The 72089-nt window shown below is 36.4% G+C and overlaps 2 protein-coding genes, 2 long non-coding RNA genes, 1 other non-coding gene and 1 pseudogene across 5 annotated transcripts; all 6 read left to right on the forward strand.

Annotated features, from left to right (window-relative positions):
* Positions 1 to 6551: 6551 nt before the first annotated feature.
* LOC146928798 (uncharacterized) lies at positions 6552 to 18695 on the forward strand (annotated as a pseudogene).
* On the forward strand, positions 16182 to 16288 carry LOC146928799 (small nucleolar RNA R71). Its single transcript, XR_015009195.1, has one exon. It is a non-coding gene; the product is annotated as a small nucleolar RNA R71 (small nucleolar RNA).
* Positions 18696 to 18749: 54 nt separating the features above from the next.
* Positions 18750 to 19520, forward strand: LOC146928800 (uncharacterized). Its single transcript, XM_085707126.1, has one exon. It carries the CDS (start codon positions 18750 to 18752, stop codon positions 19518 to 19520), a length of 771 nt encoding a protein of 256 aa, XP_085563252.1.
* A 17109-nt stretch (positions 19521 to 36629) lies between these two features.
* On the forward strand, positions 36630 to 36983 carry LOC146928801 (uncharacterized). The gene has a single exon (XM_085707127.1). The coding sequence runs from the start codon at positions 36630 to 36632 to the stop codon at positions 36981 to 36983; it is 354 nt and encodes a 117-aa protein (XP_085563253.1).
* An 11517-nt stretch (positions 36984 to 48500) lies between these two features.
* On the forward strand, positions 48501 to 53243 carry LOC146928802 (uncharacterized). Its single transcript, XR_015005865.1, has 3 exons — positions 48501 to 48704; positions 48793 to 48894; positions 52951 to 53243. It is a non-coding gene; the product is annotated as an uncharacterized LOC146928802 (long non-coding RNA).
* A 3452-nt stretch (positions 53244 to 56695) lies between these two features.
* LOC146928803 (uncharacterized) lies at positions 56696 to 61295 on the forward strand. The gene is made up of 3 exons (XR_015005866.1): positions 56696 to 56887; positions 56973 to 57074; positions 60966 to 61295. It is a non-coding gene; the product is annotated as an uncharacterized LOC146928803 (long non-coding RNA).
* The last annotated feature ends 10794 nt before the right edge of the window (positions 61296 to 72089 follow it).

The raw sequence follows: 72089 nt of genomic DNA on the forward strand, positions 1-72089 counted from the left end.
AGAAGTTCAAGCTTGAAGATTGTAAAGTGATGAACACTCCAATGCACCCTACGTACACCTTAAGCAAAGAAGATGAAGGAGCTAAAGTTGACCAGAAGCTGTATAGAGGTATGATTGGTTCTTTGTTATACCTCACTGCATCTAGGCCAGATATTTTATTCAGTGTATGCTTGTGTGCAAGATTCCAATCAGATCCTAGAGAATCTCATATGACTTCTGTCAAGAGAATCTTCAGGTATTTGAAAGGAACAACTAATCTTGGACTCCTTTATAAGAAATCCTTAGATTATAAGCTAATTGGATTCTGTGATGCTGATTATGTTGGTGATAGGATTGAAAGAAAGTCAACCAGTGGCAATTGTCAATTTCTGGGTGATAATCTTATATCCTGGGCTAGCAAAAGACAAACAACTATTGCTATGTCTACAGCAAAAGCAGAATACATTTCAGCTGCAAGTTGTTGTACACAACTACTTTGGATGAAACATCAGTTGGAAGACTATCAGATAACTGCCAACAGTATTCCCATTTATTGTGATAATACTGCTGCTATTTGTTTGTCTAAAAATCCAATTTTGCATTCAAGAGCTAAGCACATTGAAATCAAACACCATTTTATCAGAGATTATGTTCAAAAAGGAATTTTAGATATACAATTCATTGATACTGAAAATCAATGGGCTGATATATTTACTAAGCCTTTAACTGTTGAAAGATTTGATTTTATAAAGAAAAATTTGAACATGCACTTTGTATCTGATTAAATGCTTGCTTGCTCCTGAATAGGATTTTAGGTTCTGAAGTTAGTTCAGAAGCAGTAGTCCATCAGAAACTCTTTATTGAGGTTCTGAGGAAAACTCGCTTCTGATGATGACGTCAGCATCTGAAGTCCAGAAGCTGGATTTTTTGCTTCTGAATAGTTGAATTAGTGGAAACGTTGGGAGTTACTTTTTAAAGTAACTTCTGGCCCACTAACTTGGTAGTTACTCTATGAACTTCTGACGTGGCCTGTATGTGTTGGTGTATAACTAAAAGGGCAATGATGATTTAATAGCTTTGAAAGTACTTTTCACGCGCCCCCAATTTTGTCATTAATGTTATGTTTGTTTGTCTCTTTTGAATTGCAATCGTTTTACTTTTAACACTTTGTCAATTCACACACTACTCACTCACAACAAACATATTTGCTTTCAAACCTCTTGCGAAGTAAGCGCATTCTCTCAACCCTAGAACCCTAAAATCTTCATCTTTTTCAAATCTTCTTCAATCATCATCAAATGGCATCATCAAGTTCGCAACGAGAAGGTTCAGTATCTACTACACTGATGGTCCCTGAATATGACTACAGAGGAAGAAGCATGAAATTGGAAGAATGGGATTTACAAGTTCAGATAGAGAATCCAGTGGATTTTCATTCTCTAGCTTTTCATAAGTGTTGGATCAGAAGCTACTATGAAGAGCAAGGACTCATGCATTACTTCAAAATGTTGAATGGTCCAACATATGAAGCTCTGGTTAGACACTTCTGGGTAAGAGCAAAATTTTACAACAGAGCGGCATCCCTAGCTGAGGAAAGTCAAATGGTGTTGATGTATCCTGAATTAGAAGGGAAGACAAGAGAAGAAATGGGTCTTGCGCTGTTTGTTGAAGATGAAATCAGATCAAGTATCTGCGGTATTCTAGTAAGAATTACTCAATGGCAGATAGAAGCTGTTCTTAAGGTTGAAGCGTCTGGATATTACTCTGGAATTGATCTTTCAAGTGCTGCTGAAAAACGCATTTGGAAAGAAAGAGCTAACTTGGTTATATACAATTCTGAGAAGGAGAAGAAATATGCTGAATTAAACATGGAAACTAAGATGATTCTGAAGATTCAGAATGAGGATTTGTTTCCATGTGGTGATAATGAGAAACCAAATTTGGCTCAGAAGGTCTTTCTCCAGCACTTCATCAAGAAGGAAAAGTTAAACGTGCCCAAATACATGTTCAAGTACTTGGTAGAGTGGCTGAAACAGAGTCAGCTGCAGGATAAACCAAGGCCCTAGGTTCCTTATGGAAGACTCTTATCAGAGATATTCTATCAAGGAGGTGTCTTGGACAGTTTAAGCAGAGCTCAAGGCTACACAGATCAGATGTTGGATACAAAGACTGCAGCATTCATAAATGCTCAAACTCTCAATAATATGAAGCTGATCAACAAGGTTACCAAACTTAGAACTGATCTAAGTGTATCTCATGTCTTGTCTGATCTTATAAGGGATTTTCCACCCATCTGCAAACAGGATCCTATTGAAGTACAAATGAGGTACATCAAGGAACACTATTAGGCAACCAAAGAGGTCATCAGGTTGGATGAGGTACCTGAGGAAATGTATGGTGGTATTGTGCCTCTGGCAAAAGGCAGAAGAGCTAAGAGGAAAATGACCAAAGAAGAGTATCTGAAGGTTGAAGAATCTGCTAAGAAGGCAAGACCTGCTTCTGACAAGCTTAAGATTGGTGGTTCTGCAATGCCATCAATTGAAGAGGTAGCTGAAGACATCAACTCTTGTGTAGTCCTAAGTTCTGGTATTACTCCTGTACAACCAGCTATACCAAAGAGGAAAAGGAAGCCAGCCTTGAGGAGGACCAAGGATTTTCCTCATGTCACCATGACAGCTCAAGCTGCTTCTGATTTGGAGTTAAAGGACTTACAAGGGAAGAAGGCAGAAGCTGAAAAAGTCTTGGAAATTGCTGCTGAGCTACAAGAGTATGTAGTTTCAGAAGCCAAGCAACTGATGCTGATGACCAATGAGTCTACTAAAGAGGATTCTGATCCTGAACCAGAAAAGGTAATTAATATATCATCAGATTCCGCATCTTCATCATCATCGGATTCTGATGATTCTGATGATGATATACCCTTAGCCCAACTTTTTCAAAAACCAGTCAAAAGCCAGTCAACATCATCCAAAACCAACAAAAAGCCCTCTCAGTCAACTACTTATGAACCAGTTGGTCATATAATCAATGAGAAGCTGGCTGAAATGGCTGAGCAGAGAGAAAGAGTCATTGATACTATCTTTCGCCTTAACCCTCAACCTCTCAATATTTCACCTCTCAACATGATTTTACCAGAAAATGTTGAGTCAAACTCAGAAAAAGCCTCTGAGACAACTCCAGAAGCAGCTGCTTCTGAAAATGTTGTTTCAGAAAGCCTCCATCAACAAACACCTGAACCACATAAACCCACAACACCCCCACAATCACCAATAGTGACCATTGACCCCCAACTCAACAATCAAACAACAACTTCACCACAACAATCACCAACTGAAACTGAAACTGACTTTCAACATTCACCTGAACACTCCCCAGAACCAACTCCCATGGATATTGACAACTCTCAAGTCAATGTCCAAGACTTAACCTCTACCGCACACATTGCTTCTGACCAGCCATCAATCTCAAACCCAACTCAACACTTAACCATTCCAGTTTCTAGCCCTGTTCAAGACCTTGAACTTAGTGATTCTGATCTTGAAATTCTTGAACAACCACCCCCAAACACCCTGGAATCTGGATATATTAATGCTGAGCTACTCACTATTCTCTCTCAAATGCATAATCTGGTGGATCAAAGGAGGACAATTGATCTCACCAACGCATATGAAGACTTCTGGGTATCACTTCAGAATCGAGCTGCTAAGTTTATTGAAGATATAAAGGCTAAGTGCATCAGAAGCAAGGACGCTTCTGTCAGAAAGTTAATGGAGCATCTGAAGAAAAGTCTCAGAGTCAGAAGTCCTACACTGCTCCTGGCAAACAAGCCATTCTTCTCAGAAATGGACTACTTGACCAGAGACGCAAGGATGTTTAAGCTTCTAAGGCAACAGATGGCAAAGCAGCAGCAAGAGGCTAGAGAAAGGGAACAGGCTCTTCTCCAGAGGCAACAATTTCTTGATGAACAGTTGCAGAAGAAAATTGAAGAAATGGAGAAGAAGAAGAAACAACAACAAACCAATCCTTAGTTGCACACCTTAGTGTTTTCTTTGTTTGTTATTTGTTTGTTTTAAGTTCTTAGTATCTGCTTCTGAAACTGTCTTGCTTTAATGATTATTGCTTCTGAATGCTTAATGGTTCTGAATGCTTAACTGATTCTGATTCTGATTGACTGGATAGTTTAGTTATTTATTATACTCTCTTCATGTTTGAGTTTTTCTCACATCTTTTTGTCTCTTATGCTTATTTACTTTTATTTCAATTTTTTTTTGATAATGACAAAAGGGGGAGTATATGTGACAAGTATTTAAAGGCTCTGAGCCCCATTAATGGTATTTGAAATTTTTTGAAAAACTTCTATCATTTTTTTTACCTTATTGGTATAAGCTATGAACGAAAGAAGGAGTATCAAAATTCAAGTAAAATTAATTGAACCATTCTTCTTATCTATAAGTTAATTCTTTCAATGATTCAATTTTTTAAGCTCTGATAATTATATTGTGCGAAAAATGAATTTAATTAACCTGGATAGAACTTAGGGGGAGCTTACAAACCTCACCTTAAAGACTATCAGACTCAGGGGGAGTTTGAGCTTACAAACCTCAGATTATGAGCTTACAAACCTCAGAACCCCAAAGTCAACTTGTTAATTAGATTAACAACAATTGATCAATTTTTAAATACTTTTGTTTGTCATCATCAAAAAGGGGGAGATTGTTGGAACAAAATGTGTTTAACAATGAACCTTAAAGAGTTTTGATGATAACAAGGTATTAAAAATTGTAAATTGGACTAGCTAATATTTGTTCAAGTGTACAGGACCATAATTAAAAAGTTACATCATCATTGGTTCTGAATGAGCAAATAAAGAGCAAAGGAAACAACAAAATTTGAAGCTTGGACGCTCCTGAAGGCAACTTGCTACTGAAGAGAAAAAGCGCTCCTAAAGTTAAGTCGCTTCTGAAGTAAGAATAGTGCTCCTGAAGACAAGAGGTCCAGAAGTCATATCATCAGAAGCTGCAGAAGCTGCCTCATCAGAAGCCATTTCACCAGAAGCTGAATATCAACTGGATTTTCAAAGATTCAAGAATTGAATAATTATCACTGCAAAAGCTGTCTATTGGATTCGAAAACACAACAAAGGATTAGTGGAATTTTGCAACGGTCATTTCAAAGGTGTTTGAAGGCATGTGCTTGCAAATTTGGACAAAAGTGTTGACATTTGTACGAATTGTACAACCACGTTCTCCACTACTCTGTTTTGTGTCCACGCTACAAGACAAGAAAACAGCTCCAGAATATGGCTTCGCCTGCATAGATGTTCCTTTGGATAAGGAATGGATTTCAAATTAGTTTTTCATAGGACAACAACCAAATCAGGCAAAAGATCAAAGGTGAAAGATCAAGCTTCAACAACGACTCTTTGGTGTGCTGGCAATTTCACAACGTCTCTTTCACACCTCTATATAAAGGAGTGAAGACCTAGAGATTTGGAAATGCTGAACGACAGACTCTCAATATTTTTACAAGTGCCAAACCTCTGCTGAAATTGTTCTGCATTCACTTAGAATTTCTGTGTCTCAAAGTCATTTCTTAGAAATTCTTAAGTCCATTGAGTCTGTATCTAATTTGTATTGTGAGCACCTCTGATTGTATATCAAGTGTTCAACCTTAAACAATTTTCTGTGTAATTTTGTTTAGTTAGGAAGTCTCTTGCAGTTGTGCTTGAGCAGGAAGTCTCTTGATTGTTTTCTTGAGCAAAGGAAGTCTCTAGCTTGTGTGCTTGAGCAAAGGAAGTCTCTTGCTTGTGTGCTTGAGCAATTGTAATCAGATATTACTCTTAGTGAAATCTCCTTGGAAGTGCAAGGGGGACTGGACTACTTCCGGATTGTGGAAGGAACCAGTATAATTGCTTTGTGTCATTCTTCTTCTCTCTCTCTCTGTTTTATTCCGCTGCATTTAGATTCTGATTATCACTTCAGAAGCTGTCTCACTTAGCTTCTTATCAGTGTGTTCAGTATTTAGGAGAAACGAAGAATTTTTCAAAACACAATTCAACCCCCCTTCTTGTGTTTTTCTCACCTTCATACTTAACTCACGTTGTGTGAGTTAAGTCACGTAGGGTTACTGTTTATGTACAAAACCCATCAGTCCATACTCCAAGCACCATTTTCTTTCCCTCCACCTTCTAAAACCCAAAAACTGCGAATTGTTAGGTCAAAATCCTCATCCCAAATCATTGAAAATCGTCAGGAAGCAAGTTTCTACGTTCATCAAGCATCAAACATCAAGTATTGTATCATCGAAACTCATCTTATTTTGTTGGTTTTTGTGCTTGGTTCGTCTGTTTTTTCGTAGGCAGTAGAGCTTGGCATGCAAATTAACTTGTGCAAGTGTTAACGGCTGCATGACTTAAGTCACGCCAGAGTTAAATGGATGCGTGGCTTAAGTCACGCTACTGTGCAGTCCAATTTTTTGACTTTTGCGCCACTTTTGTTCTTGGTTAGCTTGTTCCACAAGTAATTTATTTATTTCTCCTTTGTTATTTTTTTATTCAATAGATATATAGTGAGATGGTTGACAATGTGGCGGGTGATGACGTTGAACCGAAACCGGCCAAAATTGAAGCTTCCGGCGTAGGTTCCGACGATGTCAAACCAACCGTTAATGTGAAACCGTTTAAAGATTTCATTTCAAGCTCGCATTGGTAAAAATGAAGATCCTAAACCAGTACCTATCGGTGTTGTTTGCAAAGTTTGTGACACTACCTCATTTTTTACAACAAATGCAAGATGGAGAGAGCGAGAAGAGTTACTTGGTTGGGTTCGTCGACAAGGGGAATTTACTGTTTGTATAGATAAATCCGTTTTAAAAAGGTCGTACTTGACGATGCAATGTGAAAGGAGTGGGTGATAGAAAATTTAGCAAGTGTACTAACTTATATCGAAGTAATAAAATAATTCGTATCCACAGGGACTGTTATGATTTCTACTAAACAAGAATGTAATTGTTAAGACGTGTAAATCGGGGTTTTGCCCTAGGCAGTTGGTTTGATTGCAATGATAATTCGAAACAACAAAGAAAGTAACTTTGGTTTAAAAACAATTTAGAGAGATGATTAGGTCATTCGATTCATCTGCATTTCACTTACGAGCAACCTGATTCTTATGCTTATGAATATTACAAAGTCAACGACGAACTAACAAAGTAACTTAGGTCAATCCCTTGATCCTAAGTCCGCTTATCTAATCATAATTCCCTAATTCCTTAGGTGAACCTATAATCATCAAAGGCTATGAATTCCGTTAATCCAATTATCACAACCTAACAATTCTCTATCCCTAGATTATCCGTTAGATTGAACAGCATAACTATGTCTGAGTTACAAGCTATTGTCAGTAGTCAAGTAAACCTTAAGATCAATTATATAGTGTCAATATCATAAAAGCATTAGGCACACGATATACTGAATAAACTAGATTAATATTCATAAAACGATAAGAGTTTCAGGTTACAATTGGTGCAAGCTAGTGCAGAATCATCTATTGACCTAATCAAAATGGATCTAGCTACTCATGATCAAAATATAAATAACCAAATACAAAAGAGAAATCATTACATGAAAATTGATGACCGGCTATGAGTTTTGGTGGTATTCCACCGTTTTCTCAGTTATCCCGCTCCAAAAGTACGATTTCTTCTCTAAAATTGCGAACCCCTTCCACATAAAACAACTTGGCTTTTATAATTTCAGTTCTGGGTTCGCCAAAATCGGAGCCCGATGTGTAAAATCGGAGCCCGATTTTTCATTAAAAGTCAAATTAATGTCACACGCTCCTTCAAATCGGAGCCCGATAATAAAGAATCGGAGCCCGATTTTTTACGTAGCTGCAGCTTCCCATCAGGTCATGAAATCGGGCTACGATGCTCTGAAATCGGAGTACGATTTCAGGCTTCCTTCAAGTATGAATTCTGCTCTTTGTAGCCTTTATCTTGTGCCAACAACACCTGAACTCCATTGGAATTACAATAAAAAATGCTCTAAAAGTAAGGTGTGACCTAGTGTCATCACAACCCCAAACTTGCATCATTACTTGTCCTCAAGGAATAAACTTTAAAAATGAAATTTAACAGTAACATAGCATTTACCTCACCAATGGCAGTGTCAAAAGTTCATCTTCTTGTTAGCAATTAGAGGGCTAACATGCTTGTCAATCATCATCCCACAACTTCACGCAACAATTTGAATACAGGATGCACACAGTCGACATGCCAATACTATATTGCCAAAATTTGAAAACCTTCTAAACATCAATCAAAGTTGCATCACATTTCACACTTTTAAGGACTTTCAAGGTGTAACGGGGCCAGGGTTAAACAAGGTAGGATAATTTGGGAAGTAGGTTAAAATTTAAAACTTTGGAGTTATGCTACTTCTTGAAAGAAAACAACCCACAAATTGGAACCACATAAACATTTGGGAATTTAGAGAACACCATGAAGCTCTTAGATCACTTATAATTACAAAGTCTCTATTTATTATATAATATTTTTTTTGTAAGTTGATTTTTTCTGTACTTCAACTTGATTTTCATTCATATTTTTTTTTTTTTAGAGACATAGTGATCTTCCAAAAGAGTATAAAATTCTGTTCTCTAAACCCCCTACCCCAAACTTAGAAAGTTGCTATCCCAAGAGCAACCCCAAACTTAGATTATTGCCAATACAACACAATGCATAACTCCAACAAGAATCGGGTTTAATATCCTAAGGCTCTAGGCATGTAACATGGTTTGTCACCGAAACAACGTGGTCTAACCTATTGGCTCAAAGTTGGCTTAAAATGGAAATATTCAATGCAAAGGGTAGGCTTCAAAGGCTCAAGGTACAAGCACTTTGCCTTAGTGTGTTATGAGATGCAACCAATCGACATAAAGAAAATTTGCAAATCCTAGAAATAGCACAGCATGGAACACTCATATTTGTGGAAATTGACAAATAAAAATTTGGTCTGTGAACTTACAAGTTTAGGTTTATGGAAGTTGTGACCATTTACACTGCCGTACACTTCACCGTTGTATCCTTGTGCAAGCTCTACCTCCTTTGAACTTTTGACAAACCATTGAGGAACCTCATGCTACAAAACTGGTAAACTTCAAAATCAAAGAAAATTCATCAATAACAAATGCCGATGCAATTACAAAAAAAAAACATGGGGAAACTAAACATCAAGACACTAGCAGCAATCACACATGAGTTTTTATTATACAGAGTACTAAATCAAAAATAATCAGAAAAAACTACACTACTGAAACGACAAGTGAGCATCACTCATCATGTTGCCCCGGCTGTCCATCCTGAGGGAAAAAGTCTGACTGCGAAGGAACATCTGCTAAGTCAATCTCAATGTCCATGTCTTCACCATAGTTGTAATCCTCCTCAATGTCTTTCTCCCTTTGCTGAGCTCTCTCTCTAGTCACCCGAAAATAATTCTGCATGTTTGCTCGAGAACCAAACCTCTCGTAAGAATGACCCGGCTTCCTCTTGTACTGAATTTGCATCGCAGCGAACTGTTCTGAGAAACGCGGCGGCTCAATGTAAAGCTGTGAGGATGCTTCCTCCATCCAATTTGCCAAGGTATAGATGTATTCAGCCAATGCCGGATGCATAGGAGGGTATTCAGCTTCTGGTGGTGCTTGATGCTGCTGGTGGGGCACCTCCGGTGGTGCTTGGTGTTGCTGATGGTGAACTCTTGTGACTTTCTTCTCCTACCTTGCCATTGTAGACTCGGTGATAGGCACTTGAGACTTGAGAATTACATCTCCCGGTTCTGCTAACACACCAGCCTTCTCGCATAACAGGTTGATCAGGCAAGAATGACCCAAAGCCGTGTTTTTATGGACCATGTCATGAATGTTGTAGGCTATCAGCTTCCCTACATCCATCTGTTCCTGCTCAGAGAATAACACCAATAGAATAAAGGCACGAGCTAGTATCATCTCAGCTGCAGCGGAGGTACTCACAATAGTTGATAGAATGAACGATGCCCATGCTCTCGGAATTGGGAGTAAATCAGCAGTATCAAGCCTCTGAGGGTTGTTCGTCGGGTGTTTTCTTATCCAACCCTTTCCTTCTTTCATCAGCCCTGTTAGTAACTCATCCCACTCCTCTTGACCACGAGGCCAATTTCCGGATATCCTTCTCCTTTCAACATCACAGATGGCTGGTACAGGTAGCCCCAAAACACGATTGATCTCGTGGGGACTAAAATCAATCCTCTTTCCCCGAACCGTTGATACATAACTCCCTGCTTTCTCACAAATAGCATTCGCAAAGAACTCCATAGCAATAGACTTATTACTTGTCTTGCTCACCATCGCATTCAGCCCTTCCCAGCCTTTCTCTCTCAACGTTCTATCAAATGTGATGTACCCCGTGAGTTTCGTGAGATCAAATGCTCTCTCACCAGTAAAATCTAACGTCTGGATAACCTTGTACCTTTCCTCGGCCTCGTCTGACTTGAACCGCTTGTATGGTGGTGGTTGAGTTGGTGGTGGTTGGTCCGCTGGTTGGTTGGGTGGTGGAGGGTTAGATGATGAAGCTTTGGTTTGATTGTGGGTGCGTTTGCGTGGTTGTACTTCGGTGTTATTGGATGTTCGAGCCATTTGGGTGGGGTTGGTGAAGAATGGGTGTGAAGGGAAGGTGTTCGATGAAATGGGTAATAGAAATTTTGTGACTTTGAGGGTTAGGTATGGATTAGAGAATGTTTATGATGATTTAAAGTGTTTGGGTGAAGAATTTGTGGTGGAAAAGTGAAGTTAGGGTGGTTATTTGTGTGGAAGGTGATGAATGGCGGTTTCAAGATGAAAATTGGGCAGAGCTTCGCTAGAGTGATGAGTTTGTACGGTTCTGAGAGTGAAACAGGTTTATATAGGCCAACAGAATCGTAGTCCGATGGTTACAATCGGAGTACGATGAGCGTTTGTAACGGTAACATGATGCCAGAATATTCCAAAATCGTAGCACGATCCCCTAAAATCGTACTCCGATTTTTTATGATTCAAAATTGTTTTCAGTTTCGAAAAATCGGAGTACGATGAATCACAATCGTAGTCCGAAACCCCTTTTTTTTTGTGTAAGAAAAATCGTAGTCCGATTTAGGGATATCGGACTCCGATTTTTTACGAGAGCAAAGTTCTAATTGAGACAGCAAATCGTAGCCCGATATTTAAAAATCGGACTACGATTTCTCTTTTGCATCCACACTTTTTTTTTTTCAACACATAAGAAAACGTAAAATTACCTGAACAAAAAAACAGTGGGTTGCCTCCCACTCAGCGCTCGTTTTCCGTCATTAGCTTGACTTCTGACGACCTTTTAACGGTCGGATAGTACCAGGCCCACTCTTTCTTTGGGCATGTCACCTCCATGATAGGGTTTTAACCTTTGCCCATTTACCTTAAAGCTCCTCTCACCATCAGGTGTCATCACCTCTACAGCTCCATGTTGTGACACCTCTTTTACTATGAACGGTCCCGACCATTTGGACTTCAATTTACCTGGAAACAACTTCAACCGCGAATTGAATAATAAAACTGGTTGCCCAGCATAAAACTCCCTATTGACAAGGTTGCGGTCATGATATTTCTTTGTTCTTTCCTTGTAAATTAGCGCATTTTCATACGCTCGCAGCCTCATTTCCTCCAATTCATTTAGTTTAAGGAGTCTTTCCTTACCAGCTAGAGTTTGATCAAAATTTAAAAACTTGATAGCCCAATAGGCTTTATGCTCTAACTCAACTGGTAGGTGACAGGACTTTCCGTAAACTAATTGATATGGTGAAAAACCAATAGGAGTCTTAAAGGCAGTTCTATAAGCCCACAATGCATCATCAAGTTTCTTTGACCAATCTTTTCTAGATGATGCTACTGTCTTCTCTAGAATTTGTTTCAACTGTCTATTTGACACTTCAACCTGCCCACTAGTCTGAGGATGATAGGGAGTAGCAACTTTGTGCTTAACATTATATTTTGAAAGAACACTTTCCAAGTACTTATTGCAAAAGTGCTTCCCCCCATCACTGATCAAGACTCTAGGGGTTCCAAACCTAGGAAAGATATTTTTCTTTAAAAAGTTCACTACAGTATGGGCATCATTAGCCATGCAAGAAATTGCTTCCACCCATTTGGTCACATAATCCACACAGACAAGGATATAGAGATTAGAGTAGGAGGATGGGAATGGACCCATGAAATCGATGCCCCAACAATCAAATGGTTCGATCTCAAGGATTCCCTTAAGGGGCATCTCATTCCTCCTAGAGATGTTACCTGTTCTCTGACACTTATCGCATTGTTTGACAAAATCGTGGCAATCCTTAAACAAGGTAGGCCACCAGAAACCACTCTGTAAGATCTTAGCTGCGGTCCGTTCACCGCTGTGGTGGCCTCCATAAGCTGAGCTATGGCAGTGCCACATGATACTTTTCACTTCGTCACCTGCAACACATCTACGCAACAAACCATCAGCGTTAGTTCTAAATAAGTATGGGTCATCCCACACATAAAAATTAGCTTCCTTGAAGAATTTCTTCTTCTGCTGATATGTGAAATCTTCGGGAATCAAATTCCCTGCTTTGAAATTTGCCATGTCTGCAAACCATGGTCTTTCAGCTACCACAAATAGTTTCTCATCGGGAAATTCGGCCTCAATGGCCTTTTCCTTCTTAGTAACCTCCTCATTCTCCAACCGGGAGAGGTGATCAGCCACCACATTCTCTACTCCCTTCTTATCTCGGATTTCCACATCAAACTCTTGTAATAAGAGTATCCATCTCAGCAATCGGGGTTTAGAGTCCCCCTTTGTAAGCAAAAACTTTAGTGCTGCATGATCTGTGAAAATAACCACTTTGGATCCAATTAGATATGATCGAAATTTTTCCAGAGCAAATATTATAGCAAGCAACTCTTTTTCAGTAGTTGCATAGTTAACCTGGTTTTCGTTTAAAACCTTGCTTGCATAATAAATGGCATGGAAAAATTTCTCATGGCGTTGGCCAAGCACTGCTCCAACCGCGTAATCGCTTGCATCACACATTAGTTCAAATGGGAGATCCCAATTTGGTGCAATGATTACCGGCGCAGTGACCAACTTCTTCTTAATTATAGAAAACGATTCTAAACATTCAGCATCAAAAACAAAATCATTTTCTTTAACAAGGAGGTTACAGAGGGGCTTAGCAATTTTTGAAAAATCTTTTATAAATCGCCTATAAAAACCAGCATGCCCCAAGAAACTCCTCACCCCCTTCACATTGATGGGAGGAGGAAGTTTCTCTATAACCTCAATTTTAGCTTGATCAACTTGGATGCCTTTCCCAGAGATTTTATGGCCCAAAACTATACCTTCAGTCACCATAAAGTGACATTTTTCCCAGTTTAAAACAAGGTTAGTTTCAATGCATCTCTTAAGAACAACATCCAAGTGATGTAAACAATCATCAAAGGACTTACCGAAAACAGAAAAGTCATCCATAAATACCTCTATGTTCTTCTCCAGCAAGTCTGCAAAGATGGCCAGCATACACCTTTGGAAAGTGGCTGGTGCATTGCACAATCCAAAGGGCATTCTTCGATAGGCGAACACACCAAACGGGCATGTGAACGCTGTCTTCACCTGATCTTCCGAAGACACCGCAATCTGGTTGTACCCCGAATATCCATCCAAGAAACAATAGAAGGCCTGTCCAGCCAACCTCTCCAACATCTGGTCCATGAAAGGTAACGAAAAATGGTCCTTCCTAGTAGCCTGATTTAGCCTTCGGTAGTCGATGCACATCCTCCAACCTGTCACCGTCCGAGTGGAAATCAACTCATTCTTTTCGTTTGCCACCACGGTCATCCCTCCTTTCTTGGGTACCACATGTACAGGACTCACCCATGCACTATCTGAAATTGGGTAAATCATGCCTGCATCCAACAACTTAAGGACTTCTTTCTTGACCACCTCTTTCATTGTGGGGTTAAGGCGCCTTTGGGGTTGGACCACCGGTTTATATTCAGCCTCCAAATGTATTTTATGCATACAATAGGCTGGACTGATTCCTTTTAAATCTGATATATGCCACCCAAGAGCTGCCTTGTTTTCTTTAAGAACTCTCATCAGTTTTTCTTCTTCAAGAGAGGACAAGGTGCTACTTATAATAGCTGGATGGCTGGCATCTTCACTTAAAAACACATACTTCAAATGGGATGGAAGTTCTTTCAATTCTGGTGCAGCTTGTTTCTCTTCACTTTTTGCTTCTAGCACTTCAAATTTTCTGCTTGAAGATTCAGCTTTCAATGCCTTCAACTGCTGCACACACTCATCAATCTCATCATTAGTGCTCTTCTCATCAACTTCAATCGAATTTGCCATCACTCTTTCTAACGGTTGCACAGGAGTTTCTTCTTGATTTGTTTCATCAACTAGGCTATCAATCATATCAACCCTATAACACTGAGGATGATCATTCCTATGCTTCATGGCCTCAAAGATATTAAATACAACTTGTTCATTTTGAAACCGTAGTATCAACTCACCCATTTCAACATCAATCAAGGCTCTTCCCGTTGCTAAAAAAGGTCTTCCCAACAACAAAGGTGTCTCCTCATCTTCTTCCATGTCTAGAATAACAAAATCAGCAGGAAACATCAGCTCATTTACCTTTACCAATACATCTTCCAACACTCCATAAGGATGAGAAATAGAACGATCAGCTAGTGTGAGAGTCATCTTTATTGGTTTAGGCTCCCCGCATCCTAACTTTTTCATCATAGAGAGCGGCATCAGATTAATGCTAGCCCCCAAATCACATAATGCTCTTCCGACATTCACCTTCCCAATAGTGCAATGGATGGTGAAAGCGCCTGGGTCTTTCAATTTAGGAGGTAGCTTCTTCTGAAGGATGGCACTGCAATTTTCTGACAAGGCGATATTTTCACCATCTCTAGGTTTCCTTCTTCCGGTTAGCAAGTCCTTCATAAACTTTGCATACAACGGCATCTGTTCAATGGCCTCACTAAAAGGAATGTTCACTTGTAACTGAGAAAATAGCTCCATAAACTTTTTGAATTGGCCTGCTTCCTTCTCTTTCTTCTTTCATAGATGCGGATAAGGCAATTTCACATAAGAAGGGACAACTTGTTTCTTCTCACCCTCCTCAAGGAGCTGGCTCTTCGTCTTCCTCAACATAGACTCCTCATCAATCAACTTCTCACTTTTTTCTCCCTCTTTATTTTTTTCTCCCTCTGAATTTTTCTCTTCATGTTCATTTTCAACTACGCGTTTATCATTTTCAACTATTTCTTGTTCATCCTCCTCTACCTCAACTGTTTCATTCTTTTTAATCACCTTTGGGGGTAAAGGTGTCAACACCTTCTTACTTCTCAACTCAATGGCCTTGCAGCTCTCATTGCTTTTCGAATTGTCTTGAGTGTTGCCTGAGAATCCCCCTTTTGTATGTTCAGCCATTTGTTTCGCCATTTGCCCAATTTGTGTTTCAAACATTTTCCGGGCTGCCTCATTGTTTTTCCTTTCGGCTTCCTGGCTTGCCTTCATCTCTTCCAAATTGGATTGAGTCATTTGCATAAATTTGGTCATGGCCTCTTCCCAAGCTGCTGGTGGCTTTTGTTGTTGCTGCGGTTGTTGGCGTTGAGGGTTAGGAAGAAGAGGGTTAAGGGTATTTGTGCTGGAGTAACTCAAATTAGGATGTTTGGCATATCCAGGATTGTAAGTGTTAGAGTAGGGATTATTTTTCTGGTAATTGCCCATGTAGTTGGCTTCCTCACTAGATCCCTCTAAGGTACACTCACCATTTGGATGATCCCCTTGGCAAAAATCGCACCTCTGTTGCACTTGCTGAACTTGGGCCTGTTGTGTTTGCCCCATTGTTATGGCTTGAACCTGTTTGGTCAAAGTTTCAAGGTGCTTGGTCATGGCTGCTTGGTTAGCCAAAATGGCAGTATTATCACTCACCTCAAACATTCCTCTCTTTTTTTTTCTCAGCCTCAGCTCGATGCTCATTTTGGGTCATGTTCTCTATCAGGTCCCAAACTTCATGATCAGTTTTGGTTCTCATACTTCCACCGGCTGAAGCATCTAAAAACATTCTATGGTTGGCATTTAACCCTTCGGTAAAGACTTGGAGATAAGACTTTTCATCTAGGCCATGCGAAGGACATCTCTTAAGCAAAAGGTTAAAACGCTCCCAAGCATCATACATGGTCTCACCCTCCCCTTGTTTAAAGTTGGTGATCTCATGTTTCTTCTCCCAATATTTTGACATCGGGAAAAATCTCTTAAGGAATTTAAGCTCGAGTTCATCCCAAGTTTGAATGGTTCCACTAGGTATGGACAGTAACCAGTCTTTGGCTCTATCGGTTAGAGTAAAAGGGAAGAGTCTCAGCTTCTTTTGGCTCTCGGTGACATTAGCAGGGGGCACACAAAACTGACAAGTCTCATGGAAATGGCTAAGGTGCTCATGAGGGCTTCTATCATCGCGCCCATCATATTGGTTTTCCTTAATGTTTTGTTGGACAGAACTCTTGATGTCAAAAGCTACTGGATTGGCTGGTTGAAAGACATGAGTTAGATGGCCACGGTTGGCATCCAATCCATAGTCCCCCATCATAGGTCTTTGTGGTGGTGGTTCTCCCATGATTATGACTTCAGGTTCAGATTCAACGTCCTGACTTTCTGTTGATGAAGAACCTTGGCTTGTACTCTCAGCTAATTTAGCCAACCGAACTGCTTTTCGATTAGCTCTTGCGGTCTTTTCGATCTCCGGATTGAACTGCAAGTCCTCAGGTGGAATTCTACCTCGCATACACAGCAAAAGAATACCTTAGTAGCACTGCACCACAACAAAAATAGCTTTTCTTTTTTTAAAAAAAAAAATACAGACAAAATTTAAATGACAGAAATCTTAACAATTAACGTTGTTGCCTCGTTGAAATTAATCAACAGTCCCCGACAACGGCGCCAAAAACTTGATAGAAAATTTAGCAAGTGTACTAACTTATATCGAAGTAATAAAATAATTCGTATCCACAGGGACTGTTATGATTTCTACTAAACAAGAATGTAATTGTTAAGATGTGTAAATCGGGGTTTTGCCCTAGGCAGTTGGTTTGATTGCAATGATAATTCGAAACAACAAAGAAAGTAACTTTGGTTTAAAAACAATTTAGAGAGATGATTAGGTCATTCGATTCATCTGCATTTCACTTACGAGCAACCTGATTCTTATGCTTATGAATATTACAAAGTCAACGACGAACTAACAAAGTAACTTAGGTCAATCCCTTGATCCTAAGTCCGCTTATCTAATCATAATTCCCTAATTCCTTAGGTGAACCTATAATCATCAAAGGCTATGAATTCCGTTAATCCAATTATCACAACCTAACAATTCTCTATCCCTAGATTATCCGTTAGATTGAACAGCATAACTATGTCTGAGTTACAAGCTATTGTCAGTAGTCAAGTAAACCTTAAGATCAATTATATAGTGTCAATATCATAAAAGCATTAGGCACACGATATACTGAATAAACTAGATTAATATTCATAAAACGATAAGAGTTTCAGGTTACAATTGGTGCAAGCTAGTGCAGAATCATCTATTGACCTAATCAAAATGGATCTAGCTACTCATGATCAAAATATAAATAACCAAATACAAAAGAGAAATCATTACATGAAAATTGATGACCGGCTATGAGTTTTGGTGGTATTCCACCGTTTTCTCAGTTATCCCGCTCCAAAAGTACGATTTCTTCTCTAAAATTGCGAACCCCTTCCACATAAAACAACTTGGCTTTTATAATTTCAGTTCTGGGTTCGCCAAAATCGGAGCCCGATGTGTAAAATCGGAGCCCGATTTTTCATTAAAAGTCAAATTAATGTCACACGCTCCTTCAAATCGGAGCCCGATAATAAAGAATCGGAGCCCGATTTTTTACGTAGCTGCAGCTTCCCATCAGGTCATGAAATCGGGCTACGATGCTCTGAAATCGGAGTACGATTTCAGGCTTCCTTCAAGTATGAATTCTGCTCTTTGTAGCCTTTATCTTGTGCCAACAACACCTGAACTCCATTGGAATTACAATAAAAAATGCTCTAAAAGTAAGGTGTGACCTAGTGTCATCAGTGGGATATACAAGCCACCTAAGACGAGGAAGAAACAGAACCTTGAAGGCATCGGCTCAAGGAAATGTAATTGTCCGTTTAGGTTGAAAGGTTTCTTTGATAAGGATACAAATGATTGGTGGCTTGCAATGCTTTGTGGAATGCACAACCATGACTTGGAGTAAAAGTTATCCAGACACCTTCTTGAGGGTAGACTTAGTGCAGAGGAGAAGAAAAAAGTTATCGACATGACAAAGAGCTTGGCGGTGCCTCGGAATATTCTCACCAATTTGAAGCAAAATAAAAAAGAAAGTGTGACAACTATCAAGCAAGTGTACAACGTGCGAACAAGATGGCGCAAGGGGCTAAGAGGTAACATGATGGAGTTGCAATACTTGATCTCGAAGTTAGTGGAGCATCAATACGTCTATTAAACAAGATGCAATAGTGAGGAAACCACTCTTGAAGACATATTTTTTGCTCATCCGGTATCAATTAAATTGTTCAACACTTTTCCGTCTGTTTTGGTCATGGACTGCACTTACTAAACCAACAACTACTGAATGCCGTTGTTTGAGATAGTTGGTTGCACCTCTACAAAAATGACGTATTCCGTTGGTTTCGCCTTTCTTCACTTTGAACTAGAAGAGAACTTTACTTGGGCACTTACGATGGTGAAAGGTCTTTTGTCCTCAAAAGACAACATGCCTAAGGTGATTGTCGCCGACAGGGAGGGTGCTTTGATGAATGCCGTTGGCACAGTTTTCCCTAAAACATACACCATGCTTTGTTTTTTTCACATTGGGAAGAATGTAAGGGCTAAGTGCATCACGGATCGTAAATTTAAACCAAAGCCTCCTAAGGATGCAAAAGTTGACAAGAAACAATTGAAGAAGGACAAGGAGAAGAATAGAGATGTTGTTGAGAAATTCGTGTGCGCTTGGAGAGAGTTGGTCGAATCTCTTACGGAGGAATCATATGCACATAATTTGTTGAAATTCAAAGAGGTATGCATGCCATTTTCGGAATTCAAAGTCTTGCATCTAGGGTGTAGAACCACCAACATTGTTGAATTGGCTGATGGAGTGTTGAAAAGATATTTGAGGAGTAGCGTGGGTGATTTGGCATCATGTTGGGATGAAATACACAAGATGTTGGCCGTGCAATTTGGTGAGATACAAGGAAGTTTTGGGAGGAACAAAACTGTCTTAGAACACAAATACAAAAAAATCAATATGATGAGAGAGTTGGAGGGTTATGTATCTAGACGCGCATTGAAATTTATCTATGATGAATTGAAATGCTCCAAGACATTCGGCTTTGGTAAGGAAGATTGTGGTTGTGTGCAAAAGATGTCGTACAGTTTACCTTGAGCGTGTATTATTGCCATGAAAAGTAAGTAAAAATTGCCTCTTGTCTTTGTTATACCCTAATTTTGGACCTAAAAATACTTGTTTCCTCTTTTCTTGCATTTCAAGCCATTTGAACTGTCTCTGATCAATTACATCTGTCTCTGCATTTTATTTCAATTTTATTTGCAAAATTCAGGGAAAAAGGGCATTTTAGTCATTTCTTATGTCAAAATCTCTTCCAATCTTTAAAATTTTGTTTGAGTCCTTTCAAGTAGTTTGAATAAGTCTCTGTTTCATTCTATGTCAAAACCCTTTCCAAAAATTGCATTTGAAGTCATTTTGGGTCAGTTTTGCCCCTAGGGGCATTTTAGTCTTTTCATGTGTTAAAACCCTGTTTAAATCTTAAAAATTGTCTCTGAGTCTGTTAATTTTGCTTGAATAAGTCTTTGCTTCAATTCCTTGTTAAAAATCCATTTTAAAATTCGTATCTGAGTCATTTACAGTTGTTTTAGCCCTAGGGGCGTTTTGGTCATTTCACACGAAATTTCGGCAGAGAGGTACTTTAAAGTACCTCATTTAGGCCATTGGTTCATTTTAGTCCGTTTTGTCAAATTTTAGACGTTTCACTTTACGTTTAGTCAAGTTACCATTTTTTATTCCAATTTTATTTTTAGTATTTTTTTTTCTAAGTCCAAAGTGTCCAAAATTTCATTCAAGTCCCTTTTAATTTTCTTTTTAGACCTTTAATTTCACATTTTTTGCATAATAGTCCTTTTTATTTCAATTGTCTTTTTAAGTTTTTAATTGCAATTAAGTCCTCTTTTCCATTTTTTCAGTTTTGTCCCTTTAGTTTCCTTCGTTTGCAGAACAGTCCTTCAGGTTTTCCAAAATTGCAAAAAGGCCCAAGTCCAAATCCAGTCATTTTCTTCGAACCTTAGTCCAAGTCCAGGTGGCAGTTTCCTATTCGTCCAATGGCACACATGGCACCTATAAAGCCCTGCCAACTCAAGTCAAAGTCAGAATGATCACCATTCCAAAAAAACGACACATCATCACAGAGAAGGTCCTAACAACCTTCTCTCTCTTCTCCAAAGCCCTATCACCACCGTAACAGAATTCCATCACCACCGTAACAGAATTCTGCCACCACCATAACAGAATTTCACCACCACAAGCTCTCAGATTCACCACCGCATCAATCTTCCATTGATTTTCTCATCAAAAAACACTAGAATCAACACAAATTGCCAGAGAATCGAAGCAAAAAGCATGTCCAATTCAACAGAGTTTCTACGAATTGTTTGAAGTTCTCAGTGGTTCTCTGAGAGAATCCTCATCATTGAACGTTGATTCATTGCAATTCAAGCGTGAATCCATCCACAACTGACGAATTCAACGCGATCGCAAAGAAAACATCAAGAGAGAGAAGAAGAGGATCGAAGAACTAGAATCAAACCTGTGAAGAAGAGAAGGAAGAACGCCGATTTATTTTCGGATTCAACAACTTACCAAAAGATTTGCGTGGATCTTTGTTCGAATCTCCAGAATCCAAAGAGGTAAACCCCAAACTCACCGTTATTTCTCAGTTTTCAATTGTGCAAGTGATGTTTCTTCATTGATCAGTGTAGATCGAACAAGAACGTGAAAGCCTCTTTCGAAAGTTGTTAAAAAATTTTTGAAACAGTTCGAAACCCTAATTTCAAGTATAGATCTACACTGATCTAGTGATCTTTAGGAAAAACGGTTTAGGTTTTCGAACTCAGGAAGGAAGAACGAACACATTGATGTAAAAGGTTTTCAAAAATAGTCAGAAATAAGATTCCGACGCGGTGGTTCCGTCACCGGAAACCTAACCACCGCCGGAATCTTCATCGTTGTTCTTCGTTCTTTCCAGGAAACGTGAGTTTGAAGATGAAGATGTAGAGAGAAGAAGGAGCTTCTCTCTCTAAGGAAACTTAGAGAGAGAAACGAATGAGAAGAATGATCAAACCGGTATAAACATGTTTATATAGGGGGGGTGAACCAAGCCGGTTCATCTGAACCAGGCTGGTTCATCTCCAAACCGGTTCCATTTTTCTTCTCCACCGTTTGATCTAGGGTTTGGATCCCTGGATCAATCCTATGGCTCCTGTGTCTCTCTGCGATCCAGAACCCATCAAGGCTTTGGGCCTAGGTCTCTTTTCTTTACTGGATTTCGCCCCTGCTTGTTTTGTGCTATATGAACACTGCCTTTTAGTATTTGCACCCCTGTCTGCCCAAATTTGTTTATAAAAAATCCTAAAATTTTTCTAATGTGTTCTTAATATTTTTCATTACATTTTGGTGACTTTTTTTGTGCTAAAACTTGAGAAAAGCACTTGAAGCATTTTTTTCTTATTTTTTTTGTTAAAACTAGCAATTTTCTTGTAATTTTTAGCCCAAAAAACTTTAAAAAAAATTCTTAAAAATTCATATAGGTTTCTTGATAGTTTTGTAGCATTTTGTGATAATTTTCACATGTTAAAATTGGTTAAAAAATAAGGTGTTAATTTTCTTGCTATTTTTGTCATATTTTGTGCTAAAAATGAGTGAAACTTTGCTTGATTTCAATCCAAATTGCTTGATGAATTTTGGTGACCTATGCCACTTGATTCCATAGAAGTTTAGCCACTGTTTGTGCTTGTTATTGCTGCATGAGTATGAATCTTGATTGATTACTTAGCTTACAAGTTAGTTGTGTAATAATGCAAATATGCCTAAAGTTTTGTTTTAAAATGCCAAGTAAACCATGTTGCCTTAATTCCCATTCCAAGACTTGATTCTAAACCTTTAAAAAATGCATGGGAATGTGAGAATTATAGGTCATATGGTTCTTGCATTCTATGAACAAATTTTAGCCATGTTTGCACTCATTTTCTATCCTTTATGTTCTAGTGTTTCTCTTGCTTTATTTCCTTTGATATTGTCATGTGCTACTAACTCCTTTCATTTCATGTTTCATCATTTCATAAGCATCTCCATTTCATCCCATATTCATCTCTATTTCTTTCTTGCAATTTAATTTGTACCAAAGTTAGAATGTAAACATTTAGGAGTTTTGTAATATTTTCCTTTATGCACTTTTAATTTTCTTGGCAAAGAGGCCATAGAATGTATCTAGGGTATGATGTAAAGGACAATGGACTCTAATAATGTACACCGACACAAGCACCGACACATGCACACACACCACTTTAGGTATATAGCTAGAATATGCATGTTTAGATGTATGTTTAGGATTGCATGTTTAGATGAATGTCTAGGCTTTATACTTAGAAAAATCATTTTCCAAAAAATATGAACAAACTTCACTCAAATCTTTTTACAATAAACCTTGGGGTCAAAACCCCATTGATTTTCCTTTTCATTTTCTTAATCAAATTTCAATAAACTTTAATCATACTTTGACTTGTTTTTGCAAAATGACTAATCAAACCCCACTCTTTTATTAAATTCTCATGCCTTCAAGGCCTCTCAATCTCCATTCTTCAAAATCCTATTTTCGAACTTAAAATCAACCAACAAAAACAAAAACATTTTTGAGAGAGAACTACGGTGGATTTGATCCCTTAAACGGGTACGTAGGCAAGGAACAAAATTCCTTCAATTCAACTAAAATAAAAATTCAAACACATTCTTCTCCCTCCAATTCTTCACTTAGAATATTCTTAGGTTTAACATCATCTTTCAAAATAGCATTTAAAAATAAAGCGCGCGCGTAGAAATTAAAGACGGTTCCTATAGGATACTATAGTCGTTATGGGTGCCTAACACCTTCCCGTAGCGAAAACAACTCCCGGACCTCGATTCTCAAGGGTTTTGCTTACTTTTTCCCTTCCCAAGAAAAAATAAGATATCACTGGTTTAAAAGGTTCAAACGTAATCAATGTTTGACACCCGAAAACCAAGATAAAACAGCTGGCGACTTCACTGGGGAGATTCGAGAGTTACGCCTAGTCTTTATTTCCACGCTTGCGCTCTTTTTACTTGTTCTTTTACTTGCTTTCCTATGTGAATAAATGTTTAATTTCTCGCAAACGTGTGGGGTGAGAATATCAAAAGTCCTGCACCCGGGCTGAGTGAACTTAGAATTTAGGAGGGATATAATCGACAATTCATTCCGGGGGTTGCCTCGTGTTTTGGATTATGCGATCAATCCCACATAGCTAAGGCATTTTAGGGGTGATGTTGTCGGCGCGTGTTGTCGCGTTTAGGCACTTTACTTCTAATTGTTCTATGACGCTATGAACCGTAGATAACCAAACCCATCCATGGCCATTTTCTAGGATGTAGTGCGGAGGCTAAACCGAGTGTTGTCTCGAGTTTTAGTCGTCACGCGATACTACACTCAAGTTAGACCTTCCACGGATAATCATGGAGCGAGTGTTGTCTCGTGACACCGTGATATACGTCGGAGAGGTTGCAACTTGGGAACCTTTTTTAGAACCCGGTTACTATTATCCTAAAGCCCTAGATTCACCGGACACCGTGTCCACCCATGACTCCTCGACTTTGAACTTCAACCCACCATGTTTTCTCCGAACTTGAACATAATCATGCATACATGCATACATGCATAAACTTTTTTCCATGCATTTATCGGAGGACTTAGACAAGTCATCTTTTGAACATCACGGATGTGAACACCAAGTGATACCATCTCAACTAAACTTCTAGTTTTGCTCAAGATCTTCAAATAAAACCGTGTTTCTCCGTGATGTTCACAACCACTTTGACAAGTCTTCTGACAAAAAAAGAGTCTTTTTGCATTTGCATATCATGCATCATATGCATCATTCATCGGTCACAAATGGCTTCCCGTGCTCATTGTCTCCTGGTTTTTCCGCCGCAGTCTGAAAGGTGGCTCGTGCTCGTAAGGTTTACCAACCGGCTAGAATTCATCAAACAAGATTGTACAGGAGAAGAAACATGGCTAACCTTGAGGAAGAGAATGCCAGCCCCTCGGGCCAGCCCATTAAAGAGTCTAATCTGGATGAGATTCTGAGGCTTATCAAAAAGAGTGATTATAAGATCGTTGACCAGCTGCTGCAAACTCCGTCAAAGATATCCATCCTGTCTCTACTCATGAGCTCAGAGGCTCACAGGAAAGTGTTGATGAAAGTACTTGAGCAGGCCTATGTCGATCATGAAGTCTCTGTGGATCAGTTTGATGGAATAGTGGGTAACATCACTGCTTGCAACAACTTGGGGTTTGGTGACGATGAACTCCCCGAAGCAGGGAAACACCACAACCTGGCCCTGCATATCTCGGTACACTGCAGGTCTGACATGATATCCAATGTGTTGGTGGACACTGGATCATCCTTGAATGTAATGCCTGAGTCTACACTAAGGCAATTAAGTCATCATGGAATCTCTCTGAGGGGTAGCAGCTATCTGGTTAAGGCTTTCGATGGATCCCACAAAGATGTTCTCGGAGAAGTAGACTTGCCAATTACCATTGGTCCTGAGACATTCCAGATCACCTTCCAGGTCATGGACATCAATGCTTCTTACAGCTGTCTCCTCGGAAGACCGTGGATTCACGACGCTGGGGCAGTAACTTCTACTTTGCATCAAAAGCTCAAGTTCATGAGGAACGGTAAGATCGTCACTGTACATGGTGAAGAAGCCTATCTAGTTAGCCAAGTATCATCTTTCTCTTGTGTTGAAGCAGGGTCCGCTGAAGGGACGTCGTTTCAAGGCTTGACTGTTGAAGGTGCAGAACCCCGGAGAGCTAGTGCTAGCATGGCCTCATTGAAAGATGCCCAGAAAGCTGTTCAAGAAGGGCAAGCTGCTGGCTGGGGCAAAGTGATTCAGATCTTGGAAAACAAGCGTAAAGAGGGCCTTGGATTCTCCCCAACCTCTGGTGTTTCAACAAGAACTTTCTACAGTGATGGGTTTATTAATGCTATTACTGAAGATGCTGATGAAAGAGGCCACGTGCCTACATTTGTTATACCAGGAGGCACCGTGAGAAATTGGGAAGCCATTGATGTTCCTTTAGTCATGCATGCTTCCATGTAATGTGTCTTGTTGCTCATGTTTTCTTTGTTTTCAAAATAACAATCCTTTCGCTCTGCCCAAGGCGGAAGTGATATCATTGTAAGGGCGTGTTTGTTTCGGCATTGCCGTTATCAATAAAAGTTGTCGTCTTTCTCACGACTCTTTGTTTTTTAATTTTTAGTGCCTTTTTCTTGGAAATAATGGTAATGCCAGAAAAAACCAAAACATCTGTATTTTCTTATTAATTTCAAAAATCTGCATGAAAAAAAAACACATTTTTCTAAAAATCATCCCAATCATATTATGCAGATTGAACCACAATAAACCCGTTGAACACAATGACCCTATGGTTCCTCCAAATTTTGAATTCCTTGTATATGAAGCTGAAGATGAGGATGATGATGAAGAGATACCGTATGAGATCACTCGACTGCTTGAGCAAGAAAGAAGAACCATTCAGCCTCACCAGGAAGAAATTGAGCTTATCAACCTGGGTACTGAAGAGAACAAGCGAGAGATCAAGATTGGTGCAGCACTTGAGCCAAAAGTGAAAAAGAAGATCACTCAGCTTCTCCATGATTATCCAGATGTCTTTGCATGGTCTTATGAAGATATGCCGGGTCTAGATCCCAAGATTGTGGAACATCGGATACCGACAAGACCTGAATGTCCTCCCGTCAAACAGAAATTGAGAAGGTCTCGTCCAGACATGGCTCTTAAGATCAAGGCTGAGGTGCAAAAGCAAATTGATGCGGGTTTCCTCATGACAGCTGAATACCCTGAGTGGATTGCCAACATCGTACCAGTACCAAAGAAAGATGGGAAAGTTCGAATGTGTGTTGATTACAGAGACCTGAACAAAGCTAGTCCAAAAGATAACTTCCCATTGCCTCATATTGATGTGCTTGTTGACAGTACTGCTCAATCCAAAGTGTTCTCCTTTATGGATGGTTTCTCTGGTTATAATCAGATACGAATGTCTCCTGAAGATAGAGAAAAGACGTCCTTCATCACTCCGTGGGGAACGTTCTGTTATAAAGTGATGTCGTTTGGCTTGATAAATGCTGGTGCTACCTATCAAAGAGGTATGACAACCCTGTTTCATGATATTATTCACAAAGAGATTGAAGTATATGTTGATGATATGATTGTGAAGTCAAGTGATGAAGAGCAGCATGTGGTGTATCTGAAAAAGATGTTTGAAAGATTGAGAAAGTACAAGCTGCGGTTGAATCCTAACAAGTGCACATTTGGTGTACGATCTGGAAAGTTGCTAGGCTTCATTGTCAGTCAAAGAGGCATTGAAGTTGATCCCGACAAAGTCCGAGCCATCAGAGAAATGCCGGCCCCTCAAACTGAGAAGCAAGTCAGAGGTTTCCTCGGACGTCTGAACTATATTTCAAGATTCATATCTCACATGACTACCACCTGTGGACCAATTTTCAAATTGCTCAGAAAGAATCGGCCTGTTGTATGGAATGATGAATGTCAGGAAGCTTTTGATAGCATTAAAGAATACCTGTTAGAGCCACCTATCCTTGTCCCACCAGTGGAAGGAAGGCCTTTGATTATGTATCTGTCAGTGTTAGATGATTCTGTGGGTTGTGTTCTCGGACAACAAGATGAGACTGGTAAGAAAGAGCATGCTATCTACTATCTGAGCAAGAAATTCACCGACTGTGAGACTCGGTATACAATGCTTGAAAAGACATGTTGTGCTCTAGCTTGGGCTGCCAGACGCCTGCGTCATTACATGGTGAATCATACAACTTGGTTGATATCCCGAATGGATCCGATCAAGTACATCTTTGAAAAACCTGCTGTTACTGGAAAGATTGCACGTTGGCAAATGTTGTTGTCTGAATATGATATTGTGTACAAAGCTCAGAAAGCAATCAAAGGAAGCATCCTTACTGAGCATCTTGCTTGTCAGCCTCTTGATGACTACCAGCCGATTAAGTTTGATTTCCCTGATGAAGAGATTATGTATCTGAAAGCAAAAGACTGTGAAGAACCACTGATCAATGAAGGGCCGGATCCCAATAGCAAATGGGGATTGGTGTTTGATGGTGCTGTTAATGCTTATGGTAAAGGAATTGGGGCCATCATTGTAACTCCGCAAGGGCATCACATTCCTTTCACCGCTCGAATAACTTTTGAATGCACAAACAACATAGCTGAGTATGAAGCATGCATCTTGGGCATTGAAGAAGCCCTTGATCTGAGAATTAAGCACCTTGATATCTATGGAGATTCTGCACTTGTCATTAATCAGATAAAGGGTGAATGGGAGACTCATCATGAGAAGCTGATCCCTTACCGTGACTATGCAAGACGTCTGTTGACATACTTTACCAAGGTTGAGTTGCACCATGTCCCTCGGGATGAAAATCAGATGGCTGATGCTCTTGCTACCTTGTCTTCCATGTTTCGTGTCAATCACTGGAATGATGTGCCTGTAATCAAAGTACAGTGCCTTGATAGACCCGCTCATGTGTTTACTATTGAAAATATGCCAGATCAAGCTGATGAAGATGTGAATGATAAAAAGCCTTGGTATTACAACATCAAACAATTCTTGCAGAATCATGAATATCCACCTGGTGCTTCCAACAGGGATAAAAAGACTTTAAGAAGATGGGCTAGCAGATTCCTTCTGGACGGAGAAATCCTATACAAGAGGAACTATGATATGGTTCTGCTGAGATGTGTTGACAAACAAGAAGCTGAGAAATTGATGCATGATGTACATGACGGCACTTTTGGGACCCATGCTTCGGGTCACACCATGTCAAGAAAACTGTTAAGAGCCGGCTATTACTGGATAACTATGGAGCGTGACTGCCACAAACATGCTAAAAGATGCCACAAATGTCAAATTTATGCTGACAAGATTCATGTGCCTCCACATGCCCTCAATGTTATCTCTTCCCCGTGGCCTTTCTCTATGTGGGGCATTGACATGATAGGAAGAATTGAACCAAAGGCTTCCAATGGACATCGTTTCATTCTAGTGGCAATTGACTACTTCACCAAGTGGGTTGAAGCTGCCTCCTATGCAAATGTGACCAAGCAAGTGGTTGTGAAGTTTATCAAGAATAACATCATCTGTCGATACGGTGTTCCCAATAAAATCATCACTGACAATGGCTCCAATCTGAACAATAGCATGATGCAAGCTTTATGTGAAGAATTCAAAATTGAACATCACAACTCTTCTCCTTATAGACCTCAGATGAATGGTGCAGTTGAGGCCGCTAACAAGAACATCAAAAAGATTGTTCAGAAGATGGTCACTACTTACAAAGACTGGCATGAAATGCTACCGTTTGCCTTGCAAGGTTACCGTACTACAGTGCGCAGTTCAACCGGGGCAACTCCTTTCTCTTTGGTGTATGGTATGGAAGCAGTTCTCCCTCTGGAAGTGGAGATTCCATCTCTTCGAGTAATCATGGAAGCAAAATTAACTGAGGCTGAATGGTGTCAAAGTCGGTATGACCAATTGAATCTGATTGAAGAGAAACGTATGAATGCTTTGGCTTATGGACAGTTGCATCAAGTGCGAATGAAGAATGCTTTTGACAAGAAAGTCCGACCTCGAGAATTCAAGGAAGGCGAACTTGTATTGAAAAGGAGGATAAGTCAGCAACCCGACCCAAGGGGCAAGTGGACACCTAACTATGAAGGTCCTTATGTTGTCAAGAAGGCTTTCTCTGGTGGTGCTTTGATCCTTACACACATGGATGGTGTTGAGCTTCCAAATCCTGTTAATGCCGATATAGTCAAGAAATACTTTGTCTAAAAAGAAAAGAACAGCGTGGTAGGTCGAAAACCCGAAAGGGCGGCCTAGGCAAAAATGCGCTTCCCGGTGGATCGAAAACCCGAAAGGGCGATCCAGGCAAAAGTTAGGGACAAAAATAATGAATATGAAAGAGCTCGCTGAGATTGTATGCAACTCAGGCAAGAATGAGCGCCTCGATGAGCCGAAAACCCGAAAGGGCGGTTCATGCAAAAATGAGGTTGACAATAAAAGGCAAGTAAATATATCTGGCAAATCACCATCACCCCTTGGGGCATCTGCAACTGTCAATGGTCGTCTTCGTCAGAAGCTCCTGTACTTGTGAATTCAAAATTTCTATGAAATGTAGCGGTCATCGTGTTCAATGTATCACCAATCAATAAAATTACCATTTTCCAAGCTTTGTAAATCCGTGGAGTCATGTCCTTGGCTGACTTTCACTCTTCTACATCAATTTGAGCCTTTCTATTGTTTGAAACTCTATTTTTCTTCCTACTTTCAATGCTATATACAAGTATTTTCTTTCTATTTTGATGACGTCAATGTCTGAAGCAAACATTTTTGAAAATTGAAAAATCTCTTTCTGTCTATTTTGAAAGCAAACCTGAGCAACATGGTACATTTCAATGAAACATGCATGAATAAATGAATGTCAATGTCTATTTCAATACATGTTACAAGCAGGTTACTCCCCAGGATGATCTGTGGTCAATGGCAAGAATGAAAAAACAGAATGAAAGTAAAAAAAAATGATGAAAAATGAAAATAAAAAGCTCGCTAAGTTGAAAACCCGAAAGGGCGGCTTAGGCAAAAATGAGCACCCCGCTGATTGACAACCTATGAAGGCAATTCAGGCAAAAATGGGGCAATAAAAAGAATTTATTCCCCGGTGAATCGAAAACCCGAAAGGGCGGTTCAGGCAAAAGTGGGATTGAAAAATGAAAAGAATGAAAAGGATATAAAAGCATTGACCACAGATGCGAACATCCAAAGTTTACCCAGCACTGACACGCCTAGCAACGGCGACCTGTATCCAAGAACCTTCCAAGGGTCCCTCCTTTACAAGTTTTATTGCCCTCAGCCATGGTTTTGATACGTCTCAATGACGGTATCTCCAAAGAGGTTTTCCCCTGTGAATATGTTGCAGCACGAGCCACTACGTGCCCAATCTTCCAATGTTTCGTCTGCCGTTGTGAAACTCCTTCGTCAAATTACAAACCAATCATGCATTTCAAGCATTCATACATGCATAATCATGCATTTTATGTGCTCATACATCCAGTAATCTTGCTATACCATACATACATGCTGCATTTCCAACTTCAAATTTCAATCCAACTCAAAACCCAATTTCAATTCAATCCAAATTGCAACTGTCAAGCTCAATTTCAATCTCTATTTCAATTCCAATGTCAAATTCAATCCAATTTCAACTGTCAAATTCGATGCAATCTCAACTTTCCAATCTCAATTCCAAACCATGTCAACTGTCAAATTCGAAGCAATCTCAATTCCAATTCCAATTCAATGTCAATTCGAAGCAATTTCCAATCTCCAATGTCAATTCCAATTTCAATGACAATCTCCAATGTCAATATCCAATCTCAATGTCAATGTCAATATCCAATGTCAATGTCAATGTCAATGTCAATCTCCAATTTCAATGTCAATGTCAATATCCAATGCCAATGTCGATTTTTCAATCCAATTTCAATCCAATTTCAATGTCAATTGCAACTCTCCAATCCAATGTCAATGTCTATGTCTCAATCCAATTCCAATTTCCAATGTCTTTTTCAATTTCAACTCTCAATCCAATGTCTATGTCTATGTCTCTGCCAACGTCAACTTCCAATTCAATTCCAAATCAATGTCAATTCACTCTCAATTTGTTTTTGGGCCAACAAAAATGGTCATGTCTATTTTCAAATCAAGTCAATGACAATTTACCCTCAATTGGTATCTTGTTAAACCAGACTTTCAATTTGTATCATGTTACTGGTCAAGTGCCAGGTTCGATCCAAAAAAAGAACCACTTGTACCTGCTTATATACCTATGCTTCCGGACAAACGACAAGTTCGATCTAAAAAGAACAGTTTGTACCCAGCTCATGCTTTGTTACCAGTCAGACGACAAGTTCGATCTAAAAAGAACAGTTTATACCCAGCTCATGCTTTGTTACCAGTCAGACGGCAAGTTCAATCTGAAGAACAGTTTGTACCCAGCTTATGCTTTGTTGTCGGTCAAACGACAAGTTCGATCTAAGAGAACAGTCTGCACCTTCCCACATGACGTGGTGATAATCCAACAAGCAAGTTCGATCCAAAGAAACAGCTTGTAGCAACCCTTTTGTCTATGTCTCCAGCCAAACAGCCAGTTCAATCCAAAAGAACAGTTTGTGTCTGCCTATCTGTTTGTATCTTCAACCAAGTGTCAAGTTCGATCCAAAGAACAACTTGTATCTGCCTATATGTCTATGTTTCCGGTCAAGTGCCAAGTTCAATCCCAAGAACAGCTTGCACCTATCTTTTGTTTTGTATTCCCTGGTCAAGTGGCTAGTTCGACCCAAAGAACAACTTGTACCCTGTTTCCTACTCCCTGGTTTGTCTACCCTGTCAATGTCCACCTGAATCCCCAGTGACATGACATGTTCCATAGACTCCAGTTGTTTGTTTTGCATTCATAATCAAAGTATTGCATGGCATTCACATTCTTAAAAATCTGAAAGCGTATTTTTATGTCCAAAAGCAGTGCAAATGCTAATATTTAAGTATCTTCGTCCCGTCAACTCTAAGACTTCGTCTCTTGACTCTCCGGACAAAGAAACTTAAATAGGGGCAGCTGTTATACCCTAATTTTGGACCTAAAAATACTTGTTTCCTCTTTTCTTGCATTTCAAGCCATTTGAACTGTCTCTGATCAATTACATCTGTCTCTGCATTTTATTTCAATTTTATTTGCAAAATTCAGGGAAAAAGGGCATTTTAGTCATTTCTTATGTCAAAATCTCTTCCAATCTTTAAAATTTTGTTTGAGTCCTTTCAAGTAGTTTGAATAAGTCTCTGTTTCATTCTATGTCAAAACCCTTTCCAAAAATTGCATTTGAAGTCATTTTGGGTCAGTTTTGCCCCTAGGGGCATTTTAGTCTTTTCATGTGTTAAAACCCTGTTTAAATCTTAAAAATTGTCTCTGAGTCTGTTAATTTTTCTTGAATAAGTCTTTGCTTCAATTCCTTGTTAAAAATCCATTTTAAAATTCGTATCTGAGTCATTTACAGTTGTTTTAGCCCTAGGGGCGTTTTGGTCATTTCACACGAAATTTCGGCAGAGAGGTACTTTAAAGTACCTCATTTAGGCCATTGGTTCATTTTAGTCCGTTTTGTCAAATTTTAGACGTTTCACTTTACGTTTAGTCAAGTTACCATTTTTTATTCCAATTTTATTTTTAGTATTTTTTTTTCTAAGTCCAAAGTGTCCAAAATTTCATTCAAGTCCCTTTTAATTTTCTTTTTAGACCTTTAATTTCACATTTTTTGCATAATAGTCCTTTTTATTTCAATTGTCTTTTTAAGTTTTTAATTGCAATTAAGTCCTCTTTTCCATTTTTTCAGTTTTGTCCCTTTAGTTTCCTTCGTTTGCAGAACAGTCCTTCAGGTTTTCCAAAATTGCAAAAAGGCCCAAGTCCAAATCCAGTCATTTTCTTCGAACCTTAGTCCAAGTCCAGGTGGCAGTTTCCTATTCGTCCAGTGGCACACATGGCACCTATAAAGCCCTGCCAACTCAAGTCAAAGTCAGAATGATCACCATTCCAAAAAAACGACACATCATCACAGAGAAGGTCCTAACAACCTTCTCTCTCTTCTCCAAAGCCCTATCACCACCGTAACAGAATTCCATCACCACCGTAACAGAATTCTGCCACCACCATAACAGAATTTCACCACCACAAGCTCTCAGATTCACCACCGCATCAATCTTCCATTGATTTTCTCATCAAAAAACACTAGAATCAACACAAATTGCCAGAGAATCGAAGCAAAAAGCATGTCCAATTCAACAGAGTTTCTACGAATTGTTTGAAGTTCTCAGTGGTTCTCTGAGAGAATCCTCATCATTGAACGTTGATTCATTGCAATTCAAGCGTGAATCCATCCACAACTGACGAATTCAACGCGATCGCAAAGAAAACATCAAGAGAGAGAAGAAGAGGATCGAAGAACTAGAATCAAACCTGTGAAGAAGAGAAGGAAGAACGCCGATTTATTTTCGGATTCAACAACTTACCAAAAGATTTGCGTGGATCTTTGTTCGAATCTCCAGAATCCAAAGAGGTAAACCCCAAACTCACCGTTATTTCTCAGTTTTCAATTGTGCAAGTGATGTTTCTTCATTGATCAGTGTAGATCGAACAAGAACGTGAAAGCCTCTTTCGAAAGTTGTTAAAAAAATTTTGAAACAGTTCGAAACCCTAATTTCAAGTATAGATCTACACTGATCTAGTGATCTTTAGGAAAAACGGTTTAGGTTTTCGAACTCAGGAAGGAAGAACGAACACATTGATGTAAAAGGTTTTCAAAAATAGTCAGAAATAAGATTCCGACGCGGTGGTTCCGTCACCGGAAACCTAACCACCGCCGGAATCTTCATCGTTGTTCTTCGTTCTTTCCAGGAAACGTGAGTTTGAAGATGAAGATGTAGAGAGAAGAAGGAGCTTATCTCTCTAAGGAAACTTAGAGAGAGAAACGAATGAGAAGAATGATCAAACCGGTATAAACATGTTTATATAGGGGGGGTGAACCAAGCCGGTTCATCTGAACCAGGCTGGTTCATCTCCAAACCGGTTCCATTTTTCTTCTCCACCGTTTGATCTAGGGTTTGGATCCCTGGATCAATCCTATGGCTCCTGTGTCTCTCTGCGATCCAGAACCCATCAAGGCTTTGGGCCTAGGTCTCTTTTCTTTACTGGATTTCGCCCCTGCTTGTTTTGTGCTATATGAACACTGCCTTTTAGTATTTGCACCCTTGTCTGCCCAAATTTGTTTATAAAAAATCCTAAAATTTTTCTAATGTGTTCTTAATATTTTTCTTGACATTTTGGTGACTTTTTTTGTGCTAAAACTTGAGAAAAGCACTTGAAGCATTTTTTTCTTATTTTTTTGTTAAAACTAGCAATTTTCTTGTAATTTTTAGCCCAAAAAACTTTAAAAAAAATTCTTAAAAATTCATATAGGTTTCTTGATAGTTTTGTAGCATTTTGTGATAATTTTCACATGTTAAAATTGGTTAAAAAATAAGGTGTTAATTTTCTTGCTATTTTTGTCATATTTTGTGCTAAAAATGAGTGAAACTTTGCTTGATTTCAATCCAAATTGCTTGATGAATTTTGGTGACCTATGCCACTTGATTCCATAGAAGTTTAGCCACTGTTTGTGCTTGTTATTGATGCATGAGTATGAATCTTGATTGATTACTTAGCTTACAAGTTAGTTGTGTAATAATGCAAATATGCCTAAAGTTTTGTTTTAAAATGCCAAGTAAACCATGTTGCCTTAATTCCCATTCCAAGACTTGATTCTAAACCTTTAAAAAATGCATGGGAATGTGAGAATTATAGGTCATATGGTTCTTGCATTCTATGAACAAATTTTAGCCATGTTTGCACTCATTTTCTATCCTTTATGTTCTAGTGTTTCTCTTGCTTTATTTCCTTTGATATTGTCATGTGCTACTAACTCCTTTCATTTCATGTTTCATCATTTCATAAGCATCTCCATTTCATCCCATATTCATCTCTATTTCTTTCTTGCAATTTAATTTGTACCAAAGTTAGAATGTAAACATTTAGGAGTTTTGTAATATTTTCCTTTATGCACTTTTAATTTTCTTGGCAAAGAGGCCATAGAATGTATCTAGGGTATGATGTAAAGGACAATGGACTCTAATAATGTACACCGACACAAGCACCGACACATGCACACACACCACTTTAGGTATATAGCTAGAATATGCATGTTTAGATGTATGTTTAGGATTGCATGTTTAGATGAATGTCTAGGCTTTATACTTAGAAAAATCATTTTCCAAAAAATATGAACAAACTTCACTCAAATCTTTTTACAATAAACCTTGGGGTCAAAACCCCATTGATTTTCCTTTTCATTTTCTTAATCAAATTTCAATAAACTTTAATCATACTTTGACTTGTTTTTGCAAAATGACTAATCAAACCCCACTCTTTTATTAAATTCTCATGCCTTCAAGGCCTCTCAATCTCCATTCTTCAAAATCCTATTTTCGAACTTAAAATCAACCAACAAAAACAAAAACATTTTTGAGAGAGAACTACGGTGGATTTGATCCCTTAAACGGGTACGTAGGCAAGGAACAAAATTCCTTCAATTCAACTAAAATAAAAATTCAAACACATTCTTCTCCCTCCAATTCTTCACTTAGAATATTCTTAGGTTTAAAATCATCTTTCAAAATAGCATTTAAAAATAAAGCGCGCGCGTAGAAATTAAAGACGGTTCCTATAGGATACTATAGTCGTTATGGGTGCCTAACACCTTCCCGTAGCGAAAACAACTCCCGGACCTCGATTCTCAAGGGTTTTGCTTACTTTTTCCCTTCCCAAGAAAAAATAAGATATCACCGGTTTAAAAGGTTCAAACGTAATCAATGTTTGACACCCGAAAACCAAGATAAAACAGTCTTGGATGATATATACCCTCATTGGAAAAGGTTAAGTGTACAAGGACAAGAGATTGATGATGATTTTTCCATGATGGAAGAGTGGAATGGCATTTAAGAACGTCTCAAGACAATCCCTTACAATATGAAACTCTACATCAAAGAGATGATGCGCCAAATAGCATTTCCGGAAACCACAAGTTTGTGTCCACCTTAAAAAAAGGCGGTAACCAAGGGAGCACATAAAAGGAAGAGGAGTACACTCAAAGTGTCATCAACGGGTCGAATCCCCTCTAGGTGGGAAACTATTGATTCTCAAAATCCGGATAGTCAACCTTCAAAAACCAAGAGGTCACTTCCAAAGTAGAAAGATGCACGCCTTGGCACTTACTCCCGCTCACAAGCTTCATCCTCTACTTCAAAACTGTTTCGGAATATCCCATACATTTCACAAATTCCAAATCTTATGAGACCTTACATTGAAGACATTGTGAATGTTAGAGGGAATGGTAATTGTGGTTTCCGGGTCATAGCTAGGCACTTGGGGATGGATGAGGAAGATCATGTATTGGTTCGTCAAGCACTTATTCATGAGTTGAGAAATCATAAGTGACTACATGCCGATATATGACACGGAGGAGCGTTATAACAAAATCTTGAATGGTTTACACCCTCCAACAAGTAGAAGTGGTATTGCGCTGGTGGATAAGTGGATGACCACTCCGGATATGAGTCACATTATTGCTACTTGCTACAATAGAGTCGTTGTTCTATTGACTTTGCCCGAAATGGGTGGTGTATGTGAGACATATTTCCCAATCCGAAGTGCTCCACCACTTAAGCCACATTCCAACATCATGTGTCTTTGCTTAATTTCCAACCACTATCTTCATGTTATTTTGAAAGAAGGTTGTCTGTTACCACCGAGTTGTATGGAGTGGATGAACAACAAGATTGGTGAGGCGGAGTAATGGCATTTTGAATTTTTGGATAGACAAGACACATTCAATGAACTCATGTCCAAGGAGCCGAAGCCGCCAAAGAAGCCAACAAATGAGCACAATCCAATTATTTGTGATAATACTCCCACTCCGCAAAAAAATGAACAAGAATTTGAAGTCATGGAAGACATGGAAGAAGACGAAAATTTAGGAATGTCACTAGACTTCTTAGATAGGTTATAGGTTATGACACTTTTTGGTTTGTCTGTGTTCGTCGTAGTTTTTGGTGGTATTACACCCCCGACGTAATTTTGGGTGGCCGGTTATGTAATTCGGATATTTGTGGCTAATATTTAACTAATATTATATATATTATATGAAGTGAATTTTTTTGGTGGCCGGTTATGTCACACCAATTATTTCTTGCATTACTTTGTCACTAATAATTCAACTATTTATTTTATCTCATTTCTCTCATATTTGTTTTTCATTATATTTTTGTGAAGTGAAACATGTCTGAAGATGCACAAGATCCAGTTAAACTTGAAGTTCGTTATGTAGATGTGAAAAAGAGGGCTTCGTCGTAAACCCCACCGACAAGTTGGACGAGGTGAAGGCAAAACTTGACGACTTCTTTATCCATATTGGTTCAAATCACAGAACATGTTATGTAGTAGTACAAGTTCCAGGCGTGGACTTGGGGGAGGATAAGGAAGAGGACCGTTGGAAGACCGTGTATTTTCCACAACTACTCAAAGATGATAGCGACGTTGATTACATGTTTCGCGTGATGGTTGAAAATAGCCTTTTACATCTTTTCGTCCGATCCAATGAAGTATAATATTTATTAATGTGTAATATCGTAATTTGTTTGAATTTGTGTCTGTATTGTTGAATTTTAATGAATTTGTGTTTATGTGTAATTTGGATCGTTTATGTGAGATTTTGTGATTTTGAGAATTTAAGGACAAATTGATGTAATTTGGATCGTTTATGTGTCATTATATGCGGTTAAGTGATTACGCGTCAATACCGACAGATTTATGTAATTTAGATCGTTTATATGTGATTATGTGATTTTGAGAAAAACGATGAATTTTGGTTATTTGGACCGTTATGTGATTTTGGGAATTTAAGTACAAATTCATGTAATTTGGATCGCTTACGGATCGTTAATTGTGATTATGTGATTGCGGGTCATTACCGACGAATTTGTGAAATTTGGACCGTTTGGATCGTTATGTGTGATTATGCGATCGTGAGAAAAACGATGATTTTGTGTAATTTTGATCGTTTACGTGCGATTCTGTGATTTTGTTGTTAAACTGGCGTGATTCACTTCAATTATGAGCGTGTAAAGATTACAGGTTATTAATGACACACTTTGCATTAAATGCATATCAGTACATCATTTAATGTTGTACTGATATATCAGAAAAGCGTGAGTTAACTCACGCATGTGTTAACACTCTGCGTGAGTTAACTCACGCAGCGTTAGTTAATAATCGCAGGGGAATTTTGGTCAGTTTGGTTGGGTGGAAGCGAAACTTGTTGGAAGAAGAGCATAATTCATAAAGAAATGAATGAATAAGTCATGTTACAAAAGGAAAAATATCGATTCATAAAAAAAAAAATTGCTCGCAACCAAAAGATTGTTAAAAACTTGTATAATTTATTACTAACTATATTTTAATATTCAATTAACCCTAAAAAACAATTCAAAATTAAGTAAAGAACAAACATCACAAATACAAACAAAATGTGAAAAACACAAAAATATCAATGTCATAAATAATACGAGAATTAATTAAAAATAAGTCCAAAAAATGTGTATTTTTATCTTAACCAAAAGGGTTTATCTATTCATAGGAACTGAGATAAAAATATTAGAGATAAAGATATTACACATGATGAAAAAATGAAAGATATATTTAATTCTCCTTCCTAAGCTTTAAATCTCATTTCATAGTTTTCCAAGTGTTTATGTTAGTTTTCTTTAAGTCCTTTGACGTTAAAACCCTTAAAAAAAGTATAAAAACACTAAAATATTGTCTAAAACATAAATTCGTCGCATCGTGAGTTGTTCCATCACAATGAAAAATTTAATTGAATTTTGTAAGGTAAAATCTACTTGTTCATATTAAACTGCAAGCTAAGCTCAACATAACTTCCTTTTACATAATATGTGATTAAAATACCCCCATAGTGGATATATGGCTTTGTCAACAATCTCAACTCTACGTTAAACCAATGAAAAACAAGCTACAAAAATGTATGTGTAACATCCCGCGTATTAGGACTTAACGTAATATCTGAAAACGATACAATACGCACGTTTAAGGAAAAAGGGCATAATAGTCATTTGAGCTTAAGGACTATATAAAGGATTTAGGCCCAAAATATTCATTTTTCATTCAAGCTTCTCTCTCTAGGTTACCAACAAATCTTCTTTCTCTCTTCCATCTCTAGAAATCGGTCCCCCTCCCTTCTTGAATCCATCTTCTTCTTTGATCTTTCTCTTTCAAGCAAGCAATTAAGTATGGTATGAAGCTTTTGGTGGAAGAAACATAGGAACTTGAACAACTTCACCAACTAGTTTTCTTGTTAGGGTTTTTGTTGTGTGGAGGCTTGGAAACAACTTCAAACTCTCTTGAGGTGAGTTCTTTAGATAGATCCTTCTACCTATGGGTTGTGTGTGTTATGATAAATGATGAAAATGTTAAGTTAGAAATCATGAACTTAGGGTTTAGTACCCCCTTTTGCTATAATTCATTGAAATTATGTTGTTTGTTGCCATGTAATCATTCAAAGCTGTTTTCTATATGTTTTGGGTGTTTTGTATGCTTTGGAAACTTGGTTTTGAGGATTAGAGATCAAAAGACACGAATTTTTGCAGGTCTGGTGAATGAAAATCATAGCACGATGAGAGAAATCGTACTACGATATTTCCCGAGGCAAAATGCCACAAAAAACTGCTCACAGATCGTACTACGATGCTTTATATCGTACTACGATGTACAGGAAATCGTACTACGATGCTTTATATCGTACTATGATTTTCACAGCACATTACCTTTTCATAAAACTTTCTGTGATGCAGTTATTTCGACGAGGCTTTTGCTTGCAGTTGATTATAACTATAGAAAACCCCTCAATATCAAGTAGTCATTGCACATTATATCTCAGGATATTAAGAATGAAATGCATGAACAACATTAACAACTTCAATGATGAATGATATACGAGATGTTATGATAAGATCTTTGATGAGGGTAGGAATAACTCTAAGAATGGGAGAAAACATAGAGCCTCGACATAGAAAGTCGAGAACTAGTATGATAAACCATGTATGAATAGCACAAGCATGTAAGTACTTTACCAGTAATTGGGTAGGTCATGGACCCGTGGTAAGCAAGCAAGTTTATATGTAACCATTCATGTATGCATAAGAACAAAACTATTATAAGATGTAGGTGCTCGTGTCTCTTGTTATCCACGTTAGGGGGATACGGGAGGTTCCCGATCTAAGGGGAACGATTCAAGCCGTAAGGGACCCGCACAACACTGAGGGAGTCCAATGTACGTACATCGGTCATGTATGGGATAGTTCTCGGGGTTACTCCACCCAGGGCTCTCCGTAAAACGAACCAAGATAATGTTTGTTTGATTCACGCTAACATAATGATTTAATGAATATGACCATGCATGATTATGATTATGTTAGACATGAGTAAGTAGTGGAATAGAACATGAAATGGATGTTATGCCGAAGACGAACTTAGGTTTCCCTATTCGTTCGGTATAGGTTTGTGTCATGAATTCTAAGAGTAGGCTTCGGTGCGTTTAACGTATCTTAGCAAAGCGGTACTAGGATCCCTTGACCGCCATGACCCATATGATATTAGTAAAGCCTATAACATGTTATGAAGAATCTAAGACGGATTCTAGTGTGCCCTTCCGTCTAGACAAGAATGTCCACACACGTATAATCAACCGGCAGGTTGTATTTTAGACACGTGGTAACCATAGGCTTTTCCCCAAGGTTATCACTAGCCTAGGGCTAGGAAGAACTCACTGAGGCATTATGTCTCATCCAACTCCTTATTTGTTCAGGTTCACAGGTTTCACGAGGTAAAGGTAAAGAAAAGGTCTTGGAGTGATCGTGTCTTATTGGAGCTCTCATGGTGTGGATTAAGGATGCATATGTTACATTATGATTCTTGTTGTCATATATTTTGTATTTGAACTTTGTTATGACAAAAGTTTGGTGTAAATATGTAACATAAGAACTTTGGAATGTTGGTGTATTTAGACTCAAGACTTATCGACCTTCCGTTATTGTATAAATTAATGTATCCAATATCACTTTTGGCACTCTTTTGAATATTCTAGATATTTTCAAATATGGGTGTTACAATTGGTATCAGAGCAGGTCGATTCAGATCGTGCCTTGGGTCATTAATAATACAATTTAAGTAGTTGTTCTTTTTGAGCCTAGGATAATTGTCCTCATTGTTATATTTGGTTGAAACTGATCACTTTGACTTAAATATGACAGTGAGAGCGATAATGTCTGGAGCACAAAGGGGACGAGGCCGGCCAAGAGTTAATCAGAATATGGAGGAGAATGTTAACCCTGATGCTCAGATGTGGGCACAACTGATGCAACAGAATCAACAGATGATGCAAATGATGCAGCAGCAGATCCAGCAGAATGCTCAAACCCAACAACAGTGGGCTGCAGCTATAGAGCAAGGTCTGGGAGTGCATAATCCACATCCACCGCCTCCAGTTGTGGGAAACCCAGCCTTCCGAGAATACAATCGAAACCATCCCCCAGAGTTTGATGGTAGTGGTGAGCCACCTGAAGCTAAGAGGTGGATCAAGCATATGGAAAAGATTTTTCTTATGGCCAACTGTACCGAGGAAGAAAAGGTGGTTTTTGCAACTAATCAATTCCGAGGTGCAGCACAGGATTGGTGGGAAACTGCTCAACGTAGAATGGTGACGAATGAAATAGCAGTGAACTGGGAGAATTTTAAGCGAGTAATGAAAGAAAAGTATCTTCCCTTGTCGTTCAAGGTCAGGAAAGAACAAGAATTTCTCCACTTGAGGCAGGGTCAGATGTCGGTAACGGAGTTCACCAAGAAGTTCGAGGAACTATCTCACTACTCCACTCATAATGAGTATGCGGCTAATGAGATGTGGAAAGTTAATCAGTATAGGCATGCTTTGAGGGGAGATATCTACGCCGTGGTCAGCCAACAGAGGTTGACAAATTTTGATGAGATGGTGCATAACAGTTTGGAAGCCGAAAGAGGTTTTGATAGGGCAGTTAGGGAAGGTTCTAAGCCATGAGGAATGAGGGGAGGTAATTTTTCCGACAGCTATCACGATAAGCTGAAGCCTAAGGGATCTCCAACTAGAGGGAAGTACATAGGACCACCTAGAACTTATCTAACTTGCAGGAAGTGTGGTAAGGCTCATCAGGGAGAATGCAGAGTAGGTTCTGGTAATTGTTTTGCATGCGGTCAGTCAGGGCACTATGTGGCGGATTGTCCAACCAGAGAAAATAAGGGCAAGGGTGTCAGTACTACAATGAGTAAAGGTAGAGTGTATTCTTTTGATGGTAAGAAGGCACAGGCAAATGAAGACTTGATTGGTGGTACGTGCTTTCTTGGTTAGAATCCTATTAATGTTTTATTTGATTGTGGTGCATCATGTTCTTTCATTTCATTTCAATGTGTTGAAGATCTTCAGTTGTCTGTTTCGTTATTAAATCCCTCTATGAAAGTAACTACGGCCACTAACGGGAGTATTGTAGCGAATTATGTTTGTGAAAATTGTCCCATCACTGTATCTAGCAAGACGTACTATATAGATTTAGTATGTCTCCCGATGACGCAACTTGATGTCATATTAGGTATGGACTGGTTGTCAGCTAATCATGTGTATATAGGGTGTGCAGAAAAGAGTATTTACATGCCAACTAGTAATACGGTGGAAGGAGTAGCCTTGTCAGAATTGATTAAGCACACGTATCAGATGGCTCAATTTATTTGTGCTTAGGATAAGGGTTTTTATGTTATGCTCACCGTGACTTTAGAGTCAGATTTAAGTCCAAATGATATTCCTATAGTAAGTGAGTATCTGGATGTTTTCCCCGCTGATATCACTAACTTGCCACCGGAAAGAGAAATTGAGTTTTCGATTGATTTGATTCCGGGAGCCGAACCAGTATCAGTAGCACCTTACAGAATGTCTCCCTTAGAACTTAAAGAATTGAAGACTCAATTGGAGGAACTTATTCAGAAGCATTTCATCAGGCCTAGTGTGTCTCCATGGGGTGCACCAGTTTTATTAGTTAAAAAGAAAGATGGCAGCATGCGACTATGTATTGATTATCGTCAATTGAATAAGGTGACCATCAAGAATAAGTACCCTTTGCCAAGAATTGATGATTTACTGGATCAACTTAAGGGAGCATCTGTGTTCTCTAAAATTGATCTCAGGTCAGGATACCATCAGATTCGTATCAAATCCTCAGATGTGTCCAAAACGGCTTTCAGAACGCGTTACGGGCACTATGAATTTTTGGTAATGCCTTTTGGTGTATCCAATGCTCCAGCAGTTTTTATGGATTACATGAATTGGATTTTTCAGCCCTATTTAGATCAATTTGTTATTATTTTCATTGATGACATATTGGTTTATTCTAAGAATCCGCAAGATCATGCTCAACATTTGAGGATAGTCTTGGATATCCTTCGGGAAAAACAGTTATATGCAAAGTTTAGCAAGTGTGAGTTTTGGTTGTCAGAGGTCAAATTCCTTGGTCATGTAATTTCTCAAGGAGGTGAGGCAGTTGATCAGTCAAAAGTAGAAGCGGTTCAAAATTGGACAAGACCGAAGCATGTTTCGGAAGTTCGTAGCTTTTTGGGATTAGCCGGGTACTACCGACGGTTCATAATGAAGTTTTCCCAGATTGCTTTACCTTTAACCCGACTCCTGAGAAAAGAGGTGCCTTTTGTGTGGGATGAAGAATGTGAGAAGAGTTTTAGAACTTTGAAGAAGAAGTTAACTCAAGCCCCAGTCTTAACCATACCTGACCCGGAGAAGAAATATGTTGTATTTGTGATGCATCGTCTAAGGGACTTGGTGGTGTACTTATGCAAGAAAATAATGTGATAGCTTATGCATCTAGGCAACTCAAAACGCATGAAGAAAACTATCATACTCATGACCTAGAGTTGGCAGCCATAATTTTCGTTTTGAAGATATGGAGGCATCATTTGTATGGAGCACACTTTGAATTGTTCAGTGATCACAAGAGTCTAAAGTACTTGTTTGATCAAAGGGATTTGAATATGAGGCAACGACGTTGGATGGAGTATCTGAAAGACTTCGACTTTGATTTGAAATATCATCCAGGAAAGGCCAACGTTGTGGCGGATGCTTTGAGTCGTAAAGCCTTAGCTCAAGCCGAAGTGTCGATACATACTTCTAACATATATGAGAAGGTTCGAGGCCTTAACCTTGAAGTTACAAAAGATGATGATGGTATTTGGTTGCACAGATTGGAAGTTTCATGCGATTTACGGTCAAGAATTATACAGGCTCAGATTGTTGACTCAGAACTTCAGAAAAGGAGTGTTCACCCAGAATTCTCTATGGCTTCGGATGGAGCAATGTTATTTGAAGGAAGGTTATGTGTTCCAAATGATCAAGAGCTTAGAAGATTGATTTTGGATGAAGCACACGAGTAGTTTTTCAATTCACCCTGGCGCTACCAAGATGTATCAAGATTTAAAGAAGGAGTACTGGTGGCCTGGCATGAAAACGGACATTACTGAATTTGTAGCGAGGTGTATTGTTTGTCAGCAAGTCAAAGTAGAACAACAGAGACCAGCTGGTATGCTACAATCATTAGAGATTCCTCAGTGGAAATGGGAACACATTACTATGGACTTTACAGGAGGATTGCCTCGTACTCAGAAAGGTCATGACTCGATATGGGTGATTGTAGATAGATTAACTAAGTCCGCTCATTTCTTACCAGTTAAATCTACCTACAAAGCATTGCAGTATGCTGAATTGTTTATTTCAGAAATTGTCAAGTTACATGGAGTTCCGGTGAGCATTGTGTCAGACAGAGATCCTATCTTTACTTCACACTTTTGGAAGGCTTTTCAAAGGGCCTTAGGAACTCGTTTGAAGTTGAGCACGTCGCATCATCCGCAGACGGATGGACAGTCAGAGAGGACTATCCAGACCCTAGAAGACATGTTACGTGCTTGTGTTTTGGAAGATGGTGGAAGCTGGAACCATCACTTACCTTTGATAGAATTCTCCTACAACAATAGCTATCACTCAGGTATTGGGATGGCACCGTATGAAGCATTGTATGGTAGGAAATGTAGAACCCCTTTGTGTTGGGCCGAGGTTGGAGACAAGAGCATCGTTGGACCAGAGATTATTCAAGAAACGACCTTGAAGATTAAGTCAATACAAGAGAATATGAGAATAGCCCAGAGTCGTCAGAAAAGTTATGCAGACAATAGACGAAGACCTTTGGAGTTTGAAGAAGGTGATCATGTGTTCCTGAAAGTTACGCCTAAACTGGGTTTGAGAGGTGTTTTTAGAACCAAGAAGTTGTGTCCTAGATATGTAGGACCGTTTATGATACTCAAACGTGTCAGACCAGTAGCTTACCAGTTAGCCTTACCTCCAGCTATGTCGGGCTTACATGATGTGTTTCATGTGTCTCAATTGAAGAAGTACATTTCGGATCCTTTTCAACCAATTGAACTAGACTCTATTGAATTAAGGTCAGATTTGACGTTTCAGCCGGAACCAGAAAGGATAGTTTACCGTGATGCCAAATCTCTTAGGAACAAAGAGATTCCTATAGTGAAAGTGGTTTGGCAGGGGTCGCCAGACGGAGAAGCTACTTGGGAACTTGAATCAGAAATGTTGAACCAGTATCCACATTTATTTTCAGGTATACTTTAAATTTCGAGGACGAAATTTTTTTAAGGGGGTAGAATGTAACATCCCGCGTATTAGGACTTAACGTAATATCTGAAAACGATACAATACGCACGTTTAAGGAAAAAGGGCATAATAGTCATTTGAGCTTAAGGACTATATAAAGGATTTAGGCCCAAAATATTCATTTTTCATTCAAGCTTCTCTCTCTAGGTTACCAACAAATCCTCTTGCTCTCTTCCATCTCTAGAAATCAGTCCCCCTCCCTTCTTGAATCCATCTTCTTCTTTGATCTTTCTCTTTCAAGCAAGAAATTAAGTAAGGTATGAAGCTTTTGGTGGAAGAAACATAGGAACTTGAACAACTTCACCAACTAGTTTTCTTGTTAGGGTTTTTGTTGTGTGGAGGCTTGGAAACAACTTCAAACTCTCTTGAGGTGAGTTCTTTAGATAGATCCTTCTACCTATGGGTTGTGTGTGTTATGATAGATGATGAAAATGTTAAGTTAGAAATCATGAACTTAGGGTTTAGTACCCACTTTTTCTATAATTCATTGAAATTATGTTGTTTGTTGCCATGTAATCATTCTAAGCTATTTTCTATATGTTTTGAGTGTTTTATGCTTTGGAAACTTGGTTTTGAGGATTAGAGGTCAAAAGACACGAATTTTTGCTGGTCTGGTGAATGAAAATCGTAGCACGATGAGAGAAATCGTACTACGATATTTTCCGAGGCAAAATGCCACAAAAAACTGCTCACAGATCGTAATACGATGCTTTATATCGTACTACGATGTACAGGAAATCGTACTACGATGCTCTATATCGTACTATGATTTTCACAGCACAGTACCTTTTCATAAAACTTTCTGTGATGCAGTTATTTCGACGAGGCTTTTGCTTGCAGTTGATTATAACTATAGAAAACCCCTCAATATCAAGTAGTCATTGCACATTATATCTCAGGATATTAAGAATGAAATGCATGAACAACATTAACAACTTCAATGATGAATGATATACGAGATGTTATGATAAGATCTTTGATGAGGGTAGGAATAACTCTAAGAATGGGAGAAAACATAGAGCCTCGACATAGAAAGTCGAGAACTAGTATGATAAACCATGTATGAATAGCCCAAGCATGTAAGTACTTTACCGGTAATTGGGTAGGTCACGGACCCGTGGTAAGCAAGCAAGTTTATATGTAACCATTCATGTATGCATAAGAACAAAACTATTATAAGATGTAGGTGCTCGTGTCTCTTGTTATCCACGTTAGGGGGATACAGGAGGTTCCCGATCTAAGGGGAACGATTCAAGCCGTAAGGGACCCGCACGACACTGAGGGAGTCCGATGTAAGTACATCGGTCATGTATGGAATAGTTCTCGGGGTTACTCCACCCGAGGCTCTCCGTAAAACGAACCAAGATAATGTTTGTTTGATTCACGCTAACATAATGATTTAATGAATATGACCATGCATGATTATGATTATGTTAGACATGAGTAAGTAGTGGAATAGAACATGAAATGGATGTTATGCCGAAGACGAACTTAGGTTTCCCTATTCGTTCGGTATAGGTTTGTGTCATGAATTCTAAGAGTAGGCTTCGGTGCGTTTAACGTATCTTAGCAAAGCAGTACTAGGATTCCTTGACCGCCATGACCCATATGATATTAGTAAAGCCTATAACATGTTATGAAGAATCTAAGATGGATTCTAGTGTGCCCTTCCGTCTAGACAAGAATGTCCACACACGTATAATCAACCGGCAGGTTGTATTTTAGACACGTGGTAACCATAGGCTTTTCCCCAAGGTTATCACTATCCTAGGGCTAGGAAGAAGTCGCTGAGGCATTATGTCTCATCCAACTCCTTATTTGTTCAGGTTCACAGGTTTCACGAGGTAAAGGTAAAGAAAAGGTCTTGGAGTGATCGTGTCTTATTGGAGCTCTCATGGTGTGGATTAAGGATGCATATGTTACATTATGAGTCTTGTTGTCATATATTTTGTATTTGAACTTTGTTATGACAAAAGTTTGGTGTAAATATGTAACATAAGAACTTTGGAATGTTGGTGTATTTAGACTCAAGACTTATCGACCTTCCGTTATTGTATAAATTAATGTATCCAATATCACTTTTGGCACTCTTTTGAATATTCTAGATATTTTCAAATATGGGTGTTACAGTATGGTTCATCAAAGAAATGAAAGCGTAAACATATTATTAAATTCATCAATAAAAAAGAAATAAAATATATCAAATAACTCCTAAAATTAACTAATGACCAAAGAAAACTAACAAAATTAAAGAAAAAATTGTAAAAATATAAATATCATGAAGAATTATCAATACTTTAAAATAATATTAAAATATATAATCCTCTCAATGGAGTATTATTCTTATAAATAATTGTATTACCATTCTATACTATTGGTAAGTAATAATCAAAATTGAATATTGGTAAATAGGTTTTAACTATAATTACAAGCAACATTCTTATTTATGATCTGTTCTATGGGTTAAAGGGACAAACATGATACATAAATTTAATTGAGGAATTTTGTGCAACGGAAGAATTGTTAAAAACTATTTACTTGATGTAAACATTGGATGAGGTTTTTTACTATATAAAGTGATCAAACAATTCAACATTTGTTATATACAAACTTAAAAAAGAATGGCTGAAATGCTCAAGTGTGTTTATAATGCTATCCTTTTTGTTTCATTGTATCTTCTTGTAATTTATGGTGACAGTAAGTTCATTCTCATTTCTTTTTTATCATAGCCAAAATATTTTACTCATATTTATTAATACTTCTCTATCCTTATTTTACATTACAGGAGAGTGTGATACTGACATTGAATGCCAAAAAAAATTTCCTGGTGTTAATGCACATCATCTGTGGTGCGATAATGGAAATTGTGTGAGCTATCCCAAATAAGGTAAACATATTTCTCTATTAGGTCTAAGCCTTTTATTTTATTTGCTCATTATAATATTATTACTGTTATAATTTGTCTCAATCTTTCATGTGCTTCTTCAACCTTGCAATTTCTTTAATCGCATTAGAACCATTTTAAATATATTTTTTCTTGGTATATATATTAAATTGAAAATAGAGTACAACACACAAATAAGCCCTATAAAGGGAATCGTTTTAAATAGGGACTAAGACTATAAATTTCGAAATTAGGGGATGGAAGTAAGTACAACACACAAATAAGCCACCACACATCCCTTACCAAATCATCATTAAATTTAGGGTTAATTATGTTTCTAGTCCCTATAAAATAGCGACCTTGTAAGTTTAGTCCCTACTTAATTTTAATAGCATTTTTAGTCCCTATAAAAAAAAATTTACTTATAATTTTAGTCCCTGCTAAAACAAAGTTTGATTAATTATCCTTAAACTCTTAAATTTTTGAACGATTTTTTTGAGACAAGATTAGAACACTATGAAAGGTTCGTTTACTAAAATTTAGAATTTTCTGACATAAAATGAATTAAATATGAATTTTTTAAAACGACAAAAGTTAAAGATAAAAAGTAATAAAATCTGGATGTAGAAATCAAATTTTGCGATAATTTTTTGCGGACGAACTTTTAGTAATGTTCTAAACATGTCTGCAAAAAATTGTTCAAAAATTTAAGAGTTTAAGCATAAATTAAACAAATTTGAATTGAGTAGGGACTAATACTCAGTGCAGAAAAACAAAATTAGAGACTAAAAATGCTATTAAAATTAAGTAGGGACTAAACTTACAAGGTCGCTATTTTATAAGGACTAGAAACATAATTAACCCTTAAATTTAATTTCATATCATTCCTAGGTATTTGATGCATTCTAAAGTAATTGTTGACAATGAAATTGGTAAAATATGATGCCACAATTGCTCTTGTTAACAATGTGAAAGCGTCATGTTACTTCTCATAGAGTTTAACTGTTATAAGTTAATCAAAGTCCATAACTTGGGACATAATAGACTTACCAAGTAAATAACTATGTTTTTATAAATCAAAAATATAAGATCTATGACATATATTGCATAAATCAAATATCTAATATCAAAGACGATCCTCATGCTCTTACACTCAAAAACATTTAAAATAACACACTTATATTATAGATAATATAATGACGAAGTATATATCTTAAAATATACTCTTAAGAGTCAAAAAATGAACCGTAGCTACCACTATTTATTTAATCCCTGGTAGATCTGGGATTACCCTATATAATAGTTGAAAAACTGTTTTACCATATTCGTTCGGATGTGTACTGAATCTTTCCTCCACTTAAGAATATAATAAAACATAATGAATGCTATAATAACTCCAACACACCACAACATTTACAACCAGTAAACAACATCGAATTTGTTTGAAGAGATTAATTACACTCACCAGTCAAACATCCCACCAAATACGTCTACACGATCCGCAATTTTGAAAAAACCACAGAATGAAGGAAAATTGAATCTTGTGAAGTTGAAACTTAATATAAGTACCAAAGACACACACACACAGATATATATATAATCTATATGTATTGTTGTTTCCAATAATTGTTAATATTGTTATGTAGTGAAACAATATAAGAATGAGTCTAAAAACAAAATCAGAACGAATTATGGACAACCCAAAGATATAAATCCATCCCAAAATAAGAGGTCATTAGGTTGAAGAAAATTATCAAACTTAGACAATAGGTTATAGGAGCTACAAGAAAGTTGTCATGTCATTGAAAATTCATATTGACAAACAAAGCCTTAAAACCATAAACAAAAAATATAAATAGAATGGCTAATTTATATTTTAATGTGGATTATAATTTATGATGTTTGTATAAGAATGTATCCCTCTTTTAAATTAAGGCTTAAATATGATTTTCGTCCCTGTAATATAGGCGTGTTTTGATTTTTATCCCTGTCAAAAAAAAAGTTTGAATTACGTCCTTGTAAAAAAAAATTTGTTTGAAAATGGTCCCTGACCCCACTGTTCAGCTGACTTGGCATGGTATTCGCCACGTGGCAGTTGCTGACTGTGCAACTTCTGCCACGTGGTGCAGACGTGGCGGTCCACATAATTAAAAAATAAAAAATAAAAATAAAATTCTGAAAATTATTTATTTAAATTTAAAAAATCTGAAAATAAATTTAAAAATCATAAAAATAATCCGAAAAAAATCTGAAAATTATAAAAAAATTCTGAAAAATCTGAAAATAAATTTAAAAATCATAAAAAATTTCCGAAAAAATCAGAAAATTATAAAAAATTTCCAAAAAAATCTGAAAACAAAATAAAAAATCATAAAAAAAATTTGAAAAATAGATTTTTTAATTTGAAAATTATATTAAATTTTTTTTGAAAAACAATGGCAATTATATTTTCTGAAAATAAATTATAATTTAATAAAAAAATCTAATTTCTTATTCTTTTATGAAAATTCTAATTTTAAAAAAAATATTTTTTCAGAAATTTTAGAATATATAATATTCAAAAAAATTAATTTTATATTGAAATTTATACAAAAAAATAAATTCAGAAAATTATTTTAATATTTTTAAATTTATTTTCAGATTTTTTGGAAATTTTTTATAATTTTCAGTTTTTTTCATAAATTTTTTATGATTTTTAAATTTTTTTTCAGATTTTTCGGAATGTTTTTTATAATTTTCAGATTTGTTTCGGAATTTTTTTATGATTTTTAAATTTATTTTCATATTTTTTAATTTTAAAAACAATTTTCAGAATTTTTAAAATATTTTTTAAAAATTTAATATTATGTGGCACGCCACGTGGCAAAAGTTGCACAGTCAGCAACTGCCACGTGGCCAAAACCATGCCAAGTCAGCTGAACAGTGGGGCCAGGGACCATTTTCAAACAAAATTTTTTTTACAGGGACGTAATTCAAACTTTTTTTTTACAGGGACGAAAATCAAAACACGCCTATATTACAGGGACGAAAATCATATTTAAGCCTTAAATTAATTACAAGGTGGCTCTTGAGGATTTGTGTGTGGCGTATAATTTTGTGTTGAATAGTATTGAGATAAACCATGTAGCTCAAGAGAGGCAATATTCATGCTTGGATGATAATTTATTTATGATGTACTCACGTTGTAAATGGAAAAACTTATATTATAATTTTTGAGATGAGAATAAAAAAAATGATTTTTTTTTGTTATTTTGTGACAAATGCATCATATTGAGTGTGTTTTAACATGTGGGTGAAAGTATTAAATAAATTAGATGTTGAAGGCCCTATTTTGTTTGTCAGCCCGATTCAAGGGGAGATTACTCTTTGATAGGGAAACCCTAATGATTCTTTATGATTCCTTGCTTTTAGGGCCTATTTATATAGTTGAAAAACTATGACTAGTCGTCTAACATTATAATACTAGTGAGAGTGTGATGTGCATTATAATACTAGTGAGAGTGTGATGTGCTAATGTTCACCCTCGGGGGTGGTGTTCATCTTTTACTTCACTTGTCACCATATTCTACTTTCTTAAGTACGAGTTATGTGTATCGCATTCATATGTAGTAGACATGTAGGAATGATTCATTTTATTTATGTATCTATTGTACAATTACTTGTATGCCTCAAATTGTTTGCAATCATATACGTATATTCATGTGTTTATTTCTATGCATTACTATTTGTACCACTTTAAGTTTCGTATAACATATGTTTTCATACCGAAAGGTTGAGATAGATGTTACGTATCATTTTTTTCATGTATTCCATTTATCTCTTAAATTATTATGTATAGGATCTGAATGAAACAAAAGTTTCACGTTCGGTTTTGATTTAGAGATGTTCATGATTGAATGTCGACAATAACTCTTAGACTTCCAAGCTAACGATGCGGGTTTGATTCCCGCTACCCTCTTATATCCTACTTCTCTATATATTCTATTTGAATATATCTTTTTCTATTATAGAATCTCACCTCCTATTTTCTACGTGTTTCTTTTTTATCATTATATGCAGGTTATCCTGATGACAAGACTGAGGAGTAGTATCAAGGTGTTTGTGTACGAGAATAAAGCGGATAATTATTCTCTCACCTATATATGTTTTTCGTTAAAATTTGCTGGATAATTGTTTATGTTTAAATTGGGTTCTAGGCACTCATATTATGACATTAATGTCAAGTTTAATAATTCGGTCTAGACTTATATTATATTGGATCTTGAGAAAATATTACATATTTTATTTTATTATGAGAATAATTGTAAGGCTTTAAGAAAGAAATATATTTTATCTTGAGTTATTACATTAAATTTCTACTTGTCATCGTGATGTGATATCTTAAACTTCATGAAAATTTTAACTCCCTATTTATAAGCCTCCAACTTTGATTCAGAACTCCAATGTTATTTACATTGAGATCCTGACTTTCAATCTTATACTTTTCAGATTGTCATTGTCATCAACTACTTCATCTTATACTTTTCAGATTGTCATTGTCATCAACTACTTCAAAACGCATCACCCAATATAGCTAATATAAACTCGGTAACATAAAATACAAAATAAACTTATATGTTCGATTCCATGGTTGGTGTGGTAAGCGTGGTAAGAACCTGTTAATCTACCATACAATTCCTATAGTGAAAATCTTTTCTTTATAACATAATAATTATTCTAGACTCGTACACATACGTATATGCCTCAATACTTTTCCTTCACGAAAAGTATTACGGATTGATTGTTAGTTTATGTTTTTCTAGAACTGTTATGCATTGCCTCAGTTCTAATTTAAATTAGTTTGTTAGCGGCCATTTTTTCAATTAATGTTCTAACGGATTTTTTATAATTTATTTGCCAATGGTCATATTTGGTTTAAATGCTCTTCATTCTCATTTTTATGAATATGTGTCATTTCAAATATGTTTCTATTCATTGGTAACTCTTTTTGAAGAAAAAAAATAGTATTGCTTCATAAACATCTTTTTAGTTTCTATAAATTCAGTTGAGAATCAAAGCAACTTAAGACAACTACTTTCATTATCTCGATTAATATTTTCAATATCACTTGATTTCTAAAACTTTCATTCTTGAAAAACTTTGTTCATATTTAACATTCATTAAAGTTTTATGATCACAAACTATTCAAAGGTTACTCATATTGCAATACTAATTAACTATATTAAATTAAATTCATTCGAAAAGCTTCCTAACCATCCAATTTTACTCTCAGAATGACTTAATATAATTAATTCAACACCATCACTCAATGCCTCTTATTAAAACCTCAAAACATAAGTAATTTGGCGTCAAAAGAAGCCCTGAAAGGCTGAAACGCCGGAACACAGCCCCCACGGACCAAAACATACAAAACAACGTGTAATGTTAGCTGACAGGCTCGCTTTGAGCTTGCTTAGCAAGCCACGACTGCAGAAAACCCAGAAACACGGTTTTTGATCTCGGTTTCACAAATCACCCAAAATCCCAGTTTTTTTATTTCTTTGTAACCCAAAACGATAGATAAACAATACCCATCTTTATTATACTTTAATTTGGCACTTATAACAAATCGAATCATTAAACATACATAAAATTTCATGATTTTTGCGCACTTTAACATATAAAACTCAAAGCAGAACATAACCTCAATTAAAGCATGAATTTAGCACAACAACATCATGTATTCAGAGATAAATACACACCCAAAATCACAGCAACAATATTGAACACAAATTTAATATTAATCCACCAAAGATACATCAATTCAATAAAGAAAACCATTTAGAACAATGGAAAGGATAAAACCCTTCATTACCCATATGTCATACAACCCTTAGATGAATAGAAACTCCCCCTTACCTTATTAATCAGTAAAAATTAGCAATTCAACGGTTGGGTTCCTCTTTAATCTCCTCTCCTTGTTTCTCCTCTTCTCAAACCTAGCTCTTCTCACAATTATGACTTTTTACTTTGTAACCTAATTTCTCATGACTTTCTTCAATTTATATTAACTAACTTGGCTTGGTTTTTCTCATAACTTTTGTCAGGTTTACTCTAAACCCCCCCGTGTTTGGTTATTAACTCTATTGTAACTACTCAGCTCTATTATTTACACATCTGTCTATTTATTTAGATAAAAAACTACTCAATTTATTAACTTAAACCTCCCTTTCATAACTTCCTATTGTTCAATAATTAATTAACTCAACTATAATATGCTCAATACACACAATCCAACAATTTTTTTAAAAAAACACCAAACAGATAATTCCCAAATAATACTAATATCGCAAATATTATATAATAATAACGCCAATAAATTATAATTGAAATTGGGGTGTTACATGATGCACTTTGAGAGGGAAGTTTCTAAAGAGGATTGTGAAAGAGTTACAGTGAATGGAGGGAATATTTCAAGGATTGTGAAAAAAATGCAGTTGTTAGAAAGACAATTGTATGAACAAAAGTCTTTGAACACTAAAAAAAAAAAAAAATTGCTTTGCTAGAAGAAGGTTGTGATTTTAGACAATCGTGATGTATTATAGAAGCCACATCACCATTCATTGGATTTGCACAATTAACGTGTCACACACATAGCATTTTCCAAAAACATTAGAGATAACAATACTACACGTGATGAAAAATTAAAAAAATATCAGACTCTCATTCCTAAGGTATAAATCTTGTTTCATAGTTAGCCAAGTGTTTATTATATTTCTCTCAAAGTCCTTTGATGTTAAAACCTTCAAAGAAAGTTTAAAAACACTAAAATATTATCAATAACAAAAATTCGTCCCAACGTGAGCTATTCCATCAAAATGCAAAATTTGATTCAATGTTCTAAGGTAAAATCTACTTGTTTATATTGTGTGTTGTCCCACTAGACAGCAAGCTAAGCTCAACATAAGTTATTTATAAAAGATGTGATTAAAAATACCCTAAAGAGGCAATGTTGCTCGTCAATAATCTCAACCCTGCATTAAACCAATGAAAAACAAACTACTAAAAATGTGTGGTTCATCAAAGAAATGAAAGCAGGAACATATTATTAAGTTCATGAATTTAAAATCAATAAAATATTTCAAATAACTCCTGAAATTAACTAATGACCAAAGAAAACTAACATAAATAAAAAAACCTTAAAAATATACATATAATGAAAAATTATCAATGCTTTAAATTAATATTAAAATATTTACCATCTCACTAGGGTATTATTTCTATAAATAATTGTGTCACCATTCCAGATTAATAATTATCTTTTATGATTTTTATTTCCTTTTTCTTCATAAATTAAAGGTGCAGAGTAATTATTGGCTATTGAAAACTAACATAAACCAGTAAATCTTATCACCGACGTTTAATAAGGTCTTCCCTTATAAACACATTTTATTTAACCACGAGATTCAAATATGATACATTGTTTTTGATATATGAATTCAGTTTCACTGATACCAACATAGTATAATGTCGGTTCCCTTTCTCTCTCTCATCTCCCCTCTGTCTCCCCCTAGTTGGTGTATCCTAGCAAACCCATATATATATATATATATATATATATATATATATATATATATATATATATATATATTATGAAATGCTAGATAAGTAATAAAAAAAATAATTTAATATTGGTGAATAGGTCTTAACTATAATTACAAGCAACATTTTTAGGTAATATCTATTATATAGGTTAAAGGGACAAACATTATTCATAAATTAATTTAGTTACATTTAATATTAATTCTATTTAGTGAGGAATTTTGTGAAACGTAAGAAATGTTAAAAACTATTTACTTGATGCAAACATTGGATGAGATTTTTTAGCATATAAAGTGATCAGACAATTCAGCATTTGTAAGAGGCAAAGTTAAAAAAACAATGGCTGAAATTCTTCAGTTTGTTTATAATGCGATCATTTTCGTTTCTTTGTATCTTCTTGTAATTTATGCTGAAAGTAAGCTCATTCTCTTTTTTTTTATCTTATACAAAAAATTTCTCTCATATTTAGTAATAATTTTTATCTCTATTTTACATTACAGGAGAGTGTGATACTGATGCCGATTGCCAGAAAAAATTTTCTGGCTCTAATCAACATCTTTTGTGGTGCAATAACGGTTATTGTGAGTGTCGTACCCACTAAGGTAAAACATATTTCTCTATTAGATCTAAGCCTTTTATTTTTTTCATTGTAATATTGTTACTATTATAATTTGTCTTAATTAATTTTTCATGTAATTCTTCGACCTTGCAATTTCTTTAATCGCATTAGAACCATTTTAATTTTTTTTTAGTGGGATATATAATAAATTGAAAGGGGAATCATTTTAAATAGGGACTAAGACTCTAGAAGCATCAAAATAATGGGATGAAAATAAGTACAACACACAAATAAACACCACACATTCTCGACCCAATCGTTTTAAATTTTCTTTCAGAACATTTCTATGTATTTAATGCATGCCAAACTAAGTGTTGACAATTAAATTGGTAAATTATGATGTCAAAAATGCTCTCGTTAACAATGTGAAAGCACCCTGTTACTTCTAATGGAGTCTAAACGCTTTAAGTTTATTATAGTCCATAATTTGGGCTAGAATAGACCACTATAGTGGCATCTATCCATGTGCACAATAATGATAATATCCTTTCTAAAAGATGGGACCAATAATACACCTTGTGCACCCATACACACGATAGTGGTATAACATTAATGAAATCTTATGAAATTCTTCATAAATAATCTATGTAAGTCATGGAAACTTGATCCATAAAAATCAATAACTAAACATTTATGTTTGCATGACAAAGTCATGTTTCTATTTTTCTTCATATCCATAACCTTAGTCGATTGCCGTACTTGTAATCTATTTTCATCATAATCATAGTTTCCCTAATAATATTTTATATTTATCTTACTTGTAATCCTCATGATAATAATAATCAATTTTCACACAAAAACTTTACACTATTAAAACATCCTTAAGTTTACATATAATAGGCATCATGAATATATAAATGCTTCAAACATACTGAGTACATAACTATGTTATTACAAATGAAAAATATATCATCTATGACATATCTTACATAAATAAAATATTAAATAAAAAAGATGATCCTAATGCTCTTACCCTCTCAAATGTATGCAAACAATTGAAATAGCACACTCATAATATTGACAATATAATGATAAAATATATCTCTTTAGATAATACTCTTAAGAATCAAAAAATTAATATTAGATACAATTATCTCTTTTATCCTTGCTAGATCTCGGTTAACCCTATATATATTAATTGAAAAACTGTTTTACCATATTCGTCCCAAATATGTACTAAACCTTTCATCCACTTGAGAATATTTAAAAATCGGAATAAATGTTGTGATAACTCTAGCACATACTCAAGTATGCCACAACATGTACAAAGGAAACAACACCATATTTGTTTGTTGAGATTAATTACATGCACAAGGCAAAAACCCCACCAAACACGTCTTCACAATCCGTAATTTGCAAGAAACACATAAACAAAGTTAGATGTAATCTTGGGAAAATGAAACTATATCTAAGTACCAAAGACTTATATATAAAAAAATTGTTTCTATATGGCACACCCTAAATTTTCCGTAATATATTTTCTATATATCTAAATATATGATCATGGTATAAATTTTTAGTTATTATTTTAAGTGATCATATTTGTAAATGTATGTTGCTTATTGTGACATTGTGTGAATTAATAAGTATTGCATGCATATTTTATTTTAAATATTTCTAACTCTCATCTTATTTAATTATTTTTTTATAAATAATTATCTTGGTGTCTTAATAATAATAATAATAATAATAATAATAATAATAATAATAATAATAATAATAATAATAATAATAATAATAATAAAAATAACAACAACAACACTACATGTATAAGGATGGAGGTTTAATAAATTATCTTGTTTGATATTATTAATTAAAAATATTCACAGTTATTGAGTTATAGGTAATGAGGGAGGTGTGAACAGCAAAGTTGTGTAGTTATAAAGAGAATAGTAAAAGACATGGGATAGAGTTTCATAACAACTAAAACCTAAATTGCCTCTATAAATAAAGAGACAATTAGAGAATTAGGATTACAAAGAAAATGATTTAGATAACAAAAGAAAACTAGGGTTTCGCAGAAAAGAAGCAAAAGAGTCATAGAGAGAAGCTTAGAGAGAGATTCAACCATAGAAATTCATCAATTTGGAGATATTTGAGGTAAGGAATGAGTTTTATTTAATACAAGGATTGTATATTCACGTGGGTAGTGAGGAGTCCTTGACCTTCAATGTTTTTCTTAATCCTTTTTATGATTTATTATTAAATACCTGTTTCCTTATTATGATATTGTGATTATATGTTGATGTTTGCTGCTGTATGTAATGTTTTCATGTTGTTTTCATGATTAAATTTTTGCTATAATGTTTTCTAGGAATATAAAATTGAAAGAGAGAAATTAAAGTAATTTTCTTCATAAGAAGAATATGATGTAGTCGTATTAAATTGGGTATAACTTGAGCTAGGAAACATATTTTTGAGTGAATCCAGATGGGTTTGAAAGATAAGATATAATATTATATTAATGGAAAATCTTGTAGTTTATTATTACGTGTATGATATTTTGTGATATTATGAAGATGACAGTTCCATTTTATAAATTTCTCTGAGTTAGTCAGCTTTGAAAATTGATATCTTAAGATACGAAACTCCTTTTCTAGTGGGATCAGTTGCATTTGAAAGATAACATATAGTAGTTTCTTCATTTTAAATTTCATAATTTTAACATTTACCTATATGCCTTAGTAACTCCGTGAACCCATCTGCTCTGTAACAGAATTTTTAGAGTAATGTTGTTGGCCAAAGGTAACAAACCTTGTTTTATTTTCTTCAAAAAAAAAACCTTGTTTTATTTTAAAAGGTAACAAATCAAAAGCTAATAATGTCGAACTAGTTTCCAATGTTAGTTAAGGATAAGTGTTGAAAATTGATGTGTCTAAAATAATATGTTTTAGAAGGTGAATGGAATTAGTGAAACACTAAATGATGGGAAGGGATGTGTTATTTAAAGATGAGTAGTTGACGAGTTATTTAACAAAATGTAATTGATGAATTATTTGACTAAGTGTAATTTGTGAAATATTTGATGATGTGTAATTGTTGTGTATATAATGATGTGTAATATTTAACGATGTGTGATATATAAAGATGAGTTTATTTAAAGATTGTGATATATTTAAAGATGAGTTTATGTAATGATTTGTATTAATAAATATTGATGTGGCATTCATGCATTCATTGTCAAGCATATTTGAAGATGTAGTATATGTATATGAGTGTGTGTGTGTGTGTGTGTGTGTGTGTGTGTATTTAAAGATGTAGTGGATATAAATCAGTAATGTACCTCTGATATCCAAAATATTTAAAGATGTAGTGAATTTGATGAATTATTTAATGAGGTGTAATTTTTGAATTTTTTTATGATGTGTTATTTAATGATGTTTAATTGATGTGTTATTTGACGATGTGTTATCTAATTATGAGTTATTTGATGATGTGTTATTTAAAGATGTGTATTGTCAAGTCATTAAATGATGTGTATTGTTGATGTTATTACTTGCCGATCGTCAGTCACATTTGAAGATATGATTTAAAGATGGGGGATAACTCAGTAACATAACCCGGACATCCAAAACTGGTACCACATACATATATGGTCGAGTCTAGGAGCATTGCTTTCGTATTTATGTCTCACCGATGAATTTTCTAGTTTCTTATTTGATTAATTGATTTTTGTTTTAAGTGATGAATGCTCATTTGTGATTATTTAACGATGTGAAGTTGATTCTCTGATGATGTGAAAATGTAATTATCTAACGATGTGAATGAATTATTTATGAATATATAATTGATGATGTTATGTGTTTTTATTCTCTAAATCTATTCATTATTTTTATGCATTTCTTATTTTAAATATATTCTCACCCGATTGCAGATTGGACGCCTACGCCCTTGTGGTATAGATATTCAGGACGAAGAACTGTAGAAGTTGTGAGTTGGGAGATGACGAGGAGTCTTTCTCGTCATTTTCTTTTCACTTCTTGGAGTCTATTATTTATTCATTGGTCAAAGCTCTAATTCTGTAACACTAGGGATTGGAGTTTATTTTTATTTTTCATACTGTGTTTTGAAATTCATATTTGAATTTAGTTTATTTTATTAATGACAACGTGACAATATTCTGAATTAAAATCCGCTGCACTGTTCGTAATTAATTTGAAGCATTTTTGAATAATGAGAATGTGTGACACCCTTGTATGATTTATTATTGTTTGTATTTTATTTTAGAAAATACATTTTGGGGTTGAGGGTGTTACACTATACATACATTTGTTTCATAGAAATTTTAATATAGTTATGTTAGTTCATCATTACCAATGGTTGCAGTGAAACATTATAAGCATGAGTCTAAAAAGAATAACATAATGAATTATGGACAACCCAATGATATATATCCATCCCAAAATAAGAGGTAATCAATTTGAAGAAACTTATCAAACTCAAACAATAGGTTATAAAAGCTCCAAAAAAGTTGTCTTGTAATTCAAAATTCTGATTGACAAATGGAACCATAAAACCAGAATGAAAAATATAAATAGAATGAGTAATTTATATTTAATGACATATAGAGTTAGGATCCGTTGACACCAGGTGTTAACAAACTTACACCAAATCTTAACCATTAAATATAACCGATCCAATGGCTTACAATGTTGTGAGTCAAACTTATAATGCACCACTTTTCCTATTTCACATACAAATCATCATGGATAATTGTTAGTGAGTTTTGACTAATAAATTCGGCAAAATTGGATCAATAAATTTTAAAGTATTGTTCCATTTAAAAATTGTCTATGAGAGGTGATGAATTCTTATGATTCATATCTTAGTAAAATAAATATTCATAACCAGAAATTAGAATAAGACGGATCAAGAGATTTTTCGGAGGAAATAAAAGAATTAAGGGGTTTTAAATTAAAACTTGTGATTCTTCGTTGAATTCGAAAATTAAAAGAACATGAAAAGATATTAGGTTAAATATAATTATGTATATATTTTTTCAGAGTCCAATGTTAGCTTTTCCTTCTTTTTAAAACTAAGTCCAGTGTTCAGAGTCTGATAGAGTTCAAAGTCTTGAACAAGGTTTAGAGTCTTATGCAGCGGATAAAGTAAAGAGATATAGAGAAGAGAAAGACACAAAGCAATTATACAGGTTCCTTCCACAATCCGGAAGTAGTCATGTCCCCCTTGCACTTCCAAGGAGAGTTCACTAAAATCAATATCTGATTACAATTGCTCAAGCACAAAAGCAAGAGACTTCAAACTACTCAAGCATAAAAGCAAGAGGTTTCCTATGCTCAAGCACAAACGCAAGAGACTTCATATGCTCAAGCACAAAAGCAAGAGACTTCTAAACAAACACAATTACATAGAAAATATGTTTGAGGTTGAACACTTGATATACAATCAGTGGAGTTCACAATACAAATCAGATACAAACTCTTAAGACTCTAAAATTTCTAAGATATGAAAGTTGTTAAGAAATTCTAAGTGAACTTTGATATGAAACAATTTCAGTAGAGTTTTGGCACTTGTAAAATTGTTGTTAGTCTCTCTCAATCTTCAAGTTTTCATTCCTTTATATAGAGGTGTGAAAGATACATTGAGGATTGCCAGCACATCAAAAAGAGTCGTTGCGAAGCTTGATAATCACCAATGATCTGTTTCTTGATTTGGTTATTGTCCTATGAAGAAACAATTTTAAATTCATTCGAAGAGTAGAGAGTAGTCAGCGCAGTCAAAGCGGTAATCTTGTACTACTACAGACATGAGGAGTGGAGTAGTGGAGGTAGTGGCTGTACAATTGTACTATGTCCTTTTCTGCGCTCTTCAGTGGATAAGCATCCAATGCCTTCTAATTTCTCTTAAATCATCGTTGCTCCAGGCTTCCATTCCTTCTGCAATCATATGTATTCAGAATAATAACTTTTAACTGACTTCAGTTTCCAGTCTTCAGACTCTGATGAACTCCAGTTTCTGATGGTTCTTCAGACTCTGCTGATGTCAGCTTCTGGTAGATAGCTTCTGATGGTCTTCAAACGCTCTCTTCTTCAGACTCTATCTTGCAACACAAGCTTCCTTTTTGTAAATTCCATTGCTCTCATTTGTTCTTCCAGAACCTATACTTGGCTTAAAAACATACAACTTTTTGTCTATCGTCCTGCACACTTGAACAAATATTGGCATATCCAATTGACATTTTTAATACCTTGTTATCATCAAAACACAAAGTGGTATTGTTAAACACATTTTGTTCCAACAATAATATGTAAGCTTATTTACACTTTTAACCCCCTACAAATAGGGTTCATCTGAAGATTGGTCCCTGCATTCCTTAATTATTTTAATTCGACACTGCAAAATTTAATGGGTTAATATGTGTTTACCCCCCTGTAATATAGGTCATTTCCGGTTTTCCCCCCTGTAAAATATTTTTTTTTTTAATTTCATCCTTGAAATTTGAAAATATTTTGGTTTTAGACCTTCATTGAATATTTCACCCCCTGCAATTTGAGCAAATTTAGGTTTACCCCTCTTGTAATTTGAAAAAAATTTGGTTTACCCCCCCTGTTCATTTGAGCAAATTTCGGTTTACCCCCTGCCATATCTTTGATTTTGTACTGTCAAAACTCATGAAGGTCCAAAACCAAAAATCTTCAAATTACGAGGACGAAATCCAAAAAAAATATTTTACAGGGGGTAAAACCGGAAATGGCCTGTATTACAGGGGGATAAACACATATTAACCCAAATTTAATCACTTAAAATTTAGTCTCTAAACCCATTTAATCACTGCTACGTCACTAAACATCTGATGTGGCTCATTGACTAAACAAGTTTTGAGATGAAGTGACGAAAATGCCCCTACCTAATGGCAGGACCTGATGCTCACCGCGACAGTTGTAGCCCTTTGAGAGAATAATTAAATTAATATGCAAATTTAGAAGTGTGAGGTTAAAAGAGGAATTATAAACTTTATTAAGGTGTTGCTTGATTTATACTATGCTGAATGTGTGGTAATTAATGATATTGTTGAATTAATATTTTGATTATGGTGACGATATGTGGTGAATTGAATGTTAATTATGATGCTAATTAATGACGAAATGATGATGTTGTATAATGTTGATTAATGGCAACGTAAATGATGAGTCTGATACATGATTTTTTTGTTTTTTTTTGTATTTATGAGTTATCGATAATGTGCTAATATGTGGTATTTAGAGAGTCTTCCCCCATGCATCATAGGACCATGCTGAATGACAAATGATGTATGCATGTTTAGTAACACAACTCTGACATACAAATCATGTTAATTAGGATGTATGTATGTTCGGTAAATGTTTGTCAGTGTTTTTGGCAAACAGATATCGACTGTTTTGATTATAACAAGAAGGACCAAACCGGAGATCCTAGGACATGTTGTGCATTTTGTTGTTGTGCGTTCATCGAGTTCGTAGGTTGCTTAACGAACGGGACGAGACCGTGTGGCATCTTTTGACAGGTTTTAATGCATTAAGTTTAAATTGCAGAAACTTAAAGAAAAGATAATGTGCAAATTCAAGTGCATTAAAAATAAAAATGGTTCGACAAATCCTTTACATACATTCTTTATGACTCTTTTCTCTCGCGGTGGTACTTGGAGTGTTTCAGAATTCTGTATAGGCGATTGGCGACATGTTTTTCCTATGGAAAACTACTATATATACATAGAAAATAATTGGAAAGAAATTAATCCCACGATCAGCACTCCTTCCATGTAGACAACCGCTTGTCTCCCACGTTCTCCTTTGAGGAAACCACTTTTCTTTTGAATGAAGTGCATTTGCATATAAATGATGATGGTTGAACATGGTGCATGTTGTGGATGATGCATAATTGTTTATGTTTGAATTAGTGAGTGTTGTGAATGATGTTGATTATCTCGTGAGATTATGTTCTTGATTGTCTTGAATGTCATTTGTGACTATTTTTACCATTTTTTGAGTTGCGACTATTTCGGAATTGAATTGTGACATTGTGTTAGTGAAGATTTTGGTTCTTATGTTGTAATGATATTTTTTTACTAACGTGGATTGAGGTGATGTAGTATATTCTTCAAGGTTTTTGAATATTATGTTGATGATGTGATACGGTTTTGACTTAACTGTTTACGTGGTCTTCTCATTTATATTATACTACTACGTGTTCTCGAAACTCACCCCTTCGTTGTTTGTGTTTTCTCACTTGGCCCTGCTGTTGCAAAATCGCAGTTCTATAAGTTATGAGTCTTGGAGTCAAGTACATGCCTTCCAGGAAGACTTGTCTTGTGTCGTCAGTTAATTTAGGGAAAAACTCCACTCTAATAGTGACATTAGGAAAGGGATATGTTAACTTATTTAGTGTTGTACAAGAAAATCACTTTCTATGATGTGAAAGAAAAGTATTATGATTTTCAAGGAAGTGAAATGTAAATTATGTTTGTTATGAGTCAATGTGGTATTCTAAATCTTGTGGAAGAATTCTTATATCAATAGAAAAGTTTTTATTTGACATTTTATGTTGTGAATCAAACTTTGTTTTCGAATGAATAATAGTAATAATTATTTTTGGGATTTAGGATGTCACATTAGTGGTAACAGAGCAGGTCCGTCCAATCGGACCGAGTGGGCGTATTGTCATTGGTGTGTTAGTCATATCTTCCATATTTATTTGATGTTATTTTTATGCTCATTATGTGAATGTTCGGTTACTACTTTAGTGTTATGTCACTACAAATGATTTGTTGTTTGATTGCTATGTGAATATTTATTTTGAACGACTCATGCCCTTATTAGTGATTTGTGTAGGAGTGTTTGAATAATAGAATAGTTAACTTCAAATGGCTTAGTTCCACTTATTAGAACTTGTGTAATGTGTTGTAATAAGGATTACAGTATGTAGATAGTCAGAGAACATTAGAAATTTTATTACATAATTTTTTATTTACCTAAAAGGTTAGAATCTGCAATTTTTGTGAAGGATTTTCAACGTGTTAGCTTTATAGAGCCTGAAGGAAAGTTTTAGCAAGTATAAGAGTTGGACTGATTGTACTACTTGATAGAGCTTATTTTATGCTAATAGTATTGAATCATTTAAGGTACATATTCTCGCAAGTTAAATATAATATATAAGAAAAGGCTGATTTTTGAAGTTGACACTTTAGAAAGAGCCTATATGTTGGTAGAAACCATGCTAGTTAGATTGTTTTGTTTATGCTAAATAAGATTTTGATCCTTAATTAGCTTTAAAAAAATGGGTGACTCGAAGTGTGATTTATTTAATTTGATACTTGTTGTTTTTCGATTTAAAAATTATACCGAACGAAATTACTGGGTGAGTCACGACCAGGTCGCTTTCTTTAAGACGTTTCGCGGCACTACCCTAGTTTGTGCAAGGTAGACTATCAACCACGCCGTCTCCAGGATAAAACAGCCCAGATCACTGTTACGAGTATATACTGCACAGTATATAGTCGCTCGAGAATTACACCTCAAAGTATGGTTCAATCGTATGATCGAAGCCACTCGATACGGTACGTAGCCGCTCTATTCGAAACCGATGGGACAGAAAGGAGTAGAAGAAGAAGAACGATTTAAAATCGAAGGGAGAAGAGAGAAAATCGCACAGGAAGCATCAACTGTGAGATTTTGGTGTGAAGAATGAGTGGGGGGAGCTCTCCTTTTATAGGCAGAGTTCGCGAGAATTACTTGGGGATTAAGTTTGCTTAATCCTTAAGCAATGCAAACGCGTTTTCTTTAATTGGAAATATCCGGAAGTTTCTGGATACTGGTTTGGATCGGGTCGAAATGTAACACATTAATTTGTTACGCGAACGCTTTCGTATAATGAAAAATTAATTAATTAATTTAACATTTTCAAGTGACAAAAAAATATATATCAATTAACCCACGACCCAAGACCCAAGCCCAAGCCCGGCCGGTCGGACGGACGGCGGCGTCATCGTCGCGCGTGTGATATATGTATTTTGTAAGCGTTCACCCGTTCACAAAAATGGGTACCCCAAGGGCACACCCTTGGAGGTCACCCCACCCTTATATAAACACTTACTAGTTGGGGTGACTCTCCAATGTGGGACATTTTTAAGTCACATACCCACACACTAGTTTCTCATAGTGTTTTCTTTCTTTCCAATTTTTTTTCACTAGACTTTAACTAGTGTTCCAACAATCCCCCACTTGACTTCAAAATGGTTTCGAGAAATAACGTAAAACGTTTCCATAAGATTTGCTAATATACAAAGGTGTTGTTAACAACTTGAACCTTTGCATAGTGGAAGGTATTCTGATTTAACAAGAGTTGCTTACAGCATTGAACTCTATCTCAGACATAGAATCCACACACAAACCTTTTCATAGGTGTATTCTAAAAGTCCGTGCGTTTTAAGGCCCTGCACGTGTATCCCGGTTTTAACGAATGCTCTAGAAATTCTGCCTCAAAATTCCATAGGACCGGCCTAAGTTCCACATTCGTATAGGTGAGTCTATCAAGGGTACTCCTGTAGCTGTGTACCCCACTCAATTAGAGTATAGATCTCATTAAGAGTTACCATTAACTCATCCTTCTTTCGCTGCAGGATCATGCTTTCTATATTCTTTCTCTCATAGCATGTTCTACCACTTCATGACTTGTTTTTACCCATTGAACCTAAATCTTGGGATCTCCAGTCATATAGGTCGGGTTGCCATCATTTAGTGGGCTATAGACATTAGTCCCATCCTACTGGATGTTTCTCGGACTTTCTCTCTATTAAGTCCTTTCGTCAAAGGATCAGCTAAGTTTTCATTCGTACGTACAAAATCAACTCTAACCGCTCCATTAGAGATACACTCTCTAATCGTGCTGTGTTTTCGCCTTATCTGTCGTCTCTTACCATTGTAATAACGATTCTTAATCTTTGCAATAGCCGCGGTACTATCACAATGAATTAACACAGCTGGTAACGGTTTCTCCCATAAAGGGATTTCAGCTAGCAAGGATCTTAGCCAACTTGCTTCTTCACTAGCAGTAGCTAGTGCTATCATCTCAGATTCCATTGTGGACTGAGCTAGAATGGTCTGCTTCTTAGACTTCCAAGAAACAGCTCCTCCAGCTATGCTAAATATATAGCCGCTGGTCGCTTTGGAATCATCCGACAAGGTGTTCCAATCTGCATCACTGTACCCTTCAAGTACAGCAGGATATTTTTGATAATGCAGTCCTAATGTCATAGTCCCTTTCAGGTATCGCATGACTCTCTCAATAGCATGCCAATGCTCCTTGCTTGGCCTACTTGTAAATCTGCATAAGAGTCCCACGACATAGGCAATGTCGGGTCTAGTACAATCAGTGGCATATCTGAGACTGCCAATGATGCTCGCATATTCAGTTTGTCTAACACCATCTCCAGTGTTCTTAAAAAGTTTTACACTTGGATCATAAGGTGTGCTTGCAGGTTTACAATCAATGTAGTTGTATTTCCTTAATATCTTCTCAACATAATGAGACTGATCCAAGGAAATTCCTTTATCTGATCTAGTAATCTTGATGCCAAGAATTACATCAGCTTCTCCTAGGTCCTTCATATCAAAGTTGTTACTCAACAGTGATTTCACAGAATTTATGGCAGGAATGTTTGACCCAAATATGAGTAGATCGTCTACATATAGACATATGATAGTGCAAATGTTTTTATCATACTTGTAGTAGATACATTTGTCACTTTCATTCACTTTGAACTCATTCGAAATCATTAAGTTGTCAAACTTTTCATGCCATTGCTTAGGGGCTTGTTTTAGACCATACAGAGATTTGTCTAACTTACATACTTTGCTTTCCTGTCCATGGACTACAAAACCTTCAGGTTGTTCCATATAGATTTCTTCTTCCAACTCACCATTCAAAAAAGCAGTTTTCACATCCATTTGGTGTACTATCAAGTTATAAACAGCAGCCAAGGAAATTAGTACCCTTATGGATGTGATTCGAGTAACTGGTGAGTAGGTATCGAAAAAATCTATATTTTCTCTTTGTCTGAAACCTTTGGCTACAAGGCGTGCCTTGTATTTGTCAACAGTTCCATCAGGTTTCAGTTTCTTTTTCAAAATCCATTTACAACCTATTGGTTTGCAGCCTGGAGGCAGTTCAGTCAAGTGCCAAGTATCGTTAGACTGTAGAGAATCCATTTCATCATTTATTGCTTCTTGCCATAAGTCTGCATCCAAGGAAGACAAGGCTTCTTTGAGATTTGATGGATCCTCTTCTAATGTATTGACCACATATTCAGGTCCATACTCTTTAGCAGTTCTTGCTCTCTTACTTCTTCGAAGTTCTGTAACATCAGTTATGATGTTTTCATCACTATTTCTGATTACTGGATTGTGATCAGGTGTAGTGTTCATGTTTGCGCCCCCACTATTACCCCCACTATCTCTTGATAGAAAGGGAAATTTCGTTTCATAGAAATCGGCGTCATTTGATTCTATGATCACCTTAGCCTTTAGGTCATAAAACCTATATGCTTTACTGTTCAAGGCATACCCAATGAATACACATTCATAGGCTCTACTTGCAAGTTTGACTCTCTTGGGATTAGGAATCCTTACATAGGCTAAACAGCCCCATGTTCGAATGTAAGACAAATTAGGTTGTCTTTTCTTCAAAATTTCATAAGGAGAAATTTTGTTCTTAGTTTTAGGTACTCTATTTAGCACGTAGCTAACAGTTAATAAAATTTCCCCCCACCAATGAGGCGCTGCACCAGAATTAAGCATGATGGCAACTACTAATTCGGTAAAGGTTCTATTTTTTCTTTCCGCTTTACCGTTCATCTCAGGAGAGTAAGGTGCAGTTGTTTCATGAATGATTCTGTGCTCTTTATAATACTCATTGGATGTGTGTGATAAATATTCAGTGCCTCTGTCACTACGATAGCGCTTGATTCTTTTATTGAATTGAGTTTCAATTTCTTTGACAAAATTTTTAAACATATCAAGCGCATCACTTTTGTTTTTCATTAAATACACATAAGTGTAATCAGAGCAATCATCGATAAAAGTTATAAAGTATCTTTGCCCGTTTCTAGTCAAGTTACCATCAAGTTCGCATATATCAGAATGTACTAATTCAAATGGTTCGGTTTCTCTTATTACAGATTTATGAGATCCTTTTGTTATTTTTGCTTGACTACAAAATTGACATTTTTCAAATTCATTCAAAGATAACTTAGGAATTAAACCGAGATTGCTCATATTAGAAATGATTCGTTTATTAACGTGACAGAGTCGTGCATGCCAAATATTAAAATCACACAACATATAAGCAGAAGGAGAAATTTTATTCATAAGATTCAACTTAAACATACCATCAGTAGCATACCCTTTCCCAACAAAAACCATATCCTTAGTAATAGAGTACATATCACATGCTATGATTTGTTCAAAACCAGCCTTATTCAGTAAAAAACCAGAAACTAAATTCTTCCTAATTCTAGGAGTGTGCAGCACATCCTTCAATATGAGAGTCTTCCCAGAGGTGAATTTCAGCTCCACATCTCCGGTTCCAGCAACTTCAGTGGTGTGAGAATCTCCCAACAGCACCTTCTGATCTTCAGCAGCAGTGTATGTCTTAAACATAGCACGTTCATAACAGACATGGCGAGATGCACCAGTGTCTATCCACCAACCATCAGATCCACCCACCATGTTGATTTCAGTTATCATTGCAGTATACGGCTGCTCCTCATTTGTTGTCAAGTGAGCCTGAGCTTGAGCCGGTCGAGTGGATGGGTTTCTACACTTTCGTGCCATATGACCTGGTTGTCCGCAATTGTAGCAATTAAACGGTTGAGCAGGGTCATTCTTTGATGGTTGAGCTCTTGGGACCTTTTGTGGGTTCCCATTCTTATTCCGATTGGAATTCTTATTTGCAGGACGGTTCTGATTCTTAAATTGTTTGCCAGCAGGCTTCAGAACAGCACCCACAGATTTCTTTTTAGTGTTGCTGTTCGAGACAGCAAACACCTCTTCATTCAGTTCTTGTTTTCTTGCCTCTTCTTCAATACGAAGTCGAGTAATCAGACTTTCAAGAGAAAACTCCTTAGTCTTATGCCTAAGGGCATTCTTGAAGTCCTTCCAAGCAGGGGGCAGTTTATCAATTATCACAGCAATCTGAAACTGCTCAGGTAATTGAATTCCTTCAACAAAAATCTCATGAGCTATATTCTGAAGCTCCTGAGATTGTTCTTCGACAGATTTCTCGTCGTTCATCTTATAGTTTAGGTACCGGCTCACAGCAAATTTCTTTGAGCCAGCCTCTTCAGTGTTATATTTATTCTGAAGAGCATCTCAAACATCCTTAGCTGTCTTATGAATCAGATGCAGATCATATAGATGATCCGCAAGACAGTTCAATATGTAATTCTTGCACAGGTAATCCTCTTCCTGCCAGAGGAGTCTATCCTTTTCAGCCTGTTTCACCTTTTCAGCATGTTCGGCAGTAAGCCTTTCCAACTCAGCATTTGCTGCAAATATAGAAGCATCTGTAGCCACTGTTGTCTTACCGTTACTAGTCGTTTCCATAGGAACCGACATCGATGGTATCACAGGTATGTTATCCTTCAAGACGTGGGCAACCTTTTTCGTAGTTAGAAAAAACATCATCTTTGTTTGCCAACGCTTGAAGTTACTACCGTGAAACTTAAACGGTTTGTTGAAATCGACAGTTGTTCCAAATACAGTAATTTCGTTGTTGGTATTCATGGTTTACGAAACGTCTTAAAATTGTTGTTTTTCGATTTAAAAATTATACCGAACGAAATTACTGGGTGAGTCACGACCAGGTCGCTTTCTTTAAGACGTTTCGCGGCACTACCCTAGTTTGTGCAAGGTAGACTATCAACCACGCCGTCTCCAGGATAAAACAGCCCAGATCACTGTTACGAGTATATACTGCACAGTATATAGTCGCTCGAGAATTACAC

Source organism: Medicago sativa, chromosome 4 (assembly GCF_051527215.1).
Source record: "Medicago sativa cultivar Bolivia chromosome 4, Bolivia_mono, whole genome shotgun sequence".
Classification (NCBI taxonomy): domain Eukaryota; kingdom Viridiplantae; phylum Streptophyta; class Magnoliopsida; order Fabales; family Fabaceae; genus Medicago; species Medicago sativa.

What these genes read in the sequence shown, in the direction of transcription:
- LOC146928801 (XM_085707127.1), top strand. Translation starts at nt 36,630, where the DNA reads ATGCCGATATATGACACGGAGGAGCGTTATAACAAAATCTTGAATGGT.
- LOC146928800 (XM_085707126.1), top strand. Translation starts at nt 18,750, where the DNA reads ATGACGTATTCCGTTGGTTTCGCCTTTCTTCACTTTGAACTAGAAGAG.